Source organism: Aegilops tauschii, chromosome 6 (assembly GCF_002575655.3).
Source record: "Aegilops tauschii subsp. strangulata cultivar AL8/78 chromosome 6, Aet v6.0, whole genome shotgun sequence".
Taxonomy (NCBI): Eukaryota; Viridiplantae; Streptophyta; class Magnoliopsida; order Poales; family Poaceae; genus Aegilops; species Aegilops tauschii.
The window spans coordinates 16,816,365-16,888,453 of NC_053040.3; positions in this window are offsets into that span (position 1 = coordinate 16,816,365).

Below are 72,089 nucleotides of genomic sequence, written 5' to 3' on the forward strand. Positions count from 1 at the left end.
AGTAAAGGGAGCACCTCTGCGATTGTCATGATCGGGTAATCCAAGCTCGGACCTCAGACTGGGTGAAGCCGAAAGCTAGCGCTCTTATTTTTTTCAATTATGGTCAGCATACAACGGAACTCATGAGTACAAAAAATCTATTGCACAAGTCTCATAATAACAATGAGCAACCGAAGAAAGCTATCAGTGGAGGTACTATTTTCTTCGAAGATGCTTCTTACACTTTGTCAGTAATATAGCATAAGTTCCCTGAGCGCACTTTGTCTGTTATAGCCTTATGGCCTGATTGCCTGGTTATCGGAAACACCGTCGATATTCTCGACAGGTGGAGTACATAACACTTTTCGGTCCTTGACCGAAGAGGGAGAAGCCGACGGTCGGTTAAGACGCGTTTAAAGTTTGGGTGAACACAAATATGATATAAGTACTTCCGTACATACAATCATTATAAATAAATTTTTTTTGCCCAAGTCACCCGGGGGCTCCTAAATTTACATGATCCATTTTGTAATCAGTGTTTTCTTCTTAGTCGTTGCAAAATCTTTTTCTATCACTCCTTTTTTCGACGCAAGTGTGTGGTCAATAGCCGGGGAGCCTAATCTCTCTCTCAAAGCCGTTCGAGTTTAGTTCGCTAAACTGGCCTAACGAGCAGTACCCCGCCTTCGGGATAGGAGGTTACAGCCGTGGGCTGACCCGCTTGAGGTCCTGAGATCGGATGTGTCATATTAATGCACGACAGAACCACCTTTTTTTTTCTAAGACCAATTTTCGGATTGGCACCGAACACTTGATCTAATTCGGACGTCAAGTTTTTACTAAATTGCTGGGTTTTCCAAGCCTATGGCACTTTTAAACTATTTGTGTGTTTCCCGCATATGTCTCGAGTGCAACGACGGACACCTTTAGAGATTCGGCGAAAACATTCTCGGATATTGCTATATATGCATCAGTTTCAAATTGTGTCTTCGGTGAATAGTTGGGTCGCCCGGCTCCCGTGCTTGCCTCCTATGTTCCGCTTTGTTTGGCTAGGTGTGCAAAGGGAGAACCACTGCGATTGTGCTTCCCGCTCGCATGGTTAAGCATCTTAGTGGAGAAAGCCAAAAACTGACTGTCACAATAAGCGTAAACTGGTCAGCGATCCGATGAGTATGTTAAATGACGGGCCATTCATAACATTGGCCGAAGTGTTTACGGCTTGAACTCGGCTGCCGCCGAACACTAACCGGGGGCTCGTAGCTAGCTTCCCCAGTTTAAAGCTCCTATGACTAAGTGAAAGTTATAAAGCCCGCATATCTGATTGCCTTGTTTCCGCTAACACAACCGCCTCCAGGCACCGAGACGTCGGCTAAGGGTTGTTTTGTTATTGCGGAAACACCCTGCGTAGCATCTACAAAGGGGTGGAAGTCGACCATGGGCCACTTTCAAATGACAAACAGACGCAACAAAGTCAAAATAAACATATATCATCAGCCTTTGTATTAAATATACAAACTGCTGCCTTCCGCAATCATCGTTATAAAGCCATAAATATGCATCAATTTGACTTCAGATTTTGGCCACGCTCGGTTGCCTGGCTCATGTGCTTACCCCTACGTTCCCGATTGTTCGGCTAGGCGGTAAAGGGAGCACCTCTGTGATTGTTACTACCGGGTCATCTGAGTTAGTACCGCAGACTGGGTGAAATCGAAAGCTAGCAATCTTAAAGGATCACATTGGTCAGCAACGACGGAAGTAAAATTTTTGGTTCATTAATACCACAGAGTTCGGGAACTTTCCACGAACTAAATCCTCAATATTTTCCTCCCACATTGATCGGAGGTGAGGTTTCATGATCATGATAAGCATGACGACCCAAAGAAAGGAACCGATAGCGGGACTATTTTCCTTGGAAGATGTTTCTTACATTAAGTAATATAACATATCTCTCCACGTACCTTTGTTTATAAAACCGTATGGCCGGATTGCCTTGTTTTCCATAAATCTTTGCCCTTATAACGGCTTTATAAAGTAGGACAAACTCTCCCCGGCTTCTGGCCGAGGAGGTTGAAGCCGATGGTCGGTCAACAAAGTTTTGTACAATGCGGATCCGAGCATTAATGATGTAAATTACTTGCATATGTAGAATCATTACACATACTTTGTGGTTTTACTCTGGATATCGATCCTTAATTCGGCCACCCGTGCCCACATTAAGGCTCCGGGGCTACTGGGCTTCGGGCTTATCATTCACTAATATTAAAAGGGACGTATCGATCCCCTGATCTGGTGTTGCCACCCAACCAGTTTCTCGGGGGCTACTGCATTGACAATTCAATGCCAAAAATTTAAAGTGCAATATAGCTTTCGAGGAGATTATGATCCTCAGGTTGGTCGGCCGCACCCAACCTGAGTCTCAAGGAATTTGCACACCGCTTTTTGTGTCCCGAAGTATTCTGCCAAGCTAGGAGTTGATCCTCATGCCGATTTTGTGAATCAACCTAAGTCTCAGGGGCTACTGGGATCAGTGGTCTTATGTCATCCTTCAGGTGCATCTCGGGTTTTAGACCGATACACACCTTGAGGGCTACTGCCTATATATCTTGGCAGAGAATAAATTGCACCAATCAAAAATATTGACAAAAAATCGGCCCGCAGTCGGGGTGGTGCACCACCTCGGAAGAAGTCCGGCATAAAGCTCTGGCGCTAGTGGCTGGCTCCATAGAGGGCATTTCCGGCATTAAGCTCGGCTAAACTCCTTCAACTTTTTTGAACCAAGGTGGTTTATGACACCTCGGATATAGTCCGGCGTTGGAGCTTGGACATAGTCCGACGTTGGACCTCGGATACATTCCGGCATTGGAGCTCGGAAGCGGTCCGGCGTTGGTGCTCGGCTGCAAAAGATACCTCGAATATAGTCCGGCGTTGGAGCTCGGACGCAAGAGGACCCCGCCGCACGGGAACAACTTCAAACCCGAGGTGTGGCATAAAAAATAACAAGGCATTGATAAAGGCCGATAACTTAAAAGGGCTCCTCGGATACCCGACGTGTGAGATCTTCAGATTTAGCTCGGCAATCCTCAAGAAGATGGGAAGATTTGTTGAACCAGTTTTCAAGACTGATGACCGAAGACGAAGAACAGTTCGGAAGAATCGAGGAGCGTCCCCAACTTGAAGACCGGTTCAGGGGGCTACTGACGGTGTCCTAGACTAGGGGGTACTCACCACATCGTCTCCCGACCAGGTGGATCGGGCCGAGGACCCCCATGGCGGTTCACTATTGGGCCAGTTCGTACAGCCCATGTCGCATACAAGGAAGATTCCACAAGACTTGGTGATCAAGACAAGGACTCCTCTCCACCAACGTATTCGGCTAGGACTCTTGTTATCCTAGGCCTCTGGTACATTATATAAACCGAGGCCAGGCTAGTCGATAGATCATTATGACATTATTCATCATACCCTTAGGTCTTAGACCACAACATATGATCTCGAGGTAGATCAACTCTTGTAACCATATGTTCATCAAGATCAATCAAGCAGGAAGTAGGGTATTACCTCGATAGAGAAGGCCTGAACCTGGGTAAATATCGTGTCCCCTGTCTCCTGTTACCCATCGATCCATGATACACAGCTTGGGACCCCCTACCCGAGATCTGCCGGTTTTTACACCGACAGGGGACACTTTTCTCTAAGAATTGAGCTAAAGAAACTCTAATGGCGTGAACACGTGAATGCTTCACTACAGGAATCAGCTACTTTGCCGTCTGCCACGGCAGACGGCAAAGGAAAGGATGGCGGACGGCAAAGGCCTTTGCCGTCTGCCGCGGACGGCAAAAGGCTCAGGCAAAGTAGGCTATGGTAAAGAGCTTCTTTGCCGTCTGCTTTCTGAAGCGGATGGCAAAGGGGCCTTTGCCATCAGGGCTGACGGCAAAGAAAGCCGACGGCAATAAATGTGCTGTTAGTCCATTAGGCGGCTAACCGCAGCCTTTGCCGTCTGTCACAAACTCTTTCTTTGCCGTCAGCCAGAAACATTACAGATGGCAAAGAATTTTTTTATTTAAAAAAACGAACAAATAGTCCAAGTGCAGAGGCGACGAGGAACGAACTGAGGACGAACACCACAGTATCCATCAACACTGCTGTTTCAAGAATCAACAACGAACGAATGGATTTCACAGGACAAAACTATCCATCATATAGCTTGCTGATCCAAAACAAAACTACTCTGTTTAACAAGACGAACAGATTACACATGAACGGATTACACTACGTTACTGTACAGGTGTTTGATCTGGACGAACGCGCCTCCCTGCAACCATCCCATGTGCCATGCTCGCTGGAGCAGCAACAACCACCAGCCGCGCCCCTTTGCCTTCTCCTTCCTTTCTCCATGGACAGGAGCACACCGACACCACCATGGACACCCGAGGAGCTCAAGCCGTCCGCCGCCGCACCGGAGCTCACCACCCTCGTCCGAGTGCTAGATCCATTGGACCGCACCAACTCCGTCAGCGCCAAGCCCTATCGCCGGCAGAGAAGAGCAGCGGAGGTGGAGGCCCGCGGCATGCGGAGGCGGGCTGCAAAGGAGAGCAGCGAAGGTGAAGGCCCACAGCTCGGCTGCTGGTGCTCGGAGGTGGGTGGCTGCTGGTGCTCGGAGGCGCTGGTGCTCGGAGGCGCGCTGAGAGAGGGAGGCAGAGAGCAGCGTAGGCGGAGGCGGGCGAGGCCGGGCGGCTTGCGGAGGAGGCCGGCGGCGAGCGGGGGCGGGCGAAGCCGGGCGGTGCGCGGAGGCGGGCTCCGGTGGCGTCGCAGAGGCGGACGGCGCGCGATGGGGGACGAGGCGCGGAGGCCGGCAGGGGCGACGGGGGATGAGGCAGGGGCCGGCGAGGTGTTGGCCGGGGCCGGGGGTCGAGGTGGTGGCGGGCGCCGGCCGGCCGACCTCCTCGATTTGGATCGAGAGGGAGAGAAATGAGAGAGAGAGAGAGAGACGTGCGGTGGGGGTGGGGATAAGGGAGAGAGAGACAGGGCATGGGGCTGGGCGTGTGGGTGTTGCCCTGGGGGCGCGTGCGTCGTGGGTGGCTGGGGTGTGTGTCCGACGGAGCGTGGAGATGTGCGTCTGAGATCTTGCCAACTCATCGATCTGCGTGATCGATCTGTGTGTTGTGTTTCCTCTTTGCTGTCTGCCAAAAAAACACAGACGGCAAACAGCTCACTTTGCCGTCTGCCAAAAATAACGTTATCTCTTTGCCGTCCGCCCCCCTTTGTCGTCCACTTTTTTGCTCTTTGTCGTCTGCTAGCAGACGGCAAAGAGGGGGCCGTTAGGTTTTTTCTAAGCAGCTCGTTAGTGGGGCCCATCTCTCTCTTTGCCGTCCGCCAGCTGACAGCAAAGATTCTTTGCTGTCCGCTAGCGGACGGCAAAGAACTGGCTGATGGCAAAGACCTTCTTTGCCATCAGCCAGTTCTTTGCCGTCCGTTTTGTGTAAGCGGACGGCAAAGACCTTCTTTGCCGTCAGCCAGCAGACGGCAAAGAATTGGCAGACGACAAATAAGCTAATTCTAGTAGTGCTTTATGTAAAAGTGGTGACCCCGCTTGTGCTTAAAAGATTATTATGACTTATGGTCAAATGTTCCCATTTGACTCCTATATAGATGACCTAGTCATCGCCAATTGCTTGATAGATGCTAGAGTGTTTGTGCATGCTTTGTCACAAGCTTTATTTGCTATCTTATTGTGTGAGCATGTTGGTTGCATAATTTTCTCCATTTGAGGGCATCCATTTGTTGTTTTGTTTGTTTGGTCTTTATTTGCCAAATGGATGGACAAGAATGCCTAAGAACCTTCTCTAGCTATCTATACGTTTTCTTGTCTCAAACTCTATTCATGCTAGATCACAAAATTTGAACAAGTCACTTTCTGACCAGCACTCGGAGTCACCCATCCGTCAAGAGCTGACCTCCAAAACCTTCTAATGCATTTTGGCATGACCAACCATTCCAACTCGGTCTCACCGAATGCAATAGACTGATCTAGGTTTTCTATCTCGGTACTACCGACAGATCCACTTGGTATCGCCGAGTTGCTGTAACTGTCTACAATTTCGCATCTCGGTGCCACCGATTAGATCCATTCGGTGCCATCGACAGTGCATGAGTATTTTTATCTCGCGTACCCGTACGGTTGAAAAATTCTTCAAACCGCACGAGCTCGCGCCCCGGCACTGCCGCCCCCTTGGTCTTCGGATCGTCGCCGTTTCGTCAGTGTGCCTCCGCCACTGGTCTCTGCCGCCGTCAACGGATTTCTACACCACCGTTGCCGCTGTAGCGATCCGTCACCAAGTTAGGGTACATATTCGACCACTTTGTGCTTTCCCCAGTCCAATTCTTTGCACAAAGTAAAATGCATGTATTCCTCACACGTATCAAATCATTCTATCAAGCAAAGAAATCCTTTAGAATAGATTTGATGCAAAATCGTAGGGTTAGGTTTCCACCGAAACCATCTCGGACCGACTGATCTGAAGTTTTTGGTTACACTGATTGGCCCTGGCCATTGCACTAAGTACAACTCGGTCTGACCGAAGTGTACTAATCGGTGAGACCGAAAGCAATTTCTTAGTGAAACCCTAGCATCTCGGAGTCACCGAACTACAATGTACTAATCTGTGAGACCGAATCTGCATGTTTAGACTTCGTAAGTGCTTCGGTGTCACCGAGATTATCAAATCGGTAGCTCCGAAATGCTTTCTGCAGAAAATTAAATTTAAGATTTTGAATCAACTTTTGCAAAAACCAGCTGCATTTTGTGATGCTCATCCACTCTACCTACATCCATCTATTCACAGGGTCAGTTGCGAAGATGTCAGAGGCCAGTGATAGACAGAACAGGTCTAAAAAGGAAGTTAACCTCAGTGAGGGCACTAGTCCCTCTGGTAGCTATGATGAGGGTATCAGGAGCACCCCAAGCAACTTGCCAAAGGCAGCTATATACCAGGCAAAAGAAGAAAAGAAATTCTGACAGTGAGGATGAAGACTTCGTGGTTGAGGAGGAAGTGACCGCCAGGAAGAAAGTGCTCAAGAAGGAATATGCTGCTGGTGCCACATCTAACCAGGTCTCAAGCAAAAGCAACCTGCTAGGAGAAATACTATGTCTAAACCCAAAAAAGTTCCAACCCAAGAGACTATGCAGTTTACTCTTGAACAATCTGATGATGATGAGGTTGCTAGAGATGGAAATAAAAAGAAGAGAGCAAGAACTACTACAGCCAGAGTGCTTGGAAGACCTTCAATGAGAAGAAGTGATGATGAGGAAGAGGAAGAAGAGCCTATTGCACCTCCTGCCAAGTCACAAAAGTTGATGGCAAATGCCATCAAGACTGGTGCTGCTTCTTCCAAGCCCAAGTCTGCTCCTAAACCTGCTACACCCAAACCTAAAGCTTCAGCTCAAAGCACCCCAACCTTCCGTTCCAAAGAGATCTACTAGGAGCATCCCTGCTGTAGAGAAGAACAAGGCCCCAGTGCGAGAAGTTCAGGAAGATGATGAGCCACTAGTGCTCAGGAAATTGAAGCGCAAGAAACCAGATCATAATGATGATCATCCAGTGGCAGAAACATGAAGTTGAGGAAGGATCATGGCCGGGGACAGTGGAGGAAGAATGGTCCATATGCTATAAGGAGAAGGACTCTTGTGGACTATCATTTTCATACCAGAGAACAAGAGGACTTTTATGAGACTATCTTTTTGGACAAGAAGCCCATAGTTTGTGACATGAGATGGGTTGATTGGGAATATATCTATAATAATGAAGATTATTTTCCCCATGTACATGAGAGCTTTAGGTTGAATGGAGTTGATAAGTTTGTTGGACAGAAATTGACAAAATGGAACGATGACATGATCATGCAGTTCTACTCTACTGCCCACTTGTACCCAGATGGTAAGATAGCGTGGATGACCGAGGGCATGAGATATATATGAGTCATCCATCTTTGAGTGGGCCAAGCTTATCAATGCTCCCAAGGAAAGTGAAGATGATCTTGATGTTTATGGGAAACCTAGGAAAGATCACAACTCAATGGCCAACATGTACAAGACCATTCCAGATGATGCTATGGAGACACACAAGCTAGGATCTATTAACTACCTGCTTGCTGGTTTGACCACCATAAACACTATCTTGAGGCACACTCTCTTGCCCAAGTCTGGAGATCACAGGATGATACATGGTCACTCCATCAACTTGCTACATTGATGACCCACAAGTATAGGGGATCCATCGTATTCCTTTGGATAAGTAAGAGTGTCAAACCCAACGAGGAGCAGAAGGAAATGACAAGCGGTTTTCAGCAAGGTATTCTCTGCAAGCACTGAAATTATCGGTGACAGATAGTTTCATGATAAGATAAACCGCAACGGGTAACAAGTAACAAAAGTAACTAAGGTGCAGCAAGGTGGCCCAATCCTTTTTGTAGCAAAGGACAAGCCTGGATGAACTCTTATATAAAGCAAAGCGCTCCCAAGGACACATGGGAATTGTTGTCAAGTTAGTTTTCATCATGCTTATATGATTCGCGTTTGTTACTTTGATAATTTTATATGTGCGTGGACCGTTGCTTGGGTATTGTCCTTCCTTGGACAAGCCTCCCACTTATGATTAACCCCTCTCGCAAGCAGCCGCAACTACGAAAGAAGAATTAAGTTAAACCTAACCATAGCATGAAACATATGGGTCCAAATCAGCCCCTTACGAAGCAACGCATAAACTAGGGTTTAAGATTCTGTCACTCTAGCAACACATCATCTACTTACTACTTACAAATGCCTTCCCTATGCCCAAATCATGGTGAAGTGTCATGTAGTCGACGTTCACATAAAACCACTAGACGAAAGGCAACATACATCTCATGAAAATATCGAATGAATACCAAATTCACATGATTACTTGTAAGAAGACTTCTCTCATGTCCTCAGGAACAAACGTAACTACTCATAAAGCATATTCATGTGCAATATCAGAGGAGTATTAATTATCATTAAGGATCTGAAAATATAATCTTCCACCGGATAAACCAACTAGCATCAACTACAAGGAGTAATCAACACTACTAGCAACCCACAGGTACCAATCTGAGGTTTTGAGACAAAGAACGGATACAATAGATGAACTTGGGTTTAAGACGAGATGGTTCCGGTGAAGATGTTGATGGAGATTGACCACCTCCCGATGAGAGGATTGTTGGTGATAACGAGGGCTTTGATTTCCCCCTCCCGAAGGGAAGTTTCCATGGCAGAACAGCTCCGCCGGAGCCCTAGATTGGTTCTGCCCAAGTTCCGCCTCGAGACGGCGGCACTTCGTCCCGAAAGCTTCCTTCTGAGTTTTTCTAGGTCAAAACACACCATAGAGCTGAGGATGGGCGTCGGGGGCCTACCAGGGGCCCACAAGACCGGAGGGCGCGCCCAGGGGGTAGGGCGCGCCCTCCACCCTTGTGGATGGCAGGTGGCCCCAGTCTGGTGCTTTCTTCGCCCAATATTTTTTATATTTCCCAAAAATATTCTCCGTGAAGTTTTAGGACTTTTGGAGTTTTGCAGAATAGGTCTCTAATATTTGCTCTCTTTCCAGTCCAGAATTCCAGCTACCGGCATTCTCCCTCTTCATGTAAACCTTGTAAAATAAGATAGAAAAGGCATAAGTACTGTGCTATAATGTGTAATAACAGCCCATAATGCAATAAATATCAATATAAAAGAATGATGCAAAATGGACGTATTAACTCGCCCAAGCTTAGACCTCGCTTGTCCTCAAGCGGAAGCCGAAACCAAAAAATATGTCCACATGTTTAGAGAGAGAGGTGTCGATAAAATAAAATACGGACATGAGGGCATCATGCTCATGTTTAGAACAGCAACATATATTGTCATATAATTTCTTATGCTAAAGTAACAATTCATTCAGAAGGTAAAGTATGAATTAGAAACTTCATTGAAAAATAACAAACTATGATCTCAGTCATTGAAGCAATTGCAATTTATCATAACATCAGAAAGAGTCAATGTAAGAGCTTTTCAGCAAGTCCACATACTCAACTATCATTTAATCTTTCACAATTGCTAACACTCACGAGATACTTATGGGTACAAAGTTTCAATCGGACACAGAGAAAGATATGGGCTTATAGTTTTGCCTCCCAACCTTTTACCTCAAGGGTAATGTCAACAATAATACTTTATGAAAACCTACGTCCGAGTGGGTATATATATATCCGGATCTCTCCAACACATAGTGCGTGCCAAAAGAAAAAGTGTAAAAGGGAAAGGTGAAGATCACCATTACTCTTGTATAAGGGTAGAAGGTAAAAATAAAAGATAGGCCCTTCGCAGAGGGAAGCAGAGGTTGTCATGCACTTTTATGGTTGGATGCACCAAATCTTAATGCAAAAGAACGTCACTTTATATTGCCGCTTGTGATAAAGAACTTTATTATGCAGTCCGTCACTTTTATTTCTTCCATATCACAAGTTCGTATAAAGTTTATTTTCTTCACACTAATAGATCATACATATTTAGAGAGAAATTTTTATTGCTTGCACCGATGACAACTTACTTGAAGGATCTTACTCAATCCATAGGTAGGTATGGTGGTCTCTCATGGCAAAACTGGGTTTAGGGATGTTTGGAAGCACAAGTAGTATCTCTACTTCGTGCAAAGAATTTGGCTAGCATGAGAGGGAAAGGCAAGCTCAACATGTTGGATGATCCATGACAATATGACTTCTATTCGGATATAAGAAAACATAACTCATTATGTTGTCTTCCTTGTCCAACATCATGTTTTTTAGCATGTCATATTTTAATAAGTGCTCACAAATACAAAAGATGTCCAAGATAGTATATTTATATGTGAAGCCTCTCTTTCTTTATTACTTCCTATTAATGGCAATGATGACCAAACTATGGTCAACTATCAACAACTTTTATTCATCATACTCTTTATATGTGAAGTCATTACTCTCCATAAGATCAATATATGATCTATTTATTTCTTTTTATTCTTTCTTTAATTCCCTCAATATCGTAGCAGGAAAGCAAAGCCATCAACTCAAAACTACTCTTTATTATATATAACTCACGGACTCGATTACATAGATAGAGATCAAAACAAAACTCAAAGCTAGATCATACAAAAACTTTATTCTACTAGATCAAGATATAACCAAAAGGATCAAACTAAGAAAAACGATGAAGATAAAGATGTGATGGTGATACCATACCGCGGCACCTCCCCCAAGCTTGGCAGTTGCCAAGGGGAGTGCCCATACCCATGTATTTATGTATCTTTCTTTGGAGGTGGTGATGATGGAGTTGTTGATGATGTAGTCTTGTCGTCCATTTTCCAGGGCATAGGCTGACCATCGTAGAAGTATGAACGAGTCTCCGGGGTCCTCTAATCTGCAGCCAAACTCATCCTCTTGAATCTATATTCATACTCACAGTTTTGGTTTCTCGTGAAGCTTGAAGATGGCCTCCCCGATATTCTTGGCATCCAGCTTGTGATTGTTGATGAACTCCGTGATCATCATGTGATTGGCGTTGATTCCACGTTCCACCATCCCTTGGCACTTGAAAACTTGTTGCTCCATTGCCTCGAGTCTTGTCTCCATGCTTCGGGTCTTCTTTGGTCCCTCAACATCACGGATGTGCAGCACCCCCTCATGCATCTCAATGGCTTGAGGGTGTCGCACCACCTCCGCAAGGTAGGGGTTGATGACCTTCCCGAAAAACTTGGCCGTGGGGGCGCTTGGAGATGTCGTGGTGATCTTGATCTGTTAGAAAAACAGCTCGAAACAAAAAGAGGGGAGTTTGCCGTGGTGTGGTGGTCAAAACCTTCGGGAGATTATATAATGAATTTTTACCGACCAAAAGAAGTATTGTGCAAGAAAACGGAGTTCGGAGGGCACACGAGGTGGCCACAAGGCAAGGGCGCGCCCTAGGGGGTAGGGCGCGCCCTCCACCCTTGTGGTCGCCTCGTGTCTCTTTCAGACTACTTTTAATTTTCCTAATTTTTAGATATTCCAAAACGGAGAAAAATAGCTATTAGAATAGTTTTGGAGTCGGTTTACTTACCGTACGAAATACCTATTCCTTTTAGGAGTCTGAAGCGTTCTGGAAAGTGTCCCTTATGTACTCCTCCGGTGTTACGGTATCAATTATATTGGTTTCAACATTTATGGGATTACCTGAGATGTAATGTTTGATTCTTTGACCATTTACCACCTTCGGTGTTGTTGATTTTGATGGCACCGGAACGATAGACCTCCTCGATAATGTAAGGACCTTCCCATTTAGAGAGAAGTTTTCCTGCAAAAAATCTCAAACGAGAGTTGTATAGCAAAACATGACCACCTACATTAAACTCACTCTTTTGTATCCTCTTGTCATGCCATCTTTTAACCTTTTCTTTAAACAACTTGGCATTCTCATAGGCTTGGGTTCTCCATTCATCAAGTGAGCTAATGTCAAATAACCTCTTCTCACCGACAAGTTTGAAATCATAATTGAGCTCCTTAATAGCCCAATATGCCTTATGTTCTAGTTCGAGAGGTAAGTGACAAGCCTTTCCATAAACCATTTTATACGGTGACATAGCCATAGGATTTTTATAAGCAGTTCTATAAGCCATAATGCATCATCAAGTTTCTTAGACCAATTCTTTATAGATCTATTAACAGTCTTTTGCAAAATCAATTTAATCTCTCTATTCCTCAATTCTACTTCACCACTAGACTGAGGGTGATATGGAGATGCAATTCTATGGTTAACATCATACTTAGCAAGCATTTTACAGAAAGCACCATGAATAAAATGTGAACCACCATCAGTCATTAAGTATCTAGGGACTCCAAACCTCGAAAAATTAACTTATTTAAGCATCTTAATAGAAATGTTATGATCAGCACTACTAGTTTGAATAGCTTCTACCCACTTAGTAACGTAATCAACAACAACTAAAATATGTGTATACCCATTAGAGGAAGGAAAAGGTCCCATGTAACCAAAGCCCCAAACATCAAATTGTTCAATAACAAGTGAATAATTCATAGGTATTTCCTGATGTCTACTAATATTACTGTCGGAGTAATGGGCCACGGGTAGCCTAACCCGAGTCCCAGAACCTTTCAAGACATCGGGGCCGGCTGCGCCCCTCAAGACATCGAGATAAAGCACCGCCTTCTGATGGCCGGCTGGTCCGAGCGGCCGGCTGCCGGAAGGCGGCTAAGCTCCAGAAGGTGGTGCCAAGACAGGTCGGCTCCTTGCAGGCGGCCTCCAGAGAGGCCGGCTTCTAGCAGGCGGCCCACAGCGCTCTTAGAGTTTGCACTCCCATTATGAAGACAAGACATGGTGAGGCTACAGTGTAGCCCATCACCCCCATATCCAAGGCCAGGCGTGGCCACAGTGCTCCGTACGGGCGGAGATATCCGCCCGGCACGGCACTGTTGCCACTTCGCCCTTGACTTCATCGTTGGCAGACGGAGCCCTGTTCCCACGACGGCCTGTCGGTACGGCCCGCAGGCGGCGGGCCCTACTAGGCAGCAAGAGCCTGGAAGACGGCGGAAGCCTGGCCAGGCAGACCTAATGGAGGCCGGCCTCCAGCAGGCGGCCCGTTTCCTCCTTGGGGCCCACGCGCCATTAACCAGATAAGACACGGAGTAGCTACAGTGATCTCCCGCCAGGCGGCGGGACTGAAGCCACGCTCCCCTGACCAAGCCTGCATCATTAGCATCACGGCTACAGTAATCAGCAGCCGGCAAAACCCGCGAGTGGCGGGGGCGGCCTGTCGGCTCCGTACCGGACCAGTCGGCGGGACACACCAGGCGGCGGGCCCCAGCCGCCGGCGGAGAAGCCGGCGACCAGAGACACTGACAGCAGGGTCCTACACCCGGCCAGATTACTATTGTACCCCTGGGGGTAGGCCTATATAAACCCCCCCGGGCACCCATGCAAAGGGTTGGAACCTGTTAAGATTAGACTCACACCTAGGGGGAGAGAAGAGCAAGCCTTGCCTTCTTCTACCTCTAGCATACAGCTCAAGGAGCACCATTGTACTCACTAGTGCCTTAGTGATCATGTGGAGACCCCGCAGAGCAGGACTAGGGGTGTTATCTCCTAGGAGAGCCCCGAACCTGGGTAAAGTGCGCCGGCGTTCGTGTCTATGCCTCATCCCGCTTCCAGGCACGGACGACGTTCTACTCGCTCCCACAATGATAAGCCATCCATTGGCATATGTCGCACCCAACCCCCGACCTTTGGCTCCCACCGTGGGGCGAGGTGCAACGTCTCCCGGAGACCTATTCTGGACGGGAACCTTGTTCCTTCCTGGCGAGCGCAGCCAGCCCGGCACGCCAGACGATGTCTGCGCTGACGCGCTGCGCGACGCGGAGGTCGCCTGCGCGGCAAGCTGCCTCGCCGATCTTGTAGGCGAGATTCGCCTGTCCGACGAGCCCGCGTCTGATGCGGGCACCGATGGCCTCGTGAGCCGCCTCGTGAGCCTCCTCGATCAACTCCATGTCGCCAGCGAGCCTGGTGCTGACTTGGAGTCGGTTGGCTCCACCGACCCGATGTTGGTCGACTCCGACACGGCGTCGCATGATGCGTTCCACACGAACGTGGTGGTCTACGACGAGCCGCTTCCTCACGCGGACAGCGGCAGCAGCACCGTCATGGAGGTGCTCGTCATCAGCCACGGCGAGCACTCTGGCGGAGGTGGCTAGGATCCGTTGCAGGCGGCGCTGCAAGACCTGACTGCGCCCATCCCGGAAGACGCCGACGCCGAGACCCTCGAGGAACTGCTGATCATAGTAGACAACTACGCCACGGCCGACTCCTCCATGAAGGCGGAGATCCAAGTTAATGTGTCGGGCAAGGTGGCCCCTCAAGCTCCTCGGACCCCGGCTGGTGAGACCAGTCGGCGACAGCAACCGAACGGCAACAAGCGCAAGGCCATGCGGCCGGCTTCCACGAGCCGACAGGTGGCAACAGTCGAAGATCAACAGCCGGAGGGGCAGCCCCCACCCAAACGCCAGAAGGGCGGCAAGCCCAACTGGTTGCCCGCTTTCTCGTATGAGCAGACCCTTGATGCACCCTGCATGTTCCACAGCGGCGCGAAGCCGTCCAACCACACCACTCGGAAGTGCCACTGGCTCACTAGGATCGCCAAGGGAGATGGACTCCAGCCCCCTCCGCCTGCCGGCCCGCCGCCTCCTCCTCCTCAGGCAGCCGGCGGTTCGGCCAGTCGGCGCGATACACGATGAATACCCTGAAGAGCACGGAGCTTATGTTGCGTTCACTAGCATGGCTGACGACAGGCACAACAGACGACAGCGACAACAAGAAGTACATGCAGTAGCATGAGAGACCCCCGAGTTCATGCATTGGTCAGAGAGGCCCATCAGCTGGAGCAGAGTCGACCACCCGGAAGTGATGCCCAATCCCGGCTCTTATGCTCTGATGTTGGATGCCACCTTTGCCACGGAGAGGCGAGCTGCTCACTTCTCCGAGTTTTGATAGATGGGGGCAGCAGCATCAACATCCTATACAAAGATACTATGGAGAAGTTGGGAATCAAGCAGAGACATCTTCAGCCCAGCCGGACTGTTTTTCATGGCATAGTTCCTGGCCTTTCCTGCTCACCAATTGGCAAGACACAGATAGACGTCCTCTTCGGAGACAAAGAACACTTTCGCCGAGAGCTAGTCTGGTTTGAGGTGGTGGACCTCTAGAGCCCTTACCATGTGCTACTTGGCCGGCCTGCCCTGGCCAAGTTCATGGCTGTCCCCCACTACGCTTACCTCAAGATGAAGATGCCGAGCTCCAAGGGAATCCTGACCATAGCAGGAGATTACAAGAAGTCATCCGCCTGTGCAGCAGACAGCTGCCGGCTAGCCGAGTCCCTCGTGATTGCGGCCGAGAAACGGCTCCTGGACCGGGTTGTGGCGATGGCAGGCAAGCAGCCGGAAATGCCACCCAACCCCAAGGAGTCGGAAGCTGAGGGCTCGTTCAAGCCGGCGAAAGAAACAAAGAAGATACCCTTGGACCTGGAGCACCCGGAGAGGCACGCTGTCATAGGTGCAAACCTTGACAGCAAATAGGAAAGCGAGGTCGTCGATTTCCTCCGTGAGAATCGGGACATCTTTGCATGGTCACCCAAAGACATGCCGGGTGTTCCGACGGATTTCGCCGAGCACAAGCTACATGTCCGGTCTGATGCCAAGCCAGTCAGGCAGCCCTTGCGCCGCCTGTCAGAAGAGAAGAGAAGAGTTGTTGGAGAAGAAATAGCCCGGCTTCTAGCAGCCAGCTTCATCATGGAAGTGTTCTTTTTAGAGTGGTTAGCCAACCCAGTCCTAGTGCTGAAGAAGAACAAGCAGTGGCGCATGTGTATTGATTATACCAGCCTCAACAAAGCTTGCCCCAAAGACCCCTTTGCATTACCAAGAATCAACCAAGTAATAGACTCCACAGCCGGATGTGAGCTGTTGAGTTTTTCGGATGCATACTCAGGGTATCATCAGATCAAGCTGAAGCCGGCCGACAGACTGAAGACCGCCTTCATCACTCCATTCGGAGCCTTCTGCTACCTGACCATGACGTTCGGCTTGAGGAATGCTGGCGCCACGTTTCTGCGTTGCATGCAGAAGTGTCTCCTCAAGCAACTCGGCAGAAACGCCCACGTCTATGTGGACGATGTTGTGGTGAAGACAGAGAAGCTTGGAACGCTGCTAGAAGACCTCAAGGAGACCTTTGAAAACTTGCGCCGATTTCAGATCAAGCTCAACCCGGAGAAATGTGTTTTTGGAGTACCAGCCGGCCAGCTTCTTGGCTTTCTGGTCTCAGAGCGCGGCATAGAGTGCAACCCTGTGAAGATCAAAGCCATCGAGAGGATGGAAGTGCCTACCCGACTGCTGGACATGCAAAAATTCACCGGCTGCTTGGCATCCATCAGCCGTTTCATCAGTCGGCTAGGCGAGAAGGCTCTTCCCCTGTACCATCTCATGAAGAAGACCACTTTTCTCGAGTGGAATGACAAGGCGGATGAAGCCTTTCTACAACTCAAGAAGATGTTGAGCACTCCGCCTGTCCTGGCAGCCCCGACTCCTAAAGAGCCCATGCTCCTCTACATCGCCGCCACCAGCCGGGTGGTCAGCACAGTCATAGTTGTAGAACGCAAGGAAGAAGGCAAAGCACTACCAGTCCAGAGGCCGGTGTACTACCTGAGTGAAGTGTTGTCCGCCTCTAAGCAAAACTACCCCCACTGCCAGAAGATGTGCTACGGCGTGCACTTTGCCGCCAAGAAACTGAAGCCATACTTCCAAGAGCACCCAATCCTTGTGGTCTACACAGCTCCACTTGCCGAGATCATTAGAAGCCGAGATGCTTCGGGCCGACTGGCCAAATGGGCCATAGATTTGGCCCCCTACACCATCTACTACCAGCCTCGCACCGCCATCAAGTCACAAGCACTGGCCGACTTCCTCGTTGACTGGGCCGAGACCCAGTACCTGCCGCCAGCACCAGACTCCACTCATTGGCGGATGCACTTTGATGGTTCCAAGATGCGCACCGGTCTGGGAGCCGGCATCGTCCTCACCTCTCCCAAAGGCGACAAGCTTAGATATGTGCTGCAAGTCCACTTTGCCGCCTCCAACAACGTCGCTGAGTACGAAGCACTCATTCACGGGCTCCGGCTTGCCAAGGAACTCGGCATTCGCCGGATCCTGTGCTATGGTGATTCCGACTTGGTGGTTCAGCAGTCGTCAGGCCACTGGGACGCCAAGGATGCAAATATGGCCTGCTACCGCTTCCTCGTCCAGCAACTCAGTGGATACTTTGAAGGGTGCGAGTTCCTCCATGTGCCAAGAAATGACAACGAGCAAGCAGATGCCTTGGCACGGATCGGCTCCACCCGACAAGCAATACCAGCTGGCGTCGCTCTGCAACGCCTCCTCAAGCCGTCTGTCAAGCCATCGCCGGAGTCAGATTCTATCTTCGTGCTGGCTCCTCCTGAAGCAGTCAGATCCATCTTGAGGACCCCAGCAGCCAGCGCGGGGACTTCGGCAGGCGGCTCGGGGACTGCAGCAGTCGCACCCGGCCCAGGGACTTCAGAACCCGGCCCGGGTACTGCAGCAGTCGGCCCGGGGACTTCATCGACTCAGCAGGCGGCAGCTGACTCCAACCTGCCGCCTCCCAGCCCAACCGCCCCCGTGCAAGTAGCGGTCTTGACAGTCGAAGAAGTTGCAGCACCTTCCTGGGCTCAGCCCATCCTCAACTTTCTGGTGAACAAAGAGTTGCCGACTGATGAGATCTCGGACCGACAAGTAAAACGTCGGGCAGCAGCGTACACCATCATCAACAGAGAACTTGTGAGACGCAGCGTCACTGGTGTTTACCAGCGCTGCGTGGAGCCGGAGCAAGGCCAAGCAATCCTCAAGGATATCCATCAAGGCGAGTGTGGTCACCATGCGGCTTCAAGAGCACTTGTCGCCAAAGCTTTCCGTCACGGTTTTTTTTGGCCGACTGCTCTAGTAGAGGCCAAAAACTTGGTCCAGAAATGCAAAGGGTGCCAGAAGTTCCGCTCCAAGCCACATCAGCCGGCTTCTGCACTCAAGACCATCCCCATTGCCTAGCCCTTAGCGGTATGGGGGCTGGATATGGTGGGACCATTCAAGACAGCACGCGGCGGCATGACTCATCTTCTTGTCGCGGTGGACAAGTTCACCAAATGGATAGAAGCAAAGCCAATTAAAAAATTGAATGGTCCGACTGCTGTGACTTTCATCTCCGGCATCACCATCCGGTATGGCATACCACACAACATCATCACCGACAATGGCACAAACTTTGCGAAAGGCGCCTTGGCCCGTTTCTGCGCAACACAGGGCATCCGACTGGACCTAGCGTCCGTTGCCCATCCGCAGTCAAACGGCCAGGTGGAGCGAGCACACGGCCTCATTTTGTCCGGCATCAAGCCCCGACTGGTCGAGCCTCTGGAGCGTTCGGCCGGCTGTTGGCTCGGTGAGCTGCCGGCCGTCCTCTGGAGCCTGCACACAACCCCGAACAAGTCAACCGGCTTCACGCCTTTCTTCCTTGTCTACGGTGCCGAAGCCGTCATCCCGACGGACATAGAATTCGACTCCCCTCGAGTCACCATGTACACCGAAGAGGAGGCAAAAGAAGCACAAGAAGACGGCGTTGATCTACTGGAGGAGGGCCGGCTGTTGGCACTCAGCCGGTCCACCATCTACCAGCAGAGCCTGCGTCGATACTACAACCGAAAGGTCAAGCCAAGATCCTTCCAAGAGGGAGACCTTGTGCTCCGGCTGATCCAGCGAACAGCCGGCCAGCACAAGCTCTCGGCACCTTGGAGGGCCCCTTCATCATCAGCAAGGTGCTGGGCAATGACTCCTACTACCTGATCGATGCTTAGAAGCCTCAAGCACGCAAAAGAGACGACTCCGGCAAGGAGACGGAGCGACCATGGAATGCAAACCTCCTCCGAAGGTTTTACAGTTGATGCAGTATGTACCACGCCAACTCTTGTATTAAGTATGAAGACTCTGGGCCCCTCGAGAAGAGCTTGGGGACTGCCCTCTTTCATTTAGCCCGCCTGGCACCGGGTTCGACCAGTCGACCCGGGGACTCACCGCCTTGTACTATGTAATGCTTCCTGCAGCCGGACAAGTAATGTGTTGGGACTTAAGCTTTCTTCCGCCAGAAGCCGCAGCTTGTAGAGCGACTGTTCGGTCGGCAGGAGTTAAGGCAGAAAGGGTGTCTGCATGAAAAATGGCGAAGGACCCAAAGCATGCACATAGTCCAAGCCGGCTTTCCGCTTCACCGACCGGTTGCTGAGCAGCCGGCCGGCCGGCTTCTACTTAACTTGCTAAAAAACTCTAATCGGCTAAGTACTCGCCTCCCGAAAGTGGCTAAGTGCTTGACCTAGCCACAGTCCGCAGAGCGGCTATTCGGCTAGGAAGACGACAACCGAGGGAAGGCGGCAAAGGAAAAAAGCCAAGGGGCAGAAAGCAAGGAAAGATAGAACTCGGCGAGCATATTTACATATCAAAAGGCCCTTGGCCAACATCCAACATAAGTTTGAAATACACCACGCGGGTGGAATTGTGCGAAGTGTCGAGACTGATAAGCAGGTAAAAAACAAAAGATAAATTGGCAGCCTAGGGAGCAGCAGACGGGTTCGGCGAAACGGTGGAGTCGGTGGTGCCGGTTGGTTGAGCGGCCGGCTGGTCAGTCCCCGCATGGTCACCTTCAGCAGCAGCTGGCTCGCTTGGGCGTGGCTCGTTGCTGGAGGCGCGGTCGAGCTGCGGCTGGCCGCCCGCTTCAACCTCTGGCACCTCCTCTTCACCTTCCTCCTCCTCCTCGTCTTATTCCTCTGGAGTCGATCACCTCGGCCAAGTCCTCGCCGTCCTCCGGGTTCAGCCCGAACCACTCTGGTGGCGCCTCGGCGCCGTTCTCGGCCAGCTCCGGGATGAAGATGTTGGTGTTGGTGTACTCAGCGATTGCCGCCGCCCGCTTGACAAGATCACCCTCCACTGCCACCAGCTCCTCCTGGGCCTCCTGTCGAAACATGGCCAATTGGGCTAGATTTAGCCCAGGGTACCACGCCTTGACGAACTCCAAGGCCCGGCGTGCCCCAGCCCGGGCCGAGGAACCTTTCCAAGCCTCAAGACGGCCGGCCGCCACCTCCACCCAGTCGGCAGTTCGGCTGGGTGTACGTGGAGCCGGCATGTCTGGCCACAGGGCGGCGATCGCCTAGGCACCGACGCGCTAAAGATGGCGCAGCGTCCGATGAGCCGGCCGAAGACGGGCATGGATGCTGAGAAGCTATTCGCTAAGGGTCCGGGGGCGTCGGTAGAAATCTCCGCACCCTCCGCCCTCCGCCCTTTGCGATCAGCCTCGATGGCCTGATTGGCAGCGCCGGTGTGACCGGGGAAGAAGTCTGCTCAAACAGAAAGCAAAAAAGCCAAATTAGAAACAAGAAGACCGGCCTGATCAGAAGCCGGCGGCTCGAAGAAAGAGTAAAGAAGGAAGCTCACCGTCAACCATGTCTTCAATTTCGCCGAAGCTGGCACTCAGCATTGCTTCCTTGTCGGTCCAGCGGAGCGTTCGGTCTCGAACTCAGCAAGGAGACCAGCCTCCTTGTCCTCCGCCTCTTTCTGGGTCTTCTCGAGAAGCTCCGCCTGCTCCGCCAGTTGCGTGACCAGCCGGTCACGCTCTTCGGCCAGCTTGCTGCATTCTGCCTCCTTGGCACGCAGCGCGGTGTTGGCTTCACCCAGCTGCTGCTGCAGGGCGGTGTTGGCCTCTGCAAAAGTAGAAGAAGGAAAAGGCATCAGCAGCCAACAAAGAAGAGGAACAGTTGCCGGGGAGATCCGGCCCGACTGCTCAGCAGTCAGCCCGAATCTCGGGGACTACAGCCCGCGGGTGCGCCAGCGCGCCCCCGCAGAGAAAGAAAACAAGGACTTACTCTAGCTCTCCGACAGGTCGGCGGTCCGTTTGTCCAGATCTCGAACATTAGAGTTGAAGACGGTAGCACGGAGGTTATGATAATCCTGCAGTAAAGATATCAGACAATGTTAGTACTCGGAGTTTGCCAGTTAAAGTTCCGAGCCGCCTGCTCAGTTGCCGGCCTGAAACTCGGGGACTACACCCAGTGGGTGTACTGGCGCGCCCCCATAGAGGAGTATAAGAAATACAAGAATTAAGGATAAAGAAACATACCCGGACGGCGGCTCGCGACTCCAGGAACGTTTGATTGCACCGCTTCAGGGCGTTGGCTTCGGCCCGGAGTTTGCTTTGGACGTCCAGAATCGCCTGATTCAAAGGGCCCGTCCCGCATCCCCGCATCCAGTCAGCGGGTGCGGCACTTGTCGCCTCGGCGTCCGGGATCAAAGAGCTCGCGGCTACGGCCTCCAGCGGGCGTGGCGCCGAAGCCGCCTTTGCGAGCCGGCGGCGTGACGGGGTGCGGACCACAGGAGTTGGGCCCGTCACCAACTCGCCTTCGGCTGGTGGTGCCGGCGGATCAGCCGGCTGCTTGTCTTGCGCCTGCTCAGAAGGTGGTGGCGGGGGCAGGATTACGTTTGGCATGACGACGTCGCAGCCGTCCCTCTCCATGATCGGTTGCTCACCGCCGGCTCCCCCAGTCTGCGCCAAAAACTCTGGCGGTGGCGGCGCGGAGTTCAGGGGGACGACGAACAATGCCGACTGACGGCGCGCGGCTTCCTCGGCCTGTTCTTTCGCCGCCGCGGCAGCCTCGGCCTCTGCCAGCTTCTTCAAGGCGGTGGCTTCCACCTTGTCTGCCTCCGCCTTCTCCAGGCGGGCGGCTTCCTGCTCCTCGTGCACCTCCCGCGCGTTGCACTCCCGCACCTCCCGGAGGTCGGCGGCCGGATCGATTCGCCGGGTGGTGGTGGAGGTCTCCGCCGACCCATCGATGGAGACGGCGTCCGACTTCTTAGGAGAGAGCGGGGCCCTAAGCCAAGAAAAGCGAAGTGAGAAAGCTCAGAAAGAATCGACAAGAAAGGAAAGCACAAGAAAGGGTACTCATGCCGACACCAGGGGAGGGGCCTTCAGGAGCTTCTGAAAGTTGGCCGCCTTCGCGGCGGCCTCCTTCCGCCTGGTCGCGGCGGTCGGATTCTTGGCCTTCTTCGGCGCGCTGCCGAACAGGGCGGCGCCCTATTTACGCTTTCGCGTGCCGCCTTGAGCAGTCGGCTCGGCGGAGGGGCCCGCGTCCGCCCTGCCAGCGCCTCGTGCAGGGCACGGCTCGTCCTCCTCCTCGTCGTCGTCAGGCCAAGTCTCGATGCCCCCTTCCTCGGAGCCGCCTGCTCCATAGACGCCGCCTGTGGCATCATCCTCCAAGGCGGCCGCCCCCAGGTCGGGGTCGTCCACGTCGCTCACAGCCCGGTCCGGCGCATAGGGGCCACCCGGCCCCACGATGGCGGCTGTCGCCTCAGACATGTAGATCTGTTTCGAAGGGCAAGAGACCGACTGTTCAAGCCCGCAAGACGGAGTCAAGATGAAGTATTAAATAAGGAGAGGTTGAGAAGACTTACGTCTAGTGGCGGGTCCGCGCGGGAATACGGCTGCTTGCCAAACTGCCGCGACCCCTCCAACTTGAGGTCGGAGATCTCGTTCACCAAGTTCGCCACCTCAGCAGCCGGCATCTCCTTGGTGCTCAGCCGGCACGGGTCGCGATGCCCGCTCATCCGACTGATCAAGTGAGGCCGGCCTTGGAGCAGGAGAACCCGGCGCGTGACGAAGGCAACCAGCAGGTCGGACGCCTTAAGGCCTTCGGCTTCGGTGAGCACCCAGAGTCGGTCGATGGCGGCGGCGCCCTCCGCTGACACCGGCTTCGGCTTGTATCCCTAGTTGGCTCGAGGCTCAGCCGGCGGGCCGGCTTCATAGGCCGGCAGGTTGATGAAGTCGACGACCGGGTTGAGGTTCTCCACATAGAAGTAAGATTGCTGCCACATCTTGACCGACTGTGGCAGCTTGATGGAGGGGAAGGCGTTCCTTGGAGATGGGCGGCGCACCGCGATGAAGGCGCCGCACTGGACTGCCACCTCCCGGACGGAGGTGCCCAGCTTGGTGTAGAAGAACGCTCCCCACAATCGATGGTGGGGAGGATGCCGAGGTAGCCTTCGCACATCTTGACGAAGGCGGACAGAGTCATCACGGTGTTGGGCGTGATGTGGTGAGGTTGGAGATGGTAGAACTCGAGGAACGAGCGGAGGAAGCCGCTCGCCGGCAGGCCGAAGCCGCGGATGAAGTGCGAGCGGAAGACGACCCGCTCGTTCTCCCCCGGCGCCGACGAGATCTCCCCCGCCTGAGGCACGCGCGCCTTCATGTAGTTTGCGTCGGGAAGTCGCCGCGTGTCCCGAAGGAAGGCAATGGGGTCCTCATGGACGTTCGACCCGTCCCAGTCTCCTCCCCGCTCGCGCGCCATGAAGAGCTCGACGAGGCTAACGGCGTAGCGGGGGAGCTGGGGATCGGAGCAAGGCCAAGAGGGCTCGGGAGAGGAAGAACTCGACGGAGACGAGCAGCGGCGGCACTCCGGCGGAGCTCGGGGGCACTGCGGCGAGAGGAAGAAGACGGAGGGAAAATGGGGTGGAGGGGCGCGCGTGCTTCGCCGCTCCCCCTCCCCCCTACTTATAGCCGACGGGCTACGAAGCCGAGGGGGCGGGCGTGGGATCGTGGGATTAACTATGCCCACGACCCCACGTCCCCGCGTTTATCACGTGAGTTACCGCGCGCAGTAACTCCGCGAGGGAGCCCAACCGCCCGCCTCGGCCGCAGCGGATCCGCTCGCGCGCCGAGGCCCGGTGGTGGCTGGCCCAGCCTGCTGTCGCGTCCCATCACGCGCGTGGACTGGCAGGCTGGCCCGGCTGGCTGACGCCATGTGGCGGGCTCTCGACGGGCGGCGGGCCTGAGAGGCTTCACTAGCACGCCACCTAATTCCCGCCATTGCGTTCGAAGTTCTAGACAGATCCGACTGGGCGCGGCCGACTCCCCATCAGGCGGCTGGCCAGGAGTCAGGTGAAGCTTCCATCCAGAGCACTCGGAGGAGGAAACTGTTGAGGCTTCTCGGCCCCTTAGCCGCGGCGCCTCACCAGCTTCGGGGACTACTGTTGGAGTAATGGGCCACGGGTAGCCTAACCCGAGTCCCAGAACCTTTCAAGACATCGGGGTCGGCTGCGCCCCTCAGGACATCAAGATAAAGCACCGCCTTCTGATGGCCGGCTGCTGGAAGGCGGCTAAGCTCTAGAAGGCGGTGCCAAGACAGGCCGGCTCCTTGTAGGCGGCCTCTAGAGAGGCCGGCTTCTAGTAGGCGGCCCACAGCGCTCTCAAAGTCTGCGCTCCCATTAAGAAGACAAGACATGGTGAGGCTACAGTGTAGCCCATCACCCCCATATCCAAGGCCAGGAGTGGACACAGTGCTTCGTACGGGCGGAGATCTCCACCCGGCGCGGCACTGTTGCCACTTCGCCCTTGACGTCATCGTTGGCAGGCGGAGCCCTGTTCCCACGATGGCATGTCGGTACGGCCCGCAGGCGGCGGGCCCTACTAGGCAGCGAGAGCCTGGAAGATGGCGGAAGCCTGGCCAGGCGGACCTAAGGGAGGCGGCCTCCAGCAGGCGGCCCGTTTCCTCCTCGGGGCCCACGCGCCATTAACCAGATAAGACGCGGAGTGGCTATAGTGATCTCCCGCCAGGCGGCGGGACTGTAGCCACGCTCCCCTGACCAAGCCTGCGTCATTAGCATCACGGCTACAGTAATCAGCAGCCGGCAAAACCCGCGAGCGGCGGGGGCGGCCTGTCGGCACCGTACCGGACTAGTCGGCGGGGCCCACCAGGCGGCGGGCCCCAGCGGCCGGCGGAGAAGCCAGCGACCAGAGACACTGACAGCCGGGTCCTGCACCCGGCCAGATTACTATTGTACCCCTGGGGGTAGGCCTATATAAACCCCCCAGGGCACCCATGCAAAGGGTTGGAACCTGTTAAGATTAGACTCACACCTAGGGGGAGAGAAGAGCAAGCCTTGCCTTCTCCTACCTCTAGCATACAGCTCAAGGAGCACCATTGTACTCACTAGTGCCTTGGTGATCATGCGGAGACCCCGCAGAGCAGGACTAGGGGTGTTATCTCCTGGAGAGCCCCGAACCTGGGTAAAGTGCATCGGCGTTCGTGTCTACGCCTCATCCCGCTTCCAGGCACCGGCGACGTTCTACTCGCTCCCACAATGATAAGCCATCCATTGGCATATGTCGCACCCAACCCCCGACAATTACCAATTCTTTGGCATTCATCACAAGACAAGACAAACTTACGAGCATCCATGAAGAGGGTAGGCCAATAAAAACCAAATTGCAATACCTTGTGTGCAGTTCTATCTCCAGCGTGGTGTCCTCCGTAAGACTCCGAGTGGCACTTGCGTAGGATCTGTCCCTGTTCATGCTCAGGTACACAATGTCTAATAACACCATCTACTCCTTCTTTATAAAGGTGTGGGTCATCCCAAAAGTAATGTCTTAAATCATAGAAAAACTTTTTCTTTCGCTGGTATGTGAAACTAGGTGGTATAAATTTAGCAACAATGTAATTAGCATAATCAGCATACCATGGAGTATTACAAGAAGCATTTATGACAGCTAATTGTCCATCAGGAAAACTAGCATCAATAGGCAGTGGGTCATCAAGAACATTTTCTAACCTAGACAAGTTGTCTGCAATGGGGTTCTCAGCTCCCTTTCTATCAATAATATGCAAATAAAATTCTTGCAACAAGAGAAACCATCTAATAAGTCTAGGCTTGGCATCTTTCTTTTCCATAAGATATTTAATGGCAGCATGATCAGTGTGAACATTTAATTTGGAATCAACAATATAAGATTTGAACTTATCAAAAGCAAAAACAACTGCCAAAAATTCTTTTTCAGTAGTAGCATAATTTCTCTGGACACTGTCTAGAGTTTTACTAGCATAATGAATAACATTCAATTTCTGATCAAATCTTTGTCCTAGAACAGCACCAACAACATAATCACTAGCATCACACATAATTTCAAGGATTTCTTAAGTATTTCAAATGCTTCTACACAATCATCATCAAAAACAAAAGGAACATCTTTTGTAAGAGATTAATGAGAGGCCTAGAAATTTTAGAGAAGTCTTTAATAAACCTCCTATAGAAACCAGCATGACCAAGAAAACTTCTTATACCTTTGATATCTTTAGGACACGGCATCTTTTCAATAGCATATACTTTAGCTTTATCAACTTCAATACCTCTTTTAGAAATTTTATGCCTCAAAACAATACCTTCATCTATCTATCTATCTATCTATACCTCTATATCTATCTATACCTCTATATATATATATATATATATATATATATATATATATATATATATATATACACCTTATACCTATACCTACCTATACTAATTACAGACTCCCAAGAAATTACCACGTTAATCAGTAATTATGAGCCGTTAATCTGGTGAGGCCGAGTTATTACGGTGTAGATCAATCCATAATTTTTTCTTGAAAATTTGGTCAACCGTGAAAAAAAATGCTATTAATCTACTACCGATTCTTCCTCCCGTATTAAACGCAATCTTCCACCGGCCCGTGATAAAAGCATTCCATTAATCCAGCGATTCTTCCTCCCGTAATAAAAACAAACTATAGAACTTTGATTAAAAAAACTCTTATCTACTCATGAAATCTAACCGTCTCCTTCCAAAGACAAAGAAAAAAATTAATCTAATTGCCATCTCGCCCAATCTCGCAGTGTCACGATCCGGTGACCGCAGACCTCATGCAATCTCCCGTCATGTCCTCTATGGCGGCAGCGCCGTGGCAATGGATCCAACTCAACTCCCGGACCGACGACTTTGAGATGAGTTCGGACGTTACCTTCACGCAGCTCGAGGGGGGCACCAGTACCAGCGCCAGCGTCTTTGTCGGTATCAGCTAGCAGCAGGTCTACACTGTGGCGCAGTGCAGCTCATCAAGATCGAGTGCACGCCATGGCCCCCGGTCAGGTAATCTAATGGCTTTTTTCACTCTCCCTTAATTTTCCTAACAAATCAAACACCGATTTGTGCAAGGGGAATCTCATCGTACTATATGCTTGGCATGGCACCACACAACATACACAGATTGATCTAACTGGCCTCGGCAACATCAGGAAAGCTCATGTCTGATGTTTATTTTAGGCAATGGATGGTAATTTCTGTTGTGCAGGGGATGACGGCCATGGGATAATTCTCTTCTTTAATTGTTTTTTCCAATTAATAACAGAAGTAAGAGGAAGAAAAGGGAGCCGTCAGATTGTTATGTACGGCAGATTTTGCTAGCTACAGTAGCAGCCGAAAGACCCATCGCCGTCTGCCTAGCCACTTGGTGCTTCTCACCATCGAGGACGGTAGAAGAACAGAGCCATGCATGTCTGAGTGCCCATGGCCCACCGGCCTGCAGGGCGTCCTTTCCTGATGCGGCACGTATGGCTGCCAGCCAAGACATCAGTGATGCCAATGACATATGATGCGCGATGGAGGAGGTTCAGTAGCAGCGCATCATCGTAGATGACAGGGGTGTTCTTCAACGCCGGAGCTCGAACATCAAGTGTTGCCTGAAGCTGTTAGATACTGATGCATGTGCCCAGTAGTTAGAGCCCTCAAAGGATGAAATCGATCCAAAAGTAATCCTTCCACCACAACAGTAACGTATGCAAAGTGGCCATTTGTCCAACTCCAATCTTGATCCATCCATGTTTGAGGTGAGAGAACACCTATGTCGTTGTTAGTTCTCTTTACTGGACTGTACAGATTTATAACTGAAAATGGAATAGCTGATGCCCCCCTGCACAGCTTTTTCGTCACATATGGATCTTATAGACCATAACACTACAAGTGTGTATTGATGGACAGCAAGGACATATTATTGGGGCATGCAATTTGTGAACAATATTAGCATCCAGTGTCCTAGAATAAAAGACATGAAGAAATCAATCTGGTGAAGAGCTTCTGATCGATATTAGTGATGGGTAAGAATGGTTCCAAAGTGTCTTAAGTAAGAATGGTATATGTTGGAATTTTAGCTTATGATACTTACATGTAGAATGATTCCAAGACATTACTCTCCTTGAATTCCGTATTCAGATTTAATCATGATATATGTGACCAAACCAGGCAGCAACACTGAGTGGTCTAAACTTTCAGCTCACATTCTTCCACTTATGCATATGCCCACACAGCTTCATATGTGTATTTTCCCATACAAGTGTTTGCTGAACCAATCAAGATAACTCTTGGATTTGGTGTTTCCTATGTAGTTACCATTGCATCCATGCATAAATAATGTTGGTTCCATGACAACTTTCAGTATATTCATGGTTAATGGAAGCAATAGAAATTTGAAATTCAGTTAACTATATGTCTGTTTTTTTGAGGGATCAAGTGCCAGTCTCTGCCCCAGCTGAAACTTTATTGCACAAAGATACAGATCTTTGGGGTATAGGAGGCAGAGATACATAGCAGGCAGCACACAACAAGGTAGCAGATTCACCCAATCTCACACAAACTGAAGCGCTGCACACCAAGAACTCAATGGAGCAGCAGGCAACCTATGAGGAATTATGATAGTTCAGTCCTCAAGGTGAGTCCTGAGCATCAGAACCAGCTGATGGTTGGAAAGAACACGAGCCAGAACAAGTACAACCATATTGGCAAGGTGACAGTGAAGGCGATGAGGCGAAGCAGCAAGCTCTGTGCACATGCATTTTCTCTCTCTCCACTATCCTATTATGTTTTGTAGTTGTGATGATAAAATTCTAACAGATTCTCCTCGAATATAGTAGTACTGTAATTTTTTTCCTCTCTCGGCAATTGATCTACAAGAGTTGGCTTCTGTGCATAGGTTCTACATCAGCCAAGATAACTAATCCGGTATTACATCTATGTTTACTGCAATAGCTGTATGTTTTTACTTTTTACCAATTTGGTCATCGTGAGTTCTTGCTGTTGATTATTTAATACAAGTGTATTGTCATAAGGTGTAATGTTGTAGCATATTTACTTGCACAATATCATGGATCATCCATTTGGTATTTGTCTTCCAAAATTAATCTGCTTACAAAATCTAACAGATCTGAAGGAGAATTCCTCATTTGGCATTTAGAAGACCAGGTGTCTATCTCTTGCATGCTGATATATCCTAGACTCAAAGATATATAAATGCAGAAGCTATGCACAGAAGACCAGGTACCTAAGAGTTGGATTAAATTATGTAACTTGATATTTTACGTGAACATCAACTATGGGTTCCTAAAGCACGTCTATCACTCCCTTCTAAATAGTATGCCAAGTTGATTTGCATTAAGTGCAACTTAGGATATATATATATATATATATGAACCCTAACTTTTTTTTTCTTCGGCGAGTGTATTTTGGTATCTGGTAATGTCAGTGTCAGGTTATATCTCTAAGTGTATGCTTTTCAACTTAATGATGCTTCTCCTACATTTTTACCTGCAAGGTAATTGTGGCGGTTTCGTAAAGAATAATTCATCCATATAAAGTGTACTGCAAGGTATTTTTATTTCCGGACGGAGGAAGTAGTATAATATATACTATTTCTTAATTAATAATACATCCATGTGAGTTTAAAAAGAAATAAAATATGTTTAAATATTAATATTCTTTGATATATTATACTTCTTAATAATGTGTCTGAGCTCAACTTTTCATATCACAAATTACTACTTTGGTTGGAAGGAAGAAACTCCTTATTTGCTTCCCATTTTCGGTCGCACTAAAGAATACATAACACATCGATTTGGTTTGTGGTGAAAGCTGACAAGCGCAATAGCTAAATTATACCTAATATATGAAATGTTGTTCTAATTCTCCCATGTCACCCGAGCATGGACGTTATTACGAAAATTTCTTATAAATATAGCAATAGACAAGAAGTTGTTATGGTGACTATAATGACCAGAGGGATATCTTATAAAATGTACAGCCATAGGTATTTGATCAAACATGTCTCCATTTTTTAATTTATGTCATGCAATTCAACTTGAAACGACATGTTTTGTTTCTTCGACACTTATTTCATTGTGTTTTTTGGGATGCCGCTATATTCAAAGTTGTTGCTTAAAGTAGTCTTCAAAACAGATAGGTGGAGAAGTTTCATTTTCCTTTTTTAGGAATCACTATGAGGGAGAGCATATCCACTTGAATATACATTACTCAAAGCAACCATCTTAGGTTAAGAAATATCCATAAGGAAGCACCAACCTTATCAATCAGATCTTTGAACCAATGTGTCGAAAGGTCTAAGTAGTTGCAAACATTCCTATTGTATTAGAGAGGAGTGCACAAACTAAACCGTCTGACCAGTATTTTCTTCGTGACAAATAACAGATTTAAAGTTTTTTCAATGACTCCCTGCAAAAATCAATGAATTTAAACAAAAGGATATACCCAGGTGATAATCAATTGGTAATATTTCTACTATGTATGGGTTCTTTGACTTTCAAATAGCCTGTGCAACGCACGGGTTGATGACTATTTAACCATAAAGTGGCACTACTCCCAATTCAAGAAAAAATTAGTTTCTTCACATCTCTGCAAAACTTGATCAAGGTTGCATAAGCAGTCATCAAAAGAAGTTCCGTATATGGAGAAATCATCCATGAAAACCTCAACAATCTTTTCACAGAAGTCAGAGAATATAGCAGTCATACATCTTTGAAAGGTAGCAGGTGCATTACATAAACCAAAAGGCATACATCTATAAGCAAAAGTACCAAAAGGGCAAGTAAAAGGGGTCTTCTCCTGATCATCTTTTGACATAGGTATTTGAGAAAAACCAGAATAACCATCTAGAAAGCAAAAATGTGTATGTTTGGATAGTCTTTCTAGCATTTGATCAATAAAAGGTAGAGGGTAATGATCTTTTCTAGTAGCTTTGTTTAATTTGCGAAAATCAATTACCATTCTATAACCTGTAACAATTCTTTGTGGAATCAATTCATTCTTATCATTAGGAACAACAGTAATACCTCCCTTCTTAGGGACACAAGGAACGGGACTTACCCATTTACTATCAGCAATAGGATAAATTATACCTGCCTCCAGAAGCATTAGTATTTCTTTTCTTGCCACTTCTTTCATCTTAGGATTTAACCTTCATTGGTGATCAACAACTGGTTTAGCATCAGGCTCCAAATTAATTTTGTGCTGACATAGAGTGGGACTAATGCCCTTAAGATCATCAAGAGTGTATCCAATATGCACGGTGCTTCTTCAGAGTTTCAATAACTTCTTTTCTTCATGCTCTGAAAGGTTAGCACTAATAATAACAGGATATATCTTATTTTCATTAAGATAAGCATATTTCAGAGTATCAGGTAATTGTTTAAGCTCAAACACGGGATCACCCTTGGGTGGAGGCGGATCCCCAAGGATTTCAGCAGGCATGTTGTGTTTCAAAACAGGCCCTCGATTAAAGAATATTTCATCTATTTCCCTTCTTTCATTCATAAACATATCATTTTCATGGTCTGGCAAATATTGTTCTAAAGGATCAGTAGGAGGCACGACAGTAGAAGCAAGACCAATAATTTCATCCTTACTAGGAAATTCTTTATCATCGGGTTGTCTACGAAATTTGGAGAAATTAAAATCATGAGACATATCCCCTAAACCAACAGTACCAATATCTTTCTCGTAGTCTATCTTAGCATTAACAGTATTCAAGAAAGGTCTACCAAATATAGTGGGACAAAAATCATTTGTGGGGAACTAAGAACAAGAAAATCAGTAGGGTATTTAATTTTCCCACACAAGACTTCAATATCTCTAACAATCCCAATTGGCGAAATAGTATCTCTATTGGCAAGCTTAATAGCAACATCAATATCTTCTATCTCAGCAGGTGCAATATCATTCATAATTTCTTTATATAAAGTACATGGAATTGCACTCACACTAGCACCCACATCACATAAGCCATGATAGCAATGATCTCCAATTTTAACGGAAACAACAGGCATGCCAACAACAGGTCTATGTTTATCTTTAATATTGGGTTTAGCAATTCTAGCAGCTTCATCATAGAAATAAATAACATGCCCATCAATATTATCAACCAAGAGATCTTTAACCATAGCAATACTAGGTTCAACTTTAATTTGTTTAGTGGGTTTAGATGTTCTAGTATAACTCTTACGAACCACAGTTGAAGCTTTAGCACGATCCTTTATTCTAACAGGAAAAGGTGGTTTCTCAATATAAGCAGTAGGAACAATAGGATCAACATTATAACTTATAGTTTCTTCTTCAACTTTAATAGGTTATACTACTTTAACTTTAATGGGAGGATGATATTTAAAACACTTCTCCTTAGGGAGATCATCATGAGTAGCAAATGATTCACAAAAAGAAGCTACTATCTCAGAGTCAAGTCCATATTTAGTGCTAAATTCATGAAAAGCATCGGTATCCATAAAAGATTTAACACAATCAAACTTAAGGTTTATACCTGTCTCCTTACCTTCGTCGAGTTCCCAATCTTCAGAGTTGCGTTTAATTCTTTCAAATAAATCCCATTTGAATTCAATATCCTTCAAACTAGTACAAGAAGTATCGAGCATGGATCGATCATTATGAGAAAGCTGAGCATAATTTTTTTGAATAATAATTTCTCTTGAGAGCTCATGATTGGGGCCTGAATATAACATTGACCTAAGCCTCCCCCAAGCTTGAGCAATACTTTCTCCTTCACGAGGCCAAAAAAATATATATATATATAATTCCGATCATGATGAACCAGATGCATAGGATAAAACTTCTGATGAAATTCCAATTTCAATCGGTTGTAGTTCCATGATCCAATATCATCATATAACCTAAACCATGCCAATGCCTTTCCCTTCAAAGATAAACGGAAGACCTTCTTCTTGACAACATCCTCGGGCATACCTGCAAGCTTAAATAATCCACACACTTCATCCACATAGATTAGGTGCATATCGGGATGTAATGTTCCATCTCCTGCATAAGGATTAGCTAGCAGTTTCTCTATCATACCCAAATGAATTTCATAATAAATATTTTAAGTAGGTGCAGTAGGTTGAGGAGCAGCTCTTTGCTCTTCCGGTCGAGGTGAAGATACCCCGAACAAGCCCCTCAAAGGATTATTTTCCATAGTAACAAGTGACAGTAAATTTCAGCACACTATATAAATGTTTCCTTACCAAATTCCACTTACCAAAGGCGCTTCACTCCCCGACAACGGCGCCAGAAAAGAGTCTTGATGACTCACAAGTATAGGGGATCTATCGTAGTCCTTTCGATAAGTAAGAGTGTCCAACCCAACAAGGAGCAGAAGGAAATGACAAGCGGTTTTCAGCAAGGTATTCTCAGCAAGCACCGAAATTATTGGTGACCGATAGTTTTGTGATAAGATAAATCGTAACGGGTAACAAGTAACAAAAGTAACTAAGGTGCAGCAAGGTGGCCCAATCCTTTTTGTAGCAAAGGACAAGCCTGGACGAACTCCTATATAAAGATAAGCGCTCCCGAGCACACATGGGAATTGTTGTCAAGTTAGTTTGCATCATGCTCATATGATTCGCGTTCTTTACTTTGATAATTTGATATGTGGGTGGACCGGTGCTTGGGTACTGTCCTTCATTGGACAAGCCTCCCACTTATGATTAACCCCTCTGGTACGTCTCCAACGTATCTATAATTTTTTATTGTTCCATGCTACTATATTATCTATTTTGGATGTTTTATATGCATTAATATGCTATTTTATATGATTTTTAGGACTAACCTAATAACCTAGAGCAGAGTGCCAGTTTCTGTTTTTTCCTTGTTTTAGAGTTTCGCGGAAAAGGAATACCAAACGGAGTCCAAACGGAATAAAACTTTTGCGATGATTTTTCTTAGACCGGAAGACACCAAGAAGACATGGAGTGCAAGTCAGAAGAGCCACGAGGCGGCCACAAGGGTGGAGGGTGCGCCCCCGACCTTGTGGGCCCCCCCGGTGACCCCCTGACCTAGATCTTCCTCCTATATATACTCTTATACCCCCAAAACATCCAGGGGAGCCACGAAACCACTCTTCCACTGTCGCAACCGTCTGTACCCGTGAGATCCCATCTAGGGACCTTTTCCGGCGTCCTGGCGGAGGGGGATTTGATCAAGGTGGGGTTCTACATCAACACCATTGCCTCTCCGTTGAAGCGTGAGTAGTTTACCACAGACCTATGGGTCCATAGCTAGTAGCTAGATGGCTTCTTCTCTCTCTTTGATTCTCAATACAAATTTCTCCTTGATGTTCTTGGAGATCTATTCAATGTAATACTCTTTTGTGGTTTGTTTGCGGAGATCCGATGAATTGTGGATTTATGATCAGCTTATCTATGAATATTATTTGAATCTTCTCTGAATTCTTATATGCATGATTGATATCTTTGCAAGTCTCTTCGAACTATCGATTTGGTTTGGCCAACTAGATTGGTTTTTCTTGCAATGGAAGAAGTGCTTAGCTTTGGGTTCAATCTTGCGGTGTCCTTTCCCAGTGACAGTAGGGGTAGCAAGGCACGTATTGTTTTGTTGCCATCGAGGATAAAAAGATGGGGTTTTCATCATAATGCTTGAGTTAATTCCTCCACATCATGTCATCTTTCTTAAGGCGTTACTCTGTTCCTTATGAACTTAATACTCTAGATGCATGCTGGATAGCGGTCGATGTGTGGAGTAATAGTAGTAGATGCAGCATCGTTTCAGTCTACTTGACACAGACGTGATGCCTATATTCATGATCATTGCCTTAGATATTGTCATAACTTTGCGCTTTTCTATCAATTGCTCGACAATAATTTGTACACCCACAATAATAATTTCTATCTCGAGAGAAGCCTCTAGTGAAACCTATGGCCCCCGGGTCTATTTTCCATCATATAATCTTCCATCTTCCATCTTATAAGTTTCCGATCTACAATTCTAGTTTCCGATTTACTTTCTTTGCAATCTATTACTTTCCGTTCCATAAACCAAAAATACCAAAAATATTACTTTACCGTTTATCCATCTATATCAGATCTTACTTTGCAAATATATGTGAGGGGATTGACAACCCTTTTATCGTGTTGGGTGCAAGTTGGTGTTTGTTTGTGCAGGTATTCGGTGGCTTGTCGCGTTGTCTCCTACGGGATTGATACCTTGGTTCTCAAAACTGAGGGAAATACTTACTCTACTTTGCTGCATCACCCTTTCCTCTTCAAGGAAAAAACCAACGCAAGCTCAAGAGGTACCAGGAAGGATTTCTGGCACCCTTGCCGGGGAGATTTACGCCAAGTCAAGTCAAGATTTGATCTCCCGTCAACTTGCCAATTTCTGGCGCTGTTGCCGGGGAGATCTACGCCAAGTCAAGACATTCCAAGTACCCATCCTAGACTCTCAACTCTTGCATTACATTATTCGCCATTCGCCTCTCATTTTCCTCTACCCCACTTCTAAAACAATTTTCAAAAATATTTGCCTTTTCTTCACGCCTCTTCCATTCGTCTTTTCGTTTGCCCATATGTCTTACTTGGATCGTTTGCTTGTTTGGTTGGAATAATTGTGTATTTATTACAAATCTGAGAACCTAAGGTTTATGGATCTTCATCCACTTGCTAATCTTTTTAAGCGATCCAATTATGATGAACCAATTGCTAGTGAGTTGAGTGCACTAGATTATCTTTATGAGGTTTTGCTTGAAATTCGTGAATCTAAAAATTGTGATGTAGTGTTGAAAGAAGAAAATTATAAAGTGATTCACGATAGTGCCTTGAATGAGAAGCATGATTGCATTGATGTTATTATAAATTTTATTAATGTCAATTGTGCTAATAATATGCAAAACCCTAAGCTTGGGGATGCTAATTTTGCTATGTCTACTACTTGTTGGAATGGGTGAATCTTCTTATGATCTTGAAAATTTATTTAAGCCCCATGATGAATATGAGATTGATAATAATTTTTGCAATAATTTTGAAAGTGGGTTTGGAAGAGTGTCAACTTTAGATCCCACATATTTGTAGAATGTACAATCTTATGAAATTTTTGATAAAAGTTGATTTGGAGAGGTCATGACTTTAGTTAATGTTAATCCCACTATTTTGGAAGAGCGTCAACTTCACATGCATGTGGATCGTGTTGAGAATATGTTATGTGATAGCTAAATATAGCTCATTGAACTAATATCCATTCAAGTTAAATATTTCAGAAAGTTCAATGATTGGCATGGCATGGACTAGAGATGTGGACCCTTCAAAATGCTAAGGACAAAGATTGGCAAAATCTCAAGACTCTTCATTTTCATTTTAGTGATCCAAGATCACATTGAGTCCATAGGAAAGCCAATACTATTAAAAGGGGATGTTGTGTTGCTTAATGGTCTACTTGCTCAAAGTGCTTAGTGATATTGCTCCAAAACCCTCAACCACTTTCTCATTTCCACATATGTCCAAAACCCAAAGTCAAACTCGGCCCCACCGATTTGATCTATCCGGCGCCACAGAGTTCATTTGACATAGCCACTGCCAGAAACCCTAGACAATTCGGTCTCACCGAGATGGCATTAAAAACTCTTTGTTTCCCTTCGTAACGTTTCGGTCTCACCGAAATGAGCGATCGGTCACACCGAGTTTGCATTGCAACCTCTCGGTTTCCCTTCTTAACGTTTCGGTCTCACCGAAATGAGCGATCGGTCCCACCGAGTTTGCCTGACCAACTCTCTGTTTGCTCATTGCTAAAATCGGTTCCACCGAGTTCATGCAATCGGTCTCACCGAGATTAGGTTTTGCCCCAGCCCTAGCACATCGGTCTCACTTAGTTGATCATGTCAGTCCCAGCGAGATTCCTAACGTTCACATTTTGAACTAAATCGGTCTCACTGAGTTCATCTATTCGGTCTGACCGAGTTGGGTCAAATGTGTGTAACATTTGGCTTTTGTGTGGAGGCTATATATACCCCTCCACCACCATCTCCATTCGAGAGAGAGCCATCACAACGTGCCTATACTTCCACTACTCATTTTCTGAGAGAGAACCACCTACTCATGTGTTGAGACCAAGACATTCCAAACCTACCACTAGAATCTTGATCTCTAGCCTTCCCCAAGTTGCTTTCCACTCAAATCTTGTTTCCACCATAGCCAAATCTGTGAGGGAGAGTTGAGTGTTGGGGATACTATCATTTGAAGCACAAGATCAAGGAGCTCATCATCAACACACCGTCTATTACCTTTTGGAGAGTGGTGTCTCCTAGATTGGTTAGGTGTCGCTTGGGAGCCTCCGACAAGATTGTGGAGTTGAACCAAGGAGTTTGTAAGGGCAAGGAGATCGCCTACTTCGTAAAGATCTACCCTAGTGAGGCAAGTCCTTCATGGGCCTTGGCCATGGTGGGATAGGCAAGGTTGCTTCTCCGTGGACCCTTCGTGGGTTGAAGTCTACATCAACGTGGATGTACGATAGCACCACCTATCGGAACCAGGCCAAAAATCTCTGTGTCTGCATTGCGTTTGCCTTCTCCAAGCCCTTCCCTTTACCTTCATATGCAATGTTTTACTTTCCGCTGCTACACTGATTGCTTGACTTGTGCTAAGTTGCTAAAATCTGCCAAGACTTAAAATTGGGAAAAGGCTAGATTTTTATTTGGTCAAGTAGTCTAATCACCCCCCTCTAGACCTACTTTCGATCCTATAATGTTATATGATTTTGTTGAATCAGTGGAATGTGTGGAAACAATATTACGTCTTTTAACTCCTCATGATTTCCCATAACAATGGAGTCAAGGTGTTTCGATCTCCCAACACTTTAAATTGTGTGCATGTTTATGTTGGGTTTGGATGATGAGCATCCGTTATGTGTTATTCAACTTGAGGTTGAACTACATTTACTAGTCGAGGATATAATTTCCTTTATTTCTGCAGATGCATATGAGAACTCATTTCTCATGTGACCATGTTTCTCCCCCTTTTGCTCTCATTTGGGGAGAATAGTGGTTGTATGAGGTACGTCCACTTTGTATGTCACATTGCTTGCATGCATAATGTGATGTCATGACGTCTTTGTCATAAGTAAATGTATGCGTGGCAGATTTGCAATGTATTGCGAATATACTTGATGTTCAAGTTTTTTAAGTACGTGAATATGATGACTGAAAAGTCCATGGCATTTCTAATTTATCAGCATTCATTGTGGTACGAATCTCCCCCTAATACCGAAAATGTTCTTATTTCAATGTAATAAGCATATAGGCTATAACCAAGTCCTCTGATAGGAGTTTGTGATATTTATGATTGACGGATAAATAAATAGTTATAACTCATATGGATCCCAAATTTAATGTGAGGGGTCGTTAATGTACGCTGGAGTGGTGATATTAGTATATAATCGAATTCGCACAGATGGGAAATACTTGTCGATTTCCACATACTTACTGCAAGCGGAAGCAGTATGATATGCAGTTGGAAAGATCTAAAATAGATATGTGGCATGTAAGACCACATGCCTCCAACGAGTTGTTGGTAAATTAAAATTCTGTAGAAGTGGTCATTTGATTAGTTTGATTCTTTCGATAAAGAATTTAGCTGCACCATTTTGGGTATGTACATGAGGTACTTGGTAAAATCATAAATACTCTTAAAAATGTCATTCAAATGGGTTTAACCCATATGTTATGATAACTTGCTCATAATTTGATAATTTGAGCAATTGATTTAGTAAAATCATGGGTTTGTGGAGATTAGAGACCCACATAAAATCATCTATTAAATGTCTATGGATGCCATGAATATATGCCCCAAAAATAGTTGAGTAGTCCACATATATCTTCGTGGATGTGTTCAAGAAATTTAATTGGCTATTTTCTGAATTTAAGTTGACAGAGTCCTTAAAAAATCATGGCACATGTGGTGCACATAAAATTTGATGACTTGAGAATTTTGCAGCTTTTATGATCTGACCAAAAGAATTGTCAATAATTTTTCGTATCATCCCTATTTTGGGGTGACTTAGGCGTTCATGCCAAAAATCGGAAGTTATAAATATCCAAAAAATTAGTTTTTACGCAACATAAGGTATGGGTTTGATGTATGTAAAGTATAATCCAGATAAGAATGAAGGATTTTTTCTTTCAAGGGGTTGTTCCTCGTATCTGTTGCTTTTTGTTAAAAACAAATATTGTTTGTTATCCACCTCTACTGTTTTTAGATGGAAATTGTTAGATCAGATATCTTTGAAACTTATAAGGGTACATGTAGATTCAACATACAAGAGTGCATTCTGAACTACGCAGGGGCGAAGCCAGGATTTTGGTATGGGGGGGGCAAGTTAAGTTCATAACTTTCTTTCTACACCGTAAAAAATAGAGGCGGTACTACACGCTACAAAACATGGATACAGTTGTATGAGTTTAAATTTACCTCTACAATTGTCAATAATAAGATGCCAAAACTTAATAATTTCACTTGCAGAGAACTTACCTATTAATTCCTGATGGATATGATCGTGCAATGCCGAAGTAAGTCTCCCGTTTGGTGCTTGAAAGATAGAGGGGGCACTTCCCACCTGATATGGTCCATCAGATATATAAAAATGTCAAGATTTATCTTGCTTGTCCGGTGGCAGCTCCCAATTTGACATGTTTTTCCTTGTTCTGTAACATTTACCATGTCTGTCGTATGCTGATCGTGAGTGAATTGGACCGAGGTTTGCAACTTGCACATCAGCCTCATTAACAATTTCAGTAGGTTGAGAACTTAAAAAATGAATCAATCTTCACGTCGTTAAGTTTTTGTCTAATTTTTTAAAAATAGCTGTGATTTGTGATGCTCATCCACTCTACCTATACCTATCTATTCACAGGGTCAGTTTCAGAGATGTCAGAGGGCAGTGATAGTCAAAACCGGTCTGAGGAGCAAGTGAATCTCGGTGAGGGCACTAGTCCCTCCAATAGCAGTTATGATGATGGTAGCTGAAGCACTCCAAGCAACTTGCCCAAGGCTGCTACTAGGCAAAGAAAGAAGAGAAGCTCAGGTTCAGAGGATGAGGATTTTGCTGTTGATGAGTGCTACCTCTTGAGCACTGTGTTGGTTTTCCCTTGAAGAGGAAAGGGTGATGCAGCAAAGTAGCGTAAGTATTTCCCTCAGTTTTTGAGAACCAAGGTATCAATCCAGTAGGAGGCTACCCGCGAGTCCCTCGCACCTGCACAATACAAATAAATCCTCGCAACCAACGCGATAAGGGGTTGTCAATCCCTTCACGGTCACTTACGAGAGTGAGATCTGATAGATATGATAGGATAATATTTTTGGTATTTTTATGATAAAGATGCAAAGTAAAAAGCAAAGGCAATAACAAAGTGTTGGAAAATTAATATGATACAGATAGACCCGGGGGCCATAGGTTTCACTAGTGGCTTCTCTCAAAAGCATAAGTATTTTACGGTGGGTGAACGAATTACTGTTGAGCAATTGACAGAATTGAGCATAGTTATGAGAATATCTAGGTATGATCATGTATATAGGCATCACGTCCGAAACAAGTAGACCGACTCCTGCCTACATCTACTACTATTACTCCACTCATCGACCGCTATCCAGCATGCATCTAGAGTATTAAGTTCATGAAAACAGAGTAACGCCTTAAGCAAGATGACATGATGTAGAGGGATAAATTCATGCAATATGATAAAAAAACCATCTTGTTATCCTCGATGGCAACAATACAATATGTGCCTTGCTGCCCTACTGTCACTGGGAAAGGACACCGCAAGATTGAACCCAAAGCTAAACACTTCTCCCATTGCAAGAAAGATCAATCTAGGAGGCCAAACCAAACTGATAATTCGAAGAGACTTGCAAAGATAACCAATCATACATAAAAGAATTCCGAGAAGATTCAAATATTGTTCATAGATAATCTTGATCATAAACCCACAATTCATCGGTCTCAACAAACACACCGCAAAAAGAAGATTACATCGAATAGATCTCCACGAGAGAGGGGGAGAACATTGTATTGAGATCCAAAAAGAGAGAGAAGAAGCCATCTAGCTACTAACTATGGACCCGAAGGTCTGAGGTAAACTACTCACACTTCATCGGAGAGGCTATGGTGTTGATGTAGAAGCCCTCCGTGATGGATGCCCCCTCCGGCGGAGCTCTGGAACGGGCCCCAAGATGGGATCTCGTGGGTACAGAAGGTTGCGGCGGTGGAATTAGGTTTTTGGCTCCGTATCTGATCGTTTGGGGGTACGTAGGTATATATAGGAGGAAGAAGTACGTCGGTGGAGCAACGTGGGGCCCACGAGGGTGGAGGGCGCGCCCTGGGGTGGGGGGTGGGCGCGCCCCCCTACCTCGTGGCCTCCTGGAAGCTTCTCTTACGTAGGGTCCAAGTCTCCTGGATCATGTTCATTCCAAAAATCACGCTCCCGAAGGTTTCATTCTGTTTGGACTCCGTTTGATATTCTTTTTCTGCGAAACTCTGAAATAGGCAAAAAACAACAATTCTGGGCTGGGCCTCCGGTTAATAGGTTAGTCCCAAAAATAATATAAAAGTGGATAATAAAGCCCAGTATCGTCCAAAACAGTAGATAATATAGCATGGAGCAATCAAAAATTATAGATACGTTGGAGACGTATCAATGAGGAGGTGACCTCAAAGAAGAAAGTGCTCAAGAAGGAGTATTGATCTTGTTGCTGCTGCCACAAAGCCTGGTATGAAGAAGAAAGCTCCTGCCAAGAGGAAGCCCATGTCAAAAGCCAGAGCCTCCACTCATGTAACCGTGGAGTTCACTCTTGAACCAAGAGAGGAAGAGGCGGCTGGAGGAAAGAAGAGGAAGGAGAGAGTCAAGAAGGGTATGGCTAGAGTAATTGGCAAACCTTCCATGATGAGAGATTCTGAAGAAGAGGAGGAGGAAGAGGCTGCTGCATCTCCACCAAAAACTCAAAAGCTCATGGGGGATGCTATAAGATCACGGGCTGCTCCATCTAAACCCAAGTCTGCCCCCAAGCCTCCAACTCAAGCTGAAGCTCCAAAACCTTCTGCACCCAAGAGATCCGCCAGAAACATCCCTGCTGCTGAGAAGAACAAGGCCCCAGTGCCAGAGGTTAAAGAAGAGGAAGAATCCCAAGTGCTTAGAATGTTCAAGCCAAAGATTCCAGATCATGATGACAACCATCATGTTGCTGAAAACATGAAGGAAAGGAAGGATGCAGGTCTGAGATTGTGGAGATAGACTGATCCATATGCCCCCGGGAGAAGGACTTCTGTAGATTATTGTTTCCACACTAAGGAACAACATGACTTCTATGAGACAGTCTTGTTGGACAAGAAGCCCATAGTGTGTGACATGAGATGGGTTGACTGGACATACATTGATTATAGTGAGGACTGCTTTCCAGGAGTGCATGAGAGCTTCAGAATGAATGAAGTTGACAAGTTTGTTGGTCAGAAGTTGACAAAGTGGAATGATGAAATGATTATGCAATTCTACTACACTGCTCATTTCTATCCAGATGGCAAGATTGTCTGCATGACAGAAGGAACCGGATATCAACCTTCAATTTCTGAATGGGCCAAGTTGATCAATGCCCCTAAGGAGGATTAGAATGACATAGATGTCCTGATAAAGCCTTGGAGACTCACAAATTTGGGTATATATACTATTTGCTGTCAAGTTTGACCACCACCAACACCATCTTGAGGCACACTCGGTTGCCCAAGTCAGGAGATCATAGGATGATCCGTGGTCACTCAATCAACTTGGTTCATATGTTTGATGTGCCATAGAAATTTATAGTGATGAGTTTGATAGTTGAAACAGTGAAGAGAACTGCAGCTGATCAGAAGACATCATGTGGATATGCCCCTCATATACAGATGCTAATCAACTCCAAGATGGGAACATGAATATATCTTCTAGACAAAGAGCACCTTCCCCTGAGGCCAGAATTTGAAGACAATGAGATTATCATGGATGAATCTCATCCAACCAGTGCAGAAGCCCAGGACAAGAGAGAGAGAGAGAGAGAGAGAGAGAGAGAGAGAGAGAGGGAGAGAGAGAGAGAGGGAGAGAGAGAGAGAGAGCAAAGGCTGCTAAAGCAGCAAAAACAACTAGTGTACCAGATGCTTCACAAGTGATGGTCAAGACCAAGCAAGATCAACCCAGTTATCTGCTTGAGGCTACTGTGAGGATTGAGAAGGGCTTAGCCACCCTGACTCAGAATCAAGAAAGTCTTGAGAGGATCAATGCAACCAAATTCCATGATCTAGATGTGAAGGTTACAGAGATACAATCTACTGTGCAGAAGCTCCAGGAAGAGGTTGAGGATAGGAGTAACAGACCAACCACTGATGCTTTTCAGTAACAAGTACCCATCAGAGATACATCTTTATTGCAGCAATGGTTAAACCAGCAGGAGAACAAAAATTGGATCCCAGTCCAACCTGCATTTCAAGTCAGAGGTATGGTCCTTACCCGATGATTGAATCTGCCATGAGTCAGATTTGAAGCATGCGACACCCAGAAGTCAGTCCAAATATGCAATGAATTCAGCAAGGACAGTCAGACAATTCTTGACATACAAGTAATCAGCAGCCGTAATGTCAAGAATATGTATATATATGTCATCACGTTCGCAAAGAAAATCAGTTCAGTCCTTCTCCACAATTTATCAGCGAAACATACAAGGAAAGATTCCTCAGTCTGCATCAGCAAGGTATACATGGTTTCCCGTGCAAGGTATCCAGTCTTCTTTAGTAAGACACTGCACAAGCTTCTGGCATAAGGTACCGAGTTCTCCCTAGCAAGTCTTTAAGGGGGAAGCTTATGAGGTACGGTACCCAGTCTTCCCTAGCAAGATATCCGCCGAAAGCTTCGAGCACAAGCCATCCAGTCTTCCTCAGCACAATGCCCCGATGGCTTCCAATGCAAGCTACCCAGTCTTCTTCAGTATGAAACTAGTACAAGATAGTAAATAGTGAGTTGTTAGCATATGACAGTGTTTCCCAAGAGTCAGACATGCAACAGTTAAGTCGGAAACAAGAATCAGTCAGAACAAAGGTATACCTCGAGAATCAGATACTTTTGTCATACAATGAGTATGCTGCCAAGTTCGTGCAAGTCTCTCGCACAAGGAAGAATTCACGGTACGCATCCAATAATCTCACTGGATATGCAAGTGAAGGAAAACCAGTGGGTGTTGCAAGAATCGACAAGCCCTAAAGAAAGACAATATTGAGTTATCATCTTGAAAGTGATTATCCAGGTCAGATCCCGCACATCTAACAAGGTGATGTTATTAATCCTGTCACTGTCCGGCATAGTCAACAACATTAACGAGATCTGTATAAGCACACGTGAACCGGATAAATATCCTAAGACTCAAGACATGAACAAGACCAAGGTATGATTGCAAGATATTGCACATGACAATCCTCAGGGCCGCGAGGATAAGCAAGGATATATAAGGCCCCGCTCTTTCAGTTAAGGATCCAGATGAAGAAAATAATAATGAAAGAGCAAGACGGAAATACAGGTATGCCGGTTATTGTGTGAAAAATGTGGAGTGTATGCCCAAGACAGTATTATTCCGTATCAGACACCATGAAGATACGCCTAAAGGGGTCTACTCCATTTTAGTAAGGACCTCATGGCAAGGCAACCAACTCAGTTAACAGCATATGATCAAAACTGTCAGCATTGAATACCCAAGTCTGTCAAGTCCGACCCAAGGACAGCTCAACATATTGACCTCAGCAACCACGCTGAAGCATCGCACGGACTGTTATCCAAATATACCGGCAAAATGAAGAATCAGTTTGAGAGCACATACTTTGAGGATTGTTATCTCTCGCATATGGGAAGCAATTGAAGAATAGCTTGTGTGAGCAAGATTCTTTGCCAAGAGCACCGCCAGTAAAGTCTGCAAATGTGATCATCCGGTGATGGTGCAATTTTTCTATCAGTCACGACAAGCGACAGTCAAACTTTTGGTACAGGTTGGATATGAAAGACAGTAAAGCCAGTCAAGATAAGTCAAAAACTCCTACAAGAAGTCAGAATCCAACAGAACGACAAGTATGATTCCTATCACTATTTACAACCCAGAATGTATGCATATATTCAAGCAGTCCAATATCTGGATAGAAGATATTCCTAGTTCCACGGGAAGATGTGTCCCCAACCCCATGGAATATTCTTGGTACTCGATACAAGAATAACATCCCCAGCAAGGATAAATATCGAGAAGGACACGTCTGTCAGTATGATAATCCGTCAAATGTCAGCTAAGCCAGCAGATATGAAAGAAGATGTGAGCCAATATGAATATGAACATATGAGGTAAGTCATGTCAGTATGTCAGATTCGGTTAAGCAAACCACCCCAGATCAAGGCAGCCAGTCAGATCCAATTCAGTGGGAACATAATATAAGAGGAAAATGGAGAAACCCGAGTTGGCAATGGTTTCTTCAAGTCAGAATATTTACTTGTTACCTAAGAAACCAAATCTCGAGGACGAGATTTCTTTAAGGGGGGGAAGGTTTGTAACATCCTGGATTTTGCCCTTTTCATTTTTTGAGGATTTTCTTGGATTTCTTGATTTGATTTGCTTTTCTGTGGCTATGTGGTTCTGAAACTTGGGAAGATCATGCATTCCTAGGTTTCATAGTGGCTTGTCATCCCCAAATCCATCCCTAGATCATGTCAATTTCATCCTAGCCCAAATCCCAATATTCTGTTATTGGGAATATTCCTTTTCTATTGATGGAATTATCCTATTTACCCTAGGTTGTGAAGCAACCCATCCTTTTGTCATTTTAAAAAATCCCAAATAATTCTCATAAATTGTTTGGGTCCTATCTTGCTCAAATGTGGCAGAACTTTTCATTGCCATGTTCAAAAATAATCCTCCCATAATTCTTTTTCTATTCTGCCCTAAATGGCACTGTGTGAAGGAAGTGTTATTTATCTTTGCTTTATTGACTCCAAAAATTTTGGACACCTTTTCCTATCCATATCATTGCCCTGTGCCAAGATTCAACTTCATTTGCCTAGTGAATCTTCCTCAGTGATTTTTCAAAGTTCCTGTCTGAGGCAAGCCTTTGTGAAGCAAGTACTAGCTAGGGTTATCCAAATGAGTTGAAATTTTGCACACTCCTTAATGTGCTCCTATCATAGCCCTCCTCCAAGTTTCATCTCATTCCATTGATCTATGTGAGCCCATGATCAATTCTTTGTTTCTGCCCAAATTTTCAGCTAGTGAAGCAAGTATATTTTATCTTGCTCCATTATGGCTGAAATTGTTCCCGAGCCTTCTCCTATCTATATCAACTCCCTCCACCAAGTTTTGGCCCATTTCATCCAGCCATTTGCCCTGTGCAATTTTTCCAAATTTCTGTCCAGGGAGATGCTTGATGAAGCAAGTGCTATTTTGGCAAGTCCAAATGGCATGAAACTTTTTGGGCATCTTCATATCTTCAAATTATTGGTACATGAGCATTTTCAGCTCACTTCATGCACGTTTGTGAGTACAACTTCATCATCTCCATTTCTGGCCATTTTGGCACTTTCTAGAGCAACCCCCATCTAAACCCCTCCTCTTAAGCTGATTTTTGGTGATCAGCATCACCTTAGTGTGTGATCATCACCAGACAAATCACTTCCTTGGTTGCCAAGTCTGAGCCCCCTATGGACAGCACAAACACCTTTTTGTCACTATGTTTTGGCCTGTCCTGCTTTTCTCTTCTTTGCCCCTGGACCGACTAGTTGCCGCCTTTGAACTCAGGGCACAAAGGTCAATGCACTGGACATGGTCGGCATGGCCAAAACTCGCAGTATGCACCAGTGCGCGTGGTGATCACGCTTACGTCATGATAAACTCGTGCTCTGGCGCGTTCTTGCCCCTGTTCCCGTCGCCTTCCACCGCGTCTCGACGTCTCACCTTGCCCTGGAGGTAGCCCGTGAGCCCCTGCGTCGCTGCCTCGCCCTGAATCACTGCGGTGTGGTCGCCGTCGCCGTGCCCGTGATGCAAACTGCTCTGCTCCTCCATTGTCTTCAAGCTAGAGCTCCCTCGAGCTATCCCGAAGCCCTCCCGCGGCTATTTAAGCATGCCCGAGGTTCCTTCGCAGCTCACCCATCTCTTCCCCTCGCTCCAAGCCCACCGGAGTCCTTGGCCCCCTCCACTTTTCCCCAGTCCGAGCATGTCTTCTTCGAGGATGATATCGTCCTTTGGCTTGTATACTTGAAGAGCTCTTTGAGAAGGACCAGCTTGAGGGTTATCTTGAATGGCATTGAAGTCAGCTTCAGCTTTATTTCCATGAACTTGTTTGCCTTTCCCACCGTACTTCATGTACAGATCCACAAGATGCTTTGGAATTTGACATTGATTAGTACGATGATTCATGCATCCACACCTATGACAAGTTTGAGAGTTGTCATTTTGATCATTTTACTTGAAATGACCTTTCCCCTTAGTTTGATCGTTGGTCTTTTGACCATTGTTCTTTTTCCATTTCCCTTGAATTTTCGGAAGTTCCTTTTATGGTCCGAATTTATTAGTAAAATTAGCATTAGCATGTGCTTCAGGGATAGGCATGGCACCCATTGGGCGAGCATTGTGATTCTTCATAAGAAGTTCATCATGCTTCTTGCTACCTCTTGATCACTGCGTTGGTTTTCCCTTCAAGAGGAAAGGGTGATGCAGCAAAGTAGCGTAATTATTTCCCTCAGTTTTTGAGAACCAAGGTATCAATCCAGTAGGATGCCACGCACGATTCCCTCCACCTACACAAACAAATAAATCCTCGCAACCAACGCGATAAGGGGTTGTCAATACCTACACGGTCACTTACGAGAGTGAGATCTGATAGATATGATAAGATAATATTTTTGGTATTTTTATAATAAAGATGCAAAGTAAAATATAAAGTAATAAAGATAACTAAGTGTTGGAAGATTAATATGATGGATAATAGACCCGGGGGCCATAGGTTTCACTAGTGGCTTCTCTCAAGAGCATAAGTATTTACGGTGGGTGAACAAATTACTGTTGAGCAATTGACAGAATTGAGCATAGTTATGAGAATATCTAGGTATGATCATGTATATAGGCATCACGTCCGAGACAAGTAGACCGACTCCAGCCTGCATCTACTACTATTATTCCACACATCGACCGCTATCCAGCATGCATCTAGAGTATTAAGTTCATAAGAACAGAGTAACGCTTTAAGCAAGATGACATGATGTAGAGGGATAAACTCATGCAATATGATATAAACCCCATCTTGTTATCCTCGATGGCAACAGTACAATACGTGCCTTGCTGCCCCTACTGTCACTGGGAAAGGACAACGCAAGATTGAACCCAAAGCTAAGCACTTCTCCCATTGCAAGAAAGATCAATCTAGTAGGCCAAACCAAACTGATAATTCGAAGAGACTTGCAAAGATAACCAATGATACATAAAAGAATTCAGAGAAGATTCAAATATTGTTCATAGATAAACTTTATCATAAACCCACAATTCATCGGTCTCAACAAACACACCGCAAAAGAAGATTACATCGAATAGATCTCCACAAGAGAGGGGGAGAACATTGTATTGAGATCCAAAAAGAGAGAAGAAGCCATCTAGCTAATAACTATGGACCCGAAGGTCTGAAGTAAACTACTCACACATCATCGGAGAGGCTATGGTGTTGATGTAGAAGCCCTCCGTGATCGATTCCCCCTCCGGCGGAGCTCCGGAAAAGGCCCCAAGATGGGATCTCACGGGTACAGAAGGTTGCGGTGGTGGAATTAGGTTTTTGGCTCCGTATCTGGTTGTTTGGGGGTACGTAGGTATATATAGGAGGAAGAAGTACGTCGGTGGAGCAACGTGGGGCCCACGAGGGTGGAGGGCGCGCCCAGGAGGGGTAGGCGCACCCCCCTACCTCGTGGCTTCCTGGTAGCTTTCTTGACGTAGGGTCCAAGTCCTCTGGATCATGTTCGTTCCGAAAATCACGTTCCCGAAGGTTTCATTCCGTTTGGACTCCGTTTGATATTCTTTTTCTGCGAAACTCTGAAATAGGCAAAAAAACAGCAATTCTGGGATGAGCCTCCGGTTAATAGGTTAGTCCCAAAAATAATATAAAAGTGTATAATAAAGCCCAATAATGTCCAAAACAGAATATAATATAGCATGGATCAATCAAAAATTATAGATACGTTGGAGACGTATTAAGCATCCCCAAGCTTAATTCCTGCTCGTCCTCGAGTAGGTAAATGATAAAAACAGAATTTTTGATGTGGAATGCTACTTGGCATAATTTCAATGTAATTCTTCTTAATTGTGGTATGAATATTCAGATCCGAAAGATTCAAGATAAAAGTTCAATATTGACACAAAAATAATAATACTTCAAGCATACTAACTAAGCAATTATGTCCTCTCAAAATAACATGGCCAAAGAAAGTTCATCCCTACAAAATCATATAGTTTAGTCATGCTCCATTTTCGTCACACAAAAATGATGTCTTCATGCACAACCCCGATGACAAGCCAAGCAATTGTTTCATACTTTCGTAATCTCAAACTTTTTCAACTTTCACGCAATACATGAGCGTGAGCCATGGATATAGCACTATGGGTGGAATAGAATATAATGATGGGGGTTATGTGGAGAAGACAAAAAAGGAGAAAGTCTCACATCAACGAGGCTAATCAATGAGCTATGGAGATGCCCATCGATTGATGTTAATGCAAGGAGTAGGGATTGCCATGCAACCGATGCACTAGAGCTATAAATATATGAAAGCTCAACAAAAGAAACTAAGTGGGTGTGCATCCAACTTGCTTGCTCACGAAGACCGAGGGCATTTGAGGAAGCCCATTGTTGGAATATACAAGACAAGTTCTATAATGAAAAATTCCCACTAGTATATGTAAGTGACAAAACGAGAGACTCTCTATCATGAAGACTATGGTGCTACTTTGAAGCACAAGTGTAGTAAAAAGGATAGTAACATTGTCCCTTTTCTCTTTTTCTCTCATTTTTTGGGCCTTCTTCTATTTTTTATGGCCTTTCTCTTTTTTTCCTCACATGGGACAATGCTCTAGAAAATGATGATCATCACACTTCTATTTATTTACAACTCAATGATTACAACTTGATACTAGAACAAAGTATGACTCTACATGAATGCCTCCGGCGGTGTACCGGGATATGCAATGAACCAAGAGTGACATGTATGAAAGAATTATGAATGGTGGCTTTGCCACAAATACTATGTCAACTACATGATCATGCTAAGCAATATGATGAACGTGTCATGATGAACGGAATGGTGGAAAGTTGCATGGCAATATATCTCGGAATGGCTATGGAAATGCCATAATAGGTAGGTATGGTGGCTGTTTTGAGGAAGATATAAGGAGGTTTATGTGTGAAAGAGCGTATCATATCACGGGGTTTGGATGCACCGGCGAAGTTTGCACCAACTCTCAATGTGAGAAAGGGCAATGCACGGTACCGAAGAGGCTAGCAATGATGGAAAGGTGAGGGTGCGTATAATCCATGGACTCAACATTAGTCATAAAGAACTCACATACTTATTGCAAAAATCTACAATTCATCAAAAACCAAGCACTACGCGCATGCTCCTAGGGGGATAGATTGGTAGGAAAAGACCATCGCTCGTCCCCGACCGCCACTCATAAGGAGGACACTCAAAGAACACCTCATGTTTCAAATTTGTTACATAACGTTTACCATACGTGCATGCTACGGAACTTGCAAACTTCAACACAAGTATTTCTCAAATTCACAACTACTCAACTAGCACAACTTTAATATCACTACCTCCATATCTCAAAACAATCATCAAGCATCAAACTTCTCTTAGTATTCACTACACTCATAAGAAAGTTTTTTACTAATCTTGAATACCTAGCATATTAGGATTATTTAAGCAAATTACCATGCTTTTTAGGACTCTCAAAATAATCTAAGTGAAGCATGAGAGAATAATAGTTTCTATAAAACAAATCCACCACCGTGGTCTAAAAGATATAAGTGAAGTACTAGAGCAAAAACTATATAGCTCAAAAGATATAAGCGAAGCGCATAGAGTATTCTAATAAATTCCGAATCATGTGTGTCTCTCTCAAAAGGTGTGTACAGCAAATATGATTGTGGTAAACTAAAAAGCAAAGACTCAAATCATACAAGACGCTCCAAGCAAAACACATATCATGTAATGAATAAAAATATAGCTCCAAGTAAGTTACCGATGGAAGTAGACGAAAGAGGGGATGCCTTCCGGGGCATCCCCAAGCTTTGGCTTTTTGGTGTCCTTAGATTATCTTGGGGTGCCATGAGCATCCCCAAGCTTAGGCTCTTGCCACTCCTTGTTCCATAATCCATCAAATCTTTCACCCAAAACTTGAAAACTTCACAACACAAAACTTAACATAAAATCTCGTGAGCTCCGTTAGCGAAAGAAAACAAAAGACCACTTCAAGGTACTGTAATGAACTCATTATTTATTTATATTGGTGTTAAACCTACTGTATTCCAACTTCTCTATGGTTTATAAACTATTTTACTAGCCATAGATTCATGAAAATAAGCGAACAACACACGAAAAACAGAATTTGTCAAAAACAGAACAGGCTATAGTAATCTGTAACTAACGCAAACTTCTGGAACTCCAAAAAATCAGCCAAAATAGGACGACCTAGACAATTTGTTTATTGATCAGGAAAAATGGGAATCAATATTTTATCATGTTCTGGTGAGTTTTAACAATTATTTTCGTGAACAGAAAGTTTCTGGAATTTTCTGCAAGATCAAATAACTATCATCCAAGAAGATCCTATAGGTTAAACTTGGCACAAACACTAATGAAAACATAAAAACACATCTAACCAGAGGCTAGATCAAATATTTATTCCTAAAAAGAAGCAAAAAAGCAAAAAAATAAAAATAAAATTGGGTTGCCTCCCAACAAGCGCTATCGTTTAACGCCCCTAGCTAGGCATAAAAGCAAGAATAGATCTAGGTATTGTCATCTTTGGTAGGCAATCCATAAGTGGCTCTCATGATAGATTCATAAGATAATTTTATTTTCTTCCTAGGGAAGTGTTCCATGACTTTCTTTAACGGAAATTGGAATCTAATATTCCCTTCCTTCATATCAATAATTGCACCAATCGTTCTAAGGAAAGGTCTACCAAGAATAATAGGACATGAAGGATTGCAATCTATATCAAGAACAATAAAATCTACGGGCACATAATTCCTATTTGCAACCATAATAACATCATTAATTCTTCCCATAGGTTTCTTAGTAGTGGAATCCGCAAGGTGCAAGTTTAGAGAGCAATCATCAAAATCACGGAAACCTAACAAATCACACAAAGTTTTCGGAATCGTGGAAACACTAGCACCCAAATCACACAAAGCATAGAATTCATGATCTTTAATTTTAATTTTAATAGTAGGTTCCCACTCATCGTAAAGTTTTCCAGGGATAGAAACTTCCAACTCAAGTTTTTCTTCATAAGATTGCATCAAAGCGTCAACGATATGTTTAGTAAAAGCTTTATTTTGACTATAAGCATGAGGAGAATTTAGCACGGATTGCAACAAGGAAATACAATCTATAAAAGAGCAATTATCATAATTAAATTCCTTGAAATCCAAAATAGTGGGTTTATTGAGATCTAAAGTTTCAACTTCTTCAATCTCTCTTTTATCAATTTTAGCATCAAGATCTAAAAACTCCGAATTTTTGGAACGCCTTCTAGGTAAAGGTGGATCATATTCAGCCCCATCATTAACAAGATTCATATTGCAAAACAAAGATTTAATAGGGGACACGTCAATAACTTTTAGATCTTCATCTTTATTTTCAAAGTTTTCCGGCTTAGCGGTCATCTTATTAACTAAGGTGGCCTGCTTATCCGAAATTTCATCTATTAACTTCTCAAGATGAGCAATTTGGGATCTTAAACCATCAAATTCTTTAGACATATCATCGAGCTCTTTACTCATATAACTCATAAAGCTTTTTTGTTCCTTAAGCTCGTTTCCAAAGAAATTAATATGTTCAAATTGTAAGACCATAAAACTCCTGACATTGCTTTCAATTTCTTCCAACCTTTTAAGGTGAAGATCACAAAATTTAGGCAGAGCCATTGTGACATGCAAGAAACCCAACACACGAGCAAACAAGAGATGGGCAAAAAGAGGCAAACGGAAAAGAGAGGGCGAATAAAATGGCAAGGGTGAAGTGCGGGAGAGGAAAACGAGAGGCAAATGGCAAATAATGTAATGCGGGGGATAAGGGTTTGTGATGGGTACTTGGTATGTTGACTTTTGCGTAGACTCCCCGGCAACGGCGCCAGAAATGGCTCATTGTCGGGAGTCCAAATCTTGACTTGACCTTGCGTAAGCCTCCCCGGCAACGGCGCCAGAAATCCTTCTTGCTACCTCTTGAGCACTGCGTTGGTTTTCCCTTGAAGAGGAAAGGGTGATGTAGCAAAGTAGCGTAAGTATTTCCCTCAGTTTTTGAGAACCAAGGTATCAATCCAGTAGGAGGCCATGCACGAGTCCCTCGCACCTACACAAACAAATAAATCCTCGCAACCAATGCGATAAGGGGTTGTCAATCCCTACACGGTCACTTACGAGAGTGAGATCTGATAGATATGATAAGATAATATTTTTGGTATTTTTATAATAAAGATGCAAAGTAAAATATAAAGCAATAAAGATAACTAAGTGTTGGAAGATTAATATGATGGAAAATAGACCCGGGGGCCATAGGTTTCACTAGTGGCTTCTCTCAAGAGCATAAGTATTTATGGTGGGTGAACAAATTACTGTTGAGCAATTGACAGAATTGAGCATAGTTATGAGAATATCTAGGTATGATCATGTATATAGGCATCACGTCCGAGACAAGTAGACCGACTCCAGCCTGCATCTACTACTATTATTCCACACATCGACCGCTATCCAGCATGCATCTAGAGTATTAAGTTCATAAGAACAGAGTAACGCTTTAAGCAAGATGACATGATGTAGAGGGATAAACTCATGCAATATGATATAAACCCCATCTTGTTATCCTCGATGGCAACAGTACAATACGTGCCTTGCTGCCCCTACTGTCACTGGGAAAGGACAACGCAAGATTGAACCCAAAGCTAAGCACTTCTCCCATTGCAAGAAAGATCAATCTAGTAGGCCAAACCAAACTGATAATTCGAAGAGACTTGCAAAGATAACCAATGATACATAAAAGAATTCAGAGAAGATTCAAATATTGTTCATAGATAAACTTTATCATAAACCCACAATTCATCGGTCTCAACAAACACACCGCAAAAGAAGATTACATCGAATAGATCTCCACAAGAGAGGGGGAGAACATTGTATGGAGATCCAAAAAGAGAGAAGAAGCCATCTAGCTAATAACTATGGACCCGAAGGTCTGAAGTAAACTACTCACACATCATCGGAGAGGCTATGGTGTTTATGTAGAAGCCCTCCGTGATCGATCCCCCTCCGGCGGAGCTCCGGAAAAGGCCCCAAGATGGGATCTCACGGGTACAGAAGGTTGCGGCGGTGGAATTAGGTGTTTGGCTCCATATCTGGTAGTTTGGGGGTACGTAGGTATATATAGGAGGAAGAAATACGTCGGTGGAGCAACGTGGGGCCCACGAGGGTGGAGGGCGCGCCCCCTACCTCGTGGCTTCCTGTTAGCTTTCTTGACGTAGGGTCCAAGTCCTCTGGATCACGTTCGTTCCGAAAATCACGTTCCCGAAGGTTTCATTCCGTTTGGACTCCGTTTGATATTCTTTTTCTGCGAAACTCTGAAATAGGCAAAAAACAGCAATTCTGGGCTGGGCCTCCCCGTTAATAGGTTAGTCCCAAAAATAATATAAAAGTGTATAATAAAGCCCAATAATGTCCAAAACGGAATATAATATAGCATGGAACAATCAAAAATTATAGATACGTTGGAGACGTATCACTTCTCGGCCTGAAGTAATGTGTATATAAGCTCAGAATACTTTGTGTATTTCTGTTGACGATACTGTTGTTGCAATATCCTCATCGAGGGATGGAAAGTGCTTAAAGTTTTTCTCTGTTAAGTCTGCATCTGAAACTTGTTGATTGTAAAATCTCAGTTTCGAGTTAATTTTATGCACAACAGAATTGTATGCAGCAATGGACTTAAAGTCTTGAAACCTTATAACAGACCATTCTCTTTGGGCTTCTCGCAACATTACTGCTCTATGTTGGTCATATCTCTCCTTGAGGGATTCCCATGAAACCTTATAAGGGACCATTCTCTTTGGGCTTCTCGCAACATTACTGCTCTTTGTTGGTCATATCTCTCCTTGAGGGAGTCCCATAAAGCTAATGGATCCTCCTCCATCAGATATTCAGGGTTTAAATCAGGATGGAGGTGGTGCCTTATGTCGGGCAATGTTGCATACTTTAAGATTTGAGGTATTTCTGGAGCATTTTTGGGGGGGTGCGGCAATGCAAGGGCCAAGGTTACGTCCACTTAAGAATATTTTCATTTCCATGGCCCGTGATAGATAGTTACTTCCATCTATTTGCAGTTCTTGGAATTCTTTCTTATTGATGTAAGCCACAGTTCCTTTCTTTCTCCCATGTAGCCTATTCGCTGGTTCGAGCAGTGCTGATGACATAAACAGAAACAAGATTTAAGTGAATGGAGTTCTTTCATTGATAATGACTGCAGGTTTTATATCTCCCGAACAGTCGCAAATACAAGTCGGTTACAGTGTTCGCGTCGATTTGGAAATACACGACGATGGGACCTCCTTATAAGGGTTTCTCAGAAATTGCTATATGGGCCTAAAGCCCATCCCAAATTTCAGTAATCCCCCACCAGATCTCGAGGGCCCATAGTGTCCTCTATTCCAATTGTTGTTTCGATATACTAGTGTTTCAGTGAAGACCTGTTAAGGTTGAGCTTCACCTAGAGCAAGTAGCTACACTCCTTCACAACTGAACAATGGACTATGCCTTGAATTCTCAGTTTGGCGTAAAGAAGCTTCACCACATGTTTTACTAGTCCTAGGTTGCCGAAGGCTGACCCCTCGGGTGGAGCATATAAGTCACACTCCTAGCCTATTCATGAGCTTACTAGAGATCACCCCAATCTCATTGACTGTGACCAGCAGTCGGGCTCACATAGGTGTGTTCCTCCAAAGATCGCTATGTAGGATAGCATCTTGCTTACATAAGCTTTGGAACACATTAAGACAGTAGTCATCCTACCATACAGTATCGAGAGTATTGCATCTCCAACGGAGTGGGTTAGTATAGTTACTCTCCTCAGTTCACCATTGGCTTGTTTTCCCAGGTCCTACTTCACATGATCTCCGATCACATAGGTTGGGTTATCACCATGGCAACTCATGTGGGTCTCATACCCATCTCCCTCGATGCACTATCTATCACAACTCGTGACAGCCCTTTAGTAAAGGGATCTGCCAGATTCTTAGCCGTATGGACATACTCCAACGCTATCACGCCGGAGTTTCTTATTTTTCTGACAGCTTTTAGTCTCATTCTTATGTGTTTGTTGGACTTCATGCTGTGCTTTGAACTCTTCACCTTGGTGATGACAGTCTGATTGTCACAGTTCATAAGAATAGCCGAAACCGGTTTATCAACCAATGGCAAGTCCATCAAAAGATCTCGAAGCCATCCTGCTTCGACACCAGATGTGTCTAATGATGTTAATTCTGCTTCCATTGTCGATCTTGTTAAGAATGTTTGCTTGCAAGACTTCCAGGAAATAGCGCCACCTCCAAGAGTAAACATATACCCAGTTGTGACCTTCATCTCATCAGCATCAGAGATCCAATTTGCATCACTATACCCTTCAAGTAACGACGTGTATCCAGTATAGTGAAGTCCATAGTACCCTTCAGATAGCGCATAACTCTTTCAACAACATGCCAATGGACATCACCCGGTTTGGAAACAAACCGGCTCAGTTTGCTGATAGCAAACACGATGTCAGGCCTCGTTGCACTCGCTAGGTACATCAGTGAACCAATAATTTGAGAGTATCTCAGTTGATCTTTAGCCGTGCCTTCAAACTTTTGAATCAAAACACTAGGATCATATGGTGTTTTAGATGGTGTGCAGTCTGATTATCCAAAACGACTCAACACCTTCTCAACATAATGGGATTGCAGAAGTGTAATCCCACCATCATCATCTCTCAATAGCTTGATGTCAAAGATAACATCCGCCACAGCAAGGTCTTTCATCTCAAAGTTCTGAGACAGAAACTTCTTGACCTCCTCAATGACTTTGAGGTTGGTTCCGAATATCAGTATGTCATCAACATACAAGCACAGTATAACTCCTTCGACCCCACCATGGCGATAGTATACACATTTGCCAGCTTCATTAACAACGAAGCCAACAGATGTCAGAGTTGCATGAAACTTATCATGCCATTGCTTAGGTGCTTGTTTCAGACCATATAGGGATTTTAGCAACCTACACACCTTTCTTTCTTGACCATCTATCACAAAGCCATCTGGCTGTTGCATGTAGATTTCCTCGTTTAGCTCTCCATTCAGAAAAGCCGTCTTAACATCCATCTGGTGGACGAGAAGACCATGCGAGGCTGCCAACGAGAGTAATACTCGAATGGTGGTCAGTCTGGACATAGGTGAATAAGTATCAAAGAAATCTTCCTCTTCTTTCTGGTCATAGCCCTTGGCCACAAGCCTAGCCTTGTACTTTTCGATCGAACCATCGGGCCTAAGCTTCTTTTTGAACACCCACTTACATCCCAATGGTTTGCAACCATAGGGATGCTCAGTGATCTCCCATGTCCCATTAGCCATGATGGAGTCCATCTCGCAGCGGACCACATCCTTCTAGTAGTCAGCTTCTAGAGAGGCATGCTACCTCTTGAGCACTGCGTTGGTTTTCCCTTGAAGAGGAAAGGGTGATGCAGCAAAGTAGCATAAGTATTTCCCTCAGTTTTTGAGAACCAAGGTATCAATCCAGTAGGAGGCTACGCGTGAGTCCCTCGCACCTGCACAATACAAATAAATCCTCGCAACCAATGCGATAAGGGGTTGTCAATCCCTTCACGGTCACTTACGAGAGTGAGATCTGATAGATATGATAGGATAATATTTTTGGTATTTTTGTGATAGAGATGCAAAGTAAAATAAAAGCAAAGTAAAAAAGCAAAGGAAATAACTAAGTGTTGGAAGATTAATATGATGAAGATAGACCCGGGGGCCATAGGTTTCACTAGTGGCTTCTCTCAAAAGCATAAGTATTTTACGGTGGGTGAACGAATTACTGTTGAGCAATTGACAGAACTGAGCATAGTTATGAGAATATCTAGGTATGATCATGTATATAGGCATCACGTCCGAGACAAGTAGACCGACTCCTGCCTGCATCTACTACTATTACTCCACTCATCGACCACTATCCAGCATGCATCTAGAGTATTAAGTTCATGAAAACAGAGTAACGCCTTAAGCAAGATGACATGATGTAGAGGGATAAATTCATGCAATATGGTAAAAACCCCATCTTGTTATCCTCGATGGCAACAATACAATACGTGCCTTGCTGCCCCTACTGTCACTGGGAAAGGACACCGCAAGATTGAACCCAAAGCTAAGCACTTCTCCCATTGCAAGAAAGATCAATCTAGTAGGCCAAACCAAACTGATAATTCGAAGAGACTTGCAAAGATAACCAATCATACATAAAAGAATTCTGAGAAGATTCAAATATTGTTCATAGATAATCTTGATCATAAACCCACAATTCATCAGTCTTAACAAACACACCGCAAAAAGAAGATTACATCGAATAGATCTCCACAGGAGAGGGGGGAACATTGTATTGAGATCCAAAAAGAGAGAAGAAGCCATCTAGCTACTGACTATGGACCCGAAGGTCTGAGGTAAAATACTCACACTTCATCGGAGAGGCTATGGTGTTGATGTAGAAGCCCGCCGTGATGGATGCCCCCTCCGGCGGAGCTCCGGAAAAGGCCCCAAGATGGGATCTCGTGGGTGCAGAAGGTTGCGGCAGTGGAATTAGGTTTTTGGCTCCGTATCTGATAGTTTGGGGGTACGTATGTATATATAGGAGGAAGAAGTACGTCGGTGGAGCAACGTGGGGCCCACGAGGGTGGAGGGCGCGCCCTGGGGGGTGGGCGCGCCCCCCTACCTCGTGGCCTCCGGGAAGCTTCTCTTACGTAGGGTCCAAGTCTCCTGGATCATGTTCGTTCCAAAAATCACGCTCCCGAAGGTTTCATTCCGTTTGGACTCCATTTGATATTCTTTTTCTGCGAAACTCTGAAATAGGCAAAAAACAGCAATTCTGGGCTGGGCCTCCGGGTAATAGGTTAGTCCCAAAAATAATATAAAAGTGGATAATAAAGCCCAATATTGTCCAAACAGTAGATAATATAGCATGGAGCAATCAAAAATTATAGAAACGGAGACGTATCAAGCATCCCCAAGCTTAATTCCTGCTCGTCCTCGAGTAGGTAAATGATAAAAACAGAATTTTTGATGCGGAGTGCTACTTGGCATAATTTCAATGTAATTCTTCTTAATTGTGGTATGAATATTCAGATCCGAAAGATTCAAGATAAAAGTTCATATTGACATAAAAATAATAATACTTCAAGCATACTAACTAAGCAATTATGTCTTCTCAGGATAGCATGGCCAAAGAAAGTTCATCCCTACAAAATCATATAGTTTAGTCATGCTCCATTTTCGTCACACAAGAATGCTCTCATCATGCACAACCCCAATGAAAAGCCAAGCAATTGTTTCATACTTTAGTAATCTCAAACTTTATAAACCTTCACGCAATACATGAGCGTGAGCCATGGACATAGCACTATGGGTGGAATAGAATATGATGATGGGGGTTATGTGGAGAAGACAAAAAAGGAGAAAGTCTCACATCAATGAGGCTAATCAATGGGCTATGGAGATGCCCATCGATTGATGTTAATGCAAGGAGTAGGGATTGCCATGCAACGGATGCACCAGAGCTATAAATGTATGAAAGCTCAACAAAAGAAACTAAGTGGGTGTGCATCCAACTTGCTTGCTCATGAAGACCTAGGGCACTTGAGGAGGCCCATTGTTGGAATATACAAGCCAAGTTCTATAATGAAAAATTCCCACAAGTATATGAAAGTGACAAAACAAAAGACTCTATCATGAAGATTATGGTGCTACTTTGAAGCACAAGTGTGGAAAAAAAAGGATAGTAGCATTGCCCCTTTTTATTTCTTTCTTTTGGGCCTTCCCTTTTTTTATTTGGCCTTTCTCTTTTTTGGGGGGACAATGCTCTATTAAATGATGATCATCACACTTCTATTTATTTACAACTCAATGATTACAACTCGATACTAGAAGAGTCATACATGAATGCTTCCGGCGGTGTACCGGGATATGCAATGAATCAAGAGTGACATGTATGAAAGAATTATGAACGGTGGCTTTGCCACAAATACTATGTCAACTACATGATCATGCTAAGCAATATGACAATGTTGAATGTGTCATGATAAACGGAATGGTGGAAAGTTGCATGGCAATATATCTCGGAATGGCTATGGAAATGCCATAATAGGTAGGTATGGTGGCTGTTTTGAGGAAGATATAAGGAGGTTTATGTGTGAAAGAGCGTATCATATCACGGGGTTTGGATGCACCGGCGAAGTTTGCACCAACTCTCAATGTGAGAAAGGGCAATGCACGGTACCGAAGAGGCTAGTAATGATGGAAGGGTGAGAGTGCGTATAATCCACGGACTCAACATTAGTCATAAAGAACTCACATACTTATTGCAAAAATCTACAAGTCATCAAAAACCAAGCACTACGCGCAAGCTCCTAGGGGGACAGATTGGTAGGAAAAGACCATCGCTCGTCCCCGACCGACACTCATAAGGAGGACAATCAAAGAACACCTCATGTTTCAAATTTGTTACATAACGTTTACCATACGTGCATGCTATGGGACTTGCAAACTTTAACACAAGCATTTCTCAAATTCACAACTACTCAACTAGCACGACTTTGATATTATTACCTCCATATCTCAAAACAATCATCAAGCATCAAACTTCTCTTAGTATTCAACACACTCATAAGAAAGTTTTTACTAATCTTGAATACCTAGCATATTAGGATTATTTAAGCAAATTACCATGCTATTTAAGACTCTCAAAATAATCTAAGTGAAGCATGAGAGATCAATAGTTTCTATAAAACAAATCCACCACCGTGCTCTAAAAGATATAAGTGAAGTACTAGAGCAAAACTATATAACTCAAAATATATAAGTGAAGCACAAAGAGTATTCTAATAATTTCCAAATCATGTATGGCTCTCTCAAAAGGTGTGTGTACAGCAAGGATGATTGTGGTAAACTAAAAAGCAAAGACTCAAATCATACAAAACGCTCCAAGCAAAACACATATCATGTGGTGAATAAAAATATAGCTCCAAGTAAAGTTACCGATGGAAGTAGACGAAAGAGGGGATGCCTTCCGGGGCATCCCCAAGCTTTGGATTTTTGGTGTCCTTAGATTATCTTGGGGGTGCCATGGGCATCCCCAAGCTTAGGCTCTTGCCACTCTTTGTTCCATAATCCATCAAAATCTTTCACCCAAAACTTGAAAACTTCACAACACAAAACTCAACAGAAATCTCGTGAGCTCCGTTAGCGAAAGAAAACAAAAGACCAATTCAAGGTACTGTAATGAACTTATTCTTTATTTATATTGGTGTTAAACCTACTGTATTCCAACTTCTCTATGGTTTATAAACTATTTTACTAGCCATAGATTCATCAAAATAAGCAAACAACACACGAAAAACAGAATCTGTCAAAAACAGAACAGTCTGTAGTAATCTGTAACTAACGCAAACTTATGAACCTCCAAAAAATGATACAAAATGGGAAGACCTAGGCAATTTGTTTATTGATCAGCAGCAATTGGAATCAGTATTTTATCACGTTCTGGTGATTTTTAACAATTGTTTTCGTGAACAGAAAGTTTCTGGAAATTTCTGCAAGATCAAATAACTATCATCCAAGAAGATCCTATAGGTTTAACTTGGCACAAACATTAATTAAAACATAAAAACACATCTAACCAGAGGCTAGATCAAATATTTATTCCTAAATAGAAGCAAAAAGCAAAAAACTAAAAATAAAATTGGGTTGCCTCCCAACAAGCGCTATCGTTTAACGCCCCTAGCTAGGCATAAAAGCAAGAATAGATCTAGGTATCATCATCTTGATTCTTAATTCTTTTAGCGGAGTTATGCTCGAATCCGGGAGGTTCTTTATGTTTCCCTTCATATTCAGAAATCTTGGGATCTAAAGAGTCCAACCGCTTATTGCAAAGGGTAATCAACATATTCATGCGGTGGAGATTCCCGCTAACACTCTTACTAGCAAATAATTTCATAAGTTCATCCATCTTTCCACTCAAAACATTAACTTCTTCTATCGCATGCACTTTTTTATTAGTAGATCTTTCAGTGTGCCATTGAGAATAATTAACCATAATATTATCTAGGAGTTTAGTAGCTTCTCCTAAAGTGATTTCCATAAAAGTGCCTCCCGCGGCTGAATCTAAAAGATTTCTAGAAGCAAAATTCAATCCGGCATAAAAAAATTGTATAATCATCCACAAATTCAAACCATGAGTAGGGCAATTACGTATCATTAATTTCATCCTCTCCCAAGCTTGTGCAACATGTTCATGATCAAGTTGCTTGAAATTCATAATATCGTTTCTAAGAGAGATGATCTTAGCGGGAGGAAAATACTTAGAGATAAAGGCATCTTTGCACTTGTTCCAAGAATCAATACTATTTTTAGGCAAAGACGAAAACCAAGCTTTAGCACGATCTCTAAGCGAAAAAGGAAATACTTCAATTTAACAATATCATTATCAACATCTTTCTTCTTTTGCATATCACACAAATCAACAAAGCTATTTAGATGAGTAGCGGCATCTTCACTAGGAAGGCTGGCGAATTGATCTTTCATGACAAGATTCAACAAAGCAGCATTGATTTCACAAGATTCAGTATTGGTAAGAGGAGCAATCGGAGTGCTAAGGAAATCATTATTGCTGGTATTGGTAAAGTCACACAATTTGGTATTATCTTGAACCATCATGACAAGCAAGCAATCCAACACACGAGCAAACAAAAAGCAAGCGAAAAAGAGGCGAATGAAAAAGAGAGGGCGAATAAAACGGCAAGGGTGAAGTGGGGGAGAGGAAAACGACAGGCAAATGGCAAATAATGTAATGCAGGAGATAAGGGATTTGTGATGGGTACTTGGTATGTTGACTTTTGCGTAGACCTCCCCGGCAACGGCGCCAGAAATCCTTCTTGCTACCTCTTGAGCACTGCGTTGGTTTTCCCTTGAAGAGGAAAGGGTGATGCAGCAAAGTAGCGTAAGTATTTCCCTCAGTTTTTTAGAACCAAGGTATCAATCCAGTAGGAGGCTACGCGCGAGTCCCTCGCACCTGCACAATACAAATAAATCCTCGCAACCAACGCGATAAGGGGTTGTCAATCCCTTCATGGTCACTTACGAGAGTGAGATCTGATAGATATGATAGGATAATATTTTTGGTATTTTTGTGATAGAGATGCAAAGTAAAATAAAAGCAAAGGAAATAACTAAGTGTTGGAAGATTAATATGATGAAGATAGACCCGGGGGCCATAGGTTTCACTAGTGGCTTCTCTCAAAAGCATAAGTATTTTACGGTGGGTGAACGAATTACTGTTGAGCAATTGACAGAATTGAGCATAGTTATGAGAATATCTAGGTATGATCATGTATATAGGCATCACGTCCGAGACAAGTAGACCGACTACTGCCTGCATCTACTACTATTACTCCACTCATCGACCGCTATCCAGCATGCATCTAGAGTATTAAGTTCATGAAAACAGAGTAACGCCTTAAGCAAGATGAAAAACATGATGTAGAGGGATAAATTCATGCAATATGATAAAAACTCCATCTTGGTATCCTCGATGGCAAAAATACAATACGTGCCTTGCTGCCCCTACTGTCACTGGGAAAGGACACCGCAAGATTGAACCCAAAGCTAAGAACTTCTCCCATTGCAAGAAAGATCAATCTAGTAGGCCAAACCAAACTGATAATTCGAAGAGACTTGCAAAGATAACCAATCATACATAAAAGAATTCAGAGTAGATTCAAATATTGTTGATAGATAATCTTGATCATAAACCCACAATTCATCGGTCTCAACAAACACACCACAAAAAGAAGATTACATCGAATAGATCTCCACAAGAGAGGGGGAGAACATTGTATTGAGATCCAAAAAGAGAGAAGAAGCCATCTAGCTACTGACTATGGACCCGAAGGTCTGAGGTAAACTACTCACACTTCATCGGAGAGGCTATGGTGTTGATGTAGAAGCCCTCCGTGATGGATGCCCCCTCCGGCGAAGCTCCGGAACAGGCCCCAAGATGGGATCTCGTGGGTACAGAAGGTTGCGGCGGTGGAATTAGGTTTTTGGCTCCGTATCTGATCGTTTGGGGGTACTTATGTATATATAGGAGGAAGAAGTACGTCGGTGGAGCAACGTGGGGCCCACGAGGGTGGAGGGCGCGCCCTGGGGGGTGGGCGCGCCCCCCTACCTCGTGGCCTCCTGGAAGCTTCTCTTACATAGGTTCCAAGTCTCCTGGATCATGTTCGTTCCAAAAATCATGCTTCCGAAGGTTTCATTCCGTTTGGACTCCGTTTGATATTCTTTTTCTGCGAAACTCTGAAATAGGCAAAAAACAGCAATTCTGGGCTGGGCCTCCGGTTAATAGGTTAGTCCCAAAAATAATATAAAAGTGGATAATAAAGCCCAATATTGTCCAAAACAGTAGATAATATATCATGGAGCAATCAAAAATTATAGATACGTTGGAGACGTATCAAGGCATACACTTCTGAAATAGAAGTGGGAGTATCATCCATGAGGTACACGAAGAAATCATCACCAAAGGTCTTTGCAGTCCTTTGTCTCTTGCCCCTACCAAGGGTTTCCTCGTCATCCTCCTCAAAATATCCTCGAAGAATGTAGCATCCTTAGACTCTATAATTGTACCGACCTTCTGGTCAGGTACCTCAGATTTCACTACTAGAAATCTATAGACAACGTTGTTCTTAGCGTAGCCCAAATTAACGCAGTCCACATTTGTTGGTCCAAGCTTATATTTTTTGGGGATCGACACATTGACTTTCACCAAACAGCCCCAAGTACGCAAGTACGAGAGTGTTGTCCTTCTCTTCGCCCATTTCTCATAGGGAGTGATCTCATTATCCTTTGTCGGAACTTTATTCAGCACATGACATGCCGTCAATATAGCCTCCCCCACCTCATGCAGGAACGGCGAGCACCGTGCGCTCTCAGTTGTCTACTACATCCCACAGCTGCGGACGAGCATCGTCAACCTCGGTTAGCTCGACGAGCACGGCTGTAAGTTCGTGATCGAGGATGGTGTGCTCTGTCTCTATGACAGACAGCGCGTGCTCCTAGCACGGGTGCGGCGGACGAGCAACCGGCTATATGGCGTGTCTCTGAACTTGGTCGCTCCCGTGTGTCAGCTCGCGGGCGACGTCGATGACGCATTGTGCTGGCACGCGCGGTATGGCCACCTGCACTTCCGTGCTCTGCATGATCTAGGTGCGAAGGCCATGGTGCTCGGCATGACGATAGTCCACCACCTCCAGCAGTTCTGCGAGGGATGCACGCTCGGCAAGATGCATAGGAAGTCATTCCCACGCGCGTGAGCGTACCAAGCTGAGCAGGCGCTCGAGCTCGTTCATGGCGACCTCTGCAGGCCCATCACGCCGGCAACCACATCCAGTAACAAGTACTTCCTGCTCATTGTTGATGATCACATTACATGTGGCCGGAATTGCTCAGGAGCAAGGACGAGGTGTTTAATTTCTTCAGAAAGATCAAGGCGGCTACGGAGACACAGAGCGACACCAAACTCAGGGCGTTCCGTGGAGATCGCGGCGGCGAGTTCACCTCGAACGAGTTCACCGCGTACTGCGAGGAGCTCAGCAACCAAAGGAACACGACGACCCCGTACTCTCCGCAACAGAATGGAGTCGTCGAGCGCCGCAACCAGTCGGTGGTGGAGATGGCACGTAGCCTGATGAAAAGAATGGGCGTGCCGAGCATGTTCTGGGGCGAGGCGGTGCGCACGGTGGTTCACATCCTCAACCTCTCTCCGACCAGAAGCCTGCGAGGGGTGACCCCCTATGAGGCGTGGCACAAGAAGAAGCCGGTGGTTGACAACTTCCGCACCTTCGGCTGCGTCGCGCATGTCAAGCTCGTGGGGCCCGGCGTGACCAAGCTGGCGGATAGGTCGTGCCCGGGCATCTTCCTGGGATACTAGCCGGGCACCAAGGGCTATCGGGTGTACGACCCGGTCGGCAAGCGCCTGTACATCACACATGATGTGCACTTCGAAGAGGACCGGCGCTGGGACTGGAGCAAGGACGATGGCGACTCGGAGCACGCCCACAAGTTCACAGTCGTGTACACCGACGCGGGTGTGCCCGTAACCACGACCTACTCCATGTCACCGGGCTCGGTGGCGCCATCACGCGCACCTACATCACGAACCGCGCCAAGCACACCGGTTGCGCCAAGCTCACCGTGGACGCCCGTGTCTGGCGAGTCTGTCGTGGACACGCCGAGTGCGTCACCTATGACGGATTCGAGTTAATCCACACCAGCTACTCCATATGATTCAGATGATGGGTGGGTGACCCCTCCCACCGGCGAGGCATTTGACAACGAGGCGGTGCCCGTCCGCTTCAAATCAATGGAGTGCGCCATTGATCATGCGCCGGCGTGCACTTTGGAATACAGCGGGCTCTGTCTCTCTGCGGCAGAGGAGCCCGCGTCCATTCAGGAAGCGTTGGACGAACCCACTTGGCGCAATGCGATGGAGGCGGAGATGGAGTCGATCCGCTCCAACGACACCTGGGTCCTGGCCACACTGCCCGCCCGCCAATGCGCCATTGGACTGAAATGGGTGTTCAAACTCAAGCGCGACCCCGATGGGAAGTTAGTGAAGCACAAGGCTCGCTTGGTCGTGAAAGGATTTGCATAGTGGCAGGGAGTGGATTTTGATGAGGTTTTCGCGCATGTCGCCCGTCTAGAGATGGTGCGGCTACTACTTGCCGTGGCGGCGCGCCGGAGCTGGGGCGTGCATCACATGGATGTTCACTCGGAGTTTTTGAACGGAGATCTGCAGGAAGAAGTGTATGTTCACCAGCCTGTGGGTTTCGTCGACAGCAACAACACTCATTCCGTACTTAAGTTGCAGAAGGCTCTATACGGTCTTCGTCAAGCTCCGCGCGCCTGGAACGCAAAGTTTGATGACACACTCTAGTCACTCGGGTTCAAGCGGTGCCAGCTCGATCATGCGCTCTACAGGCGAGGTAACAATAACAGTTTTCTGTTGGTTGATGTCTATGTGGATGATCTGATCATCACAGGGACAGGTGCTGATGAAATTGCTCACTTCAAGAAGCAGATGAAAGATTTGTTTCAGAGGAGCGACCTCGGGCTTCTTAGCTATTGTTGGGGAACGTAGTAATATCAAAAAAATCCTACGCACACGCAAGATCATGGTGATGCAAAGCAACGAGCGGGAGAGTGTTGTCCATGTACCCTCGTAGACCGTAAGCGGAAGAGTTTTATCAACGCGGTTGATGTAGTCGTACGTCTTCATGATCCGACCGATCCAAGTACCGAACGCACGGCACCGCCGAGTTCAGCACACGTTCAGCTCGATGACGTCCCACGAACTCACGATCCAGCAGAGTGTCGAGGGACAGCTTCGTCAGCACGACAGCGTGATGACGGTGATGATGAAGCTACAGGCGCAGGGCTTCGCCTAAGCACTGCAACGATATGACCGAGGTGTGTAACTCTGGAGGGGGCACCGCACATGGCTAAGAAATCAACTTGTGTGTCTATGGGGTGCCCCCCGGCCACGTATATAAAGGAGGGAGGGAGGAGGAGGCCGGCCAAGGGGAGGAGGCGCGCCAAGGGGGGCAATCCTACACCAAGTAGGAATCGGCCCCCCCTTTCCTATTCCAACTGGGAGAAGGGGGAAAGAGGAGGAGGGGAGAAGGGAAGAGGGGGTCGGCCCCCCAAGCCCTAAACCAATTCGGTTTGGGCCTAGGGGGGTGTGCCCCACAGCTCCCTTGCTACCCTCTATTTCCACTAAGGCCCATTGATCCCCCGGGGGGTTCCGGTAACCTCCCGGTACTCCGAAAAATACTCGATACACTTCGGAACCCTTTTGGTGTCCGAATATAACCTTCCAATATATCAATCTTTATGTCTCGACCATTTCGAGACTCCTCGTCATGTCCGTGATCTTATCCGGGACTCCGAACAACCTTCGGTACATCAAATCACATAAACTCATAATACAAATCGTCATCGAACGTTAAGCGTGCGGACCCTACGTGTTCGAGAACTATGTAGACATAACCGAGACACGTCTCCGGTCAATAACCAATAGCGAAACATGGATTCTCATATTGGCTCCCACATATTCTACGAAGATCTTTATCGGTCAAACCGCATAACAACATACGTTGTTCCCTTTGTCATCGGTATGTTACTTGCCCGGGATTCGATCGTCGGTATCCTCATACCTAGTTCAATCTCGTTACCGGCAAGTCTCTTTACTCGTTCTGTAATGCATCATCCCATAATTAGTTACATTGCTTGCAAGGCTTATAGGGATGTGCATTACCGAGTGGGCCTAGAGATACCTCTCCGACAATCGGAGTGACAAATCCTAATCTCGATCTATGCCAACTCAACAAACACCATCGGAGGCACCTGTAGAGCGCCTTTATAATCACCTAGATACGTTGGGACGTTTGGTAGCACACAAAGTGTTCCTCCGGTATTCGGGAGTTGCATAATCTCATAGTCATAGGAACATGTATAAGTCATGAAGGAAGCAATAACAACATACTAAACGATCAAGTGCTAAGCTAACGGAATGGGTCAAGTCAATCACATCATTCTCTAATGATGTGATCCCGTTAATCAAATGACAATTCATGTCTATGGCTAGGAAACTTAACCATCTTTGATTCAACGAGCTAGTCAAGTACAGGCATACTAGTGACACTCTGTTTGTCTATGTATTCACACATGTACTAAGTTTCCGGTTAATACAATTCTAGCATGCATAGTAAACATTTATCATGATATAAGGAAATATAAATAACAACTTTATTATTGCCTCTAGGGCATATTTCCTTCAGTCTCCCACTTGCACTTGAGTCAATAATCTAGTTCACATCGCCATGTGATTTAACACCAATAGTTCACATCACCATGTGATTAACACCCATAGTCCACATCGTCATGTGACCAACATCCAAAGGGTTTACTAGAGTCAATAATCTAGTTCACATCGCTATGTGATTTAACACCCAAAGAGTACTTAAGGTGTGATCATGTTTTGCTTGTGAGAGAAGTTTAGTCAACGTGTCTGCCACATTCAGAGCCGTATGTATTTTGCAAATATTCTATGTCTACAATACTCTGCATGGAGCTACTCTAGCTAAATGCTCCCACTTTCAATATGTATCCAGATCGAGACTCAGAGTCATCCAGATTGGTGTCAAAGCTTGCATTGACATAACTCTTTATGACGAACTCTTTATCACCTCCATAACCGAGAAATATTTCCTTAGTCCTGATAATTTTGACCGTTGTCCAGTGATCTACTCCTAGATCACTATTGTACTCCCTTGCCAAACTCAGGCAGGGTATACAATAGGTCAGGTACACAGCATGGCATAAGTTATAGAACCTATGGCTGAGGGGCTGAGGCCTAGGGAATGACTTTCATTCTCTCTCTATCTTCTGCCGTGGTCGGGCTTTGAGTCTTACTCAACTTCACACCCTGCAACACAACTCTTTCTTTGATTGTTCCATTTTGAACTACTTCAAAAACTTGTCAAGGTATGTACTCATTGAAAAAACTTATGAAGCGTCTTGATCTGTCTCTATAGATCTTGATGCTCAATATGTAAGTAGCTTCACCGAGGTCTTTCTTTGAAAAACTTCTTTCAAACACTCCTTTATGCTTTCCAGAAAATACTACATCATTTCCGATCAACAATATGTCATACATATACTTATCAGAAAGGTTGTAGTGCTCCCACTCACTTTCTTGTAAATACAGGCTTCACCGCAAGTCTGTATAAAACTATATGCTTTGATCAACTCATCAAAGCACATATTCCAACTCCGAGATGCTTGCACCAATCCACAGATGGATCGCTGGAGCTTTGCACACTTTGTTAGCATCTTTAGGATTGAAAAAACCTTCTGGTTGCATCATATACAACTCTTCTTTAAGAAATCCATTAAGGAATGCAGTTTTGACATCCATTTGCCAAATTTCATAAAATGCGGCAATTGCTAACATGATTCGGACAGACTTTTTAAGCATCGATACAAGTGAGAAAATCTCATTGTAGTCAACATCTTAAACTTCTCGAAAACATTTTGCGACAATTCGAGCTTTGTAGATAGTAACACTACTATCAGCGTCCGTCTTCCTCTTGAAGATCCATTTTATTCTCTATGGCTTACCGATCATCGGGCAAGTCAACCAAAGTCCATACTTTGTCCTCATACATGGATCCTATCTCAGATTTCATGGCCTCAAGCCATTTTGCGGAATGTGAGCTCATCATTGCTTCCTCATAGTTCGTAAGTTCATCATGGTCTAGTAACATGACTTCCAGTACAGGATTACCGTACCACTCTGGTGCGGATCGTGCTCTGCTTGATCTACGAAGTTCTGTAGTAACTTGATCCGAAGTTTCATGATCATCATCATTAACTTCCTCACTAATTGGTGTAGGAATCACTGGAACAGATTTCTGTGATGACCTACTTTCCAATTTGGGAGAAGGTACAAATTACCTCATCAAGTTCCACTTTCCTCCCACTCACTTCTTTCGAGAGAAACTCCTTCTCTAGAAAGGATCCATTCTTAGCAACAAAGATCTTGCCTTCGGATCTGTGATAGAAGGTGTACCCAACATTTTCTTTTGGGTATCCTATGAAGACGTACTTCTCCGATTTGGGTTCGAGCTTATCAGGCTGAAAAACTTTTTTACAAAAGCAACGCAACCCCAAACTTTAAGAAACGACAGCTTTGGTTTCTAGCCAAACCATAGTTCATACAGTGTCGTCTCAACGGATTTATATGGTGCCTTATTTAACGTGAATTTAGCTATCTCTAATGCATAACCCCAAAACGATATTGGTAAATCGGTAAGAGATATCATAGAT